The sequence below is a fragment of the Plectropomus leopardus genome, chromosome 1 (genome assembly GCF_008729295.1).
Source record: "Plectropomus leopardus isolate mb chromosome 1, YSFRI_Pleo_2.0, whole genome shotgun sequence".
Lineage (NCBI taxonomy): Eukaryota > Metazoa > Chordata > Actinopteri > Perciformes > Serranidae > Plectropomus > Plectropomus leopardus.
Genome location: NC_056463.1, coordinates 1,632,292 through 1,693,239, shown reverse-complemented (window position 1 = coordinate 1,693,239; position 60,948 = coordinate 1,632,292). Strand labels below are relative to the sequence as shown.

Below are 60,948 nucleotides of genomic sequence, written 5' to 3'. Positions count from 1 at the left end.
ATCACTTCTTTTTTAGAGCAATGCTTGTCCCACTGGAGCACAGAGGACACTTTCATTTGGCAACATAAAGGATGCACATAGGGAGAATCCAAGACCTTGATGAGGTAACACAGATCACAAGCTGTCCACCAGGTCCCTCGCTTAAAACCAGAAGGGCTGAGACAAGAACCATCCAGATCTGGAACAATGAACCAGTCACCAAACAGAAAGCTCCATCCGTTTCCATATAGTTGTAAGTATAATTATACAGCAGTTTGTTCTCACCAAGCAATTTGATTGGTTAAGAGGAATACCATGAGTATTGATATTTACAGTATAACATCGCTGGGACTTTTAACTCTGCATGTATCACTCCGCCTCACAGCTGTCCGAAATCTGTTAATTTGGCTTACACTAACGGACGGTAGTTATCTAATATTACTAGATTGTATCAGTGTTGGAAGAGTGAGGAAATCCCGTCTGACCGGCATCATCGCTTTAAAAAATATCTTAGCAAAATCCTGTCTGATGCAAAAGCCCTGCAGCCCAGGAGGGGAGCAGCTGTGACGGACAGGTTTTGGTAAACCGTCGTTCACTCGGGTGTAAACCGGCTGTCACAGATGTTACAAGGATGTGCAGTGAGACAGGGACACACTCGTCTAACACCAACCACAGCCTGAGACACACACACACAAACTGCCTGATACTGGACTCGAGGTGACGGAGATCACAGCCCGAGCGGACACACGCTGGAGTGACGAACTTTCTGATGAAACTGGCTCATCTGAATCACAGAGTGACTGTTAACAGACTCTTTTTTCACTGGAAACACAGAGATAAATGCTCATGATACTAAGCAGCCGATGGCAAGCAGCGTGCAGGAAAATGTTAATGTGTCGCTGGGCAACAGCTGTTAGTCTCTAACAGCTAGTCTCCAGCTATTTGTGCGGCCCAGTAAAATAAAATCATTAAATAAACAAACAAATCATAATCTGTTTTTGCTTATGACTGTCAACTAATAAATGGCACTTGTTGAACTGTTGTATAAAGGAAATATTTCGCTCGAGGTTGTGCTGTTGTACTGTATATCATCACGGCTGTGATTATCTTCGGCACTTGGCCTGCAGCTTCATGCCTGTGACCAAATCACAGCTGTGATGATATACAGTACACCAGCATGACCTGGAGTGTGATATTACAGAAAAGGCACAAATTCATTCACAAAAATTCACCAGAATGCACGAAATTAGGTGTGTGGTGCTCAAAATTTTCTGGCAGAGAATCTCAAATGTGTCCCCTCTACTGCTGAAGTGAAACCTGCACCCTTACTTCCACTGGCTTACAGTCTTCTTAGTCAGACATACAATTTCAGAAACTTCAAAGTTAAGTTTTTTATTTCATTAAGAAGGTATACATCAGCTGACTATCACAGCAGGTAAAATGCAGATACACCTGTGTGAAATGTGATATTTTTACGGCCCTATTGTGGGTCTGATTAAATAACCTCTTATAAAACAAAAGGATTCAAACAGCATGGCCGATGCGGATTAATGTTGCTTCATCAACATAAGGGCCACTCCCATGCTTGCTGTGCAGTATACAGCTGATTGTCTTTAGGCAGCCACATAATGGTTCAGGTATTTGGGTGGACGGTAAAACAATACTAATGGATCTTTAATGTACTGAGGTGAATTGAAACAATCTCTACCTTCCATTCATGTCAAGTCTTGCTTTTGTTAAAGATGACTGCTGACGATAAGAAAACAATAGACAGAAGTGTTAAACACTCATAGATCTGAACACACCTTGAACTTTTATCGCTCAAAGAGTCAAAATATGATAAAGACAAGCACGTAAAAACACTTTAGGAGAGTATCTATTATTCCCACACCTTTAAATCAGATCTGGTCGCAGTGGGTGTTTCCTACTTGAACCGTGAATAATGAAAAAGCTGTTCTCTGCAGCTGCGAGCCTGAGAAGGGAGAACTTTTGCTTTCCCTTTTAGTAGTCATTATAACAGATAGAAACGCACTCAGTACATCTACATGCTCAGTTTAGTTGAGCCACAATCATATGTCGATTAGGCCATTTAACTGGACTGCTGTCCGTGTCCCACTATATAAGCAGCGGGGGAGAATCGAATTATTTATGAAGTCTATCCGACTCCGACAGCAGGTGGAGATCTGCCCTCTTTCAACTAGTTGCTATAAACCTATATCATTTATACAGTCTATGATATCGACCCAATCAGAGTCACAACTGTTATTTACAACACATTTGGGGTAGAAACTGCCAACTCTGCCTTCACTGGTTAGTTTTAAGCGAACTAAAAAAAACAATATCAGTTTAAGTGTACATTATATTTTTAGAATATTTTCACTGCATTACTTTGCTGTCAGACAGCCCGTATCGACGGGGATTTGAAGCCGTTTTTATCAAAAACACCAATGTTCTCATCATAGTTACCTTGTCCTTTGACCTTGTCCTTTGGCCACCAAATTCTAAACAGTTCTTCCTTGAGTCCTCTCAAACGTTTGTGCCAAATTTGAAGACATTCCCTCAAGGTGTTCTTGAGATATCACATTTACAAGAGTGTGGCTGACAGGGTCACAGTTAGGTTGACCTTTGACCTATGACCGTTAAAATAAAAGTTAATTTGTGAATCCATGTGAACGTTTGTGCCAGATTTAAAGTCCTCTCAAGGTGTCCTCGAGATATTGTGTTCAAGAGGATGGGACTTAAGGACTGATGACCAACTGAAAAAATTTGATGCTGTAAGTTTAATTTTTTTTTTTTTTAGTTATATTAAAGTCACAACAAACATAATCACAAAGATCCCTTTTTCTGAGTATGTTTGAGAAGGAATGGCCATTTCTACTTCACTGTTGTGTCGATGTTGTATGGATACAGAAAGTTATCCATTTTTGTGATCCAAGAACACATCACCTCCTGATTTGCTCTCAGCTCAGATCTTAATATCCTACTGAGGCAAACTGCCTTTGCACAATCTGCTTTTCCATTTACAGCCATCAAACATTGGAATATGCTTCCAGCTGAGCTAAAAACAGGCACAGACCAGACCAAGAAAATGGATATTTAGTAACCAGACATGTCAACACTAATTTCACAGTGATCTGGATGTTCTAATATAATGTAATGTAATTTTATTTAGACAGGGACAGTGCACAATAAAACATTACAGTTATATAAGGAGAGGCGCATTGTGCCAGCTTCTAGCAATGCAGCTATTTTCCACCCATAGTCCTCCAGTTTGGTGGACTAAATAAATAAATGACAGAATTTGATTAAATAATGTACAAAACATCAGTTCATAAAATTTTACAAACACTATAACCATATACCACCCCACCTGATCATGAAAAATTTCAAATTTATGCAAAATTTCAGCTATAAAATTGTCAGGGCACAGTCATTTCCACATCCTAAAACCACTTTGTCCCCCTCCCACACCCCAACATTCCCAAATATGTGCAAAATAACATTTAGATATGTAAAATGATATACAATCCAAAATCCTGAATAACCACCCCCAATAGTGATTCACAAATGTGTGCCGGTTTGCTGTGACAGTATCCAACGTTTTGTTTAACATGAGAGGGTTATGAATGATATTTTTTTAGTTGTAGCTAACTTGATGGATGTGTTGGTGTGTTGATGTGTGTTTGTGTCTGTTTGTATTGTCTATATAATGTTTTTAATGTGTGTGATAATTGTTTTTAGTGTATATAGGTGTTTGTTCTATTTGCCCAGAGACTGCAGATGTAAACCGGCTAATAGCTAAATCTGGCATGAATAATCTTTTCCATTTTGAGAATAATGATTTTATGCATGGTCCTTGCTTAAGAAAGACTTTAAAAAATGGGCCAAAATAAAAACATCAACACAATATAAGTTTTGTCATCACTGGCTGTGGTCTTCAGTTTGTTTCCACCACAGATGTGAGCAGAACATCAGTATGCATGCTCTGTAACCTCACCCTGCATATCAGTTGTTTAAATGGGAGTGAACCAAGGACCATGGAACTAAATGGTACAACCACCAGCAGCAGCCATGAATCACTGTGTCAAGCTGTGGGACTGCCACGCCCTCACCTGCTACAGTAAGACCTCGCCCCCCGCTATAAAGGCCTGGCACACCCCCATATCTTCCTCAGAGTTCTTTGGAGAAGCAAATGGCGATGGCTAACAAGTGGCTGCTATGGCTGACCCTGTCGGCCATCGGAGCTGCTTGGCACAGCGGTACAAACATTTCACTCCATTAGGCAGCGTGACAAATACAACAAAAAGGGCTTTTAACAGTTCAAGTGTTTACCCATGTGCTGCAGCCTTATTGTGTTTTCATCTAGTTTGATGTTGTTGATTATTTGATTAATATTTCTTACTTCTTTCAACAGAGGCAAAGTCTGCTGTGAACACTTTCTCCATGTCCCAGATTCCTGAAAAAATAACAGGTGAACTCAAGTTTTTTGGTAATAAAATGTCTCCTTATGCAGACGATGTTTGAGAATTCCTTCCTGAAGGTAAAATCATGTTGTTGATCCATCCATGTAGGAGTGAGTCCCATCCACAACGGCCAGGTTTGCAGCACTTGGGGCAACTTCCACTACAAGACCTTCGATGGAGATGTCTTCCAGCTGCGCTCCACCTGCAACTACGTCCTGACCTCCTCGTGCAGGAGCAGCTACAAGGACTTCAACATTCAGATAAGAAATGAGGAGGCTGGAGGCCATCGCACCATCAAAAACATCATCATGAAGCTGGAGGGTACGGTGGTGGAGTTGTCTGAGGGCTCAGTGGTTGTCGATGGAAAACCGTGAGTTGACTCTTTAAACCATAAGACATTTCCAGTCTGCCTGCATAATATCTCATACCTAACTATAAAACACCAACAGGATGTTTCTTATACATATCAGTAATTCATTTTTCACTAGTGAGAATAACAGTTGCAGATATCTACACCTCAATACCCCCCTGTTGAAAAAGGATTGTGAATATTTTAAATGTAATTTTCCATTTCAGATGTCAACTATTGCATTTCAGAAATATCAGACATATTTACAAACCATTTTGGATATGTGGACGTCATGTAATTAAAGTACCAGAAAGCCACTGGTTGACTTTCAAACTGGCATACTCATTTTGAATATGCATGTTTGTCATTGAAGATATAATATATGACATATTTGACTTATGAAAATACCTTTTTTGATATCTAAAATTAAATTCAGACTAGTTATAAAAAAAATGTAGATATCTCAAATATAATTGCGGCTAGTAGGATTAAAATTTTCACTAGTTACAATTGTTTTTTAAAAATATATATCTAAAACGCAATTCTAGATATCTGAGATTACATTCTAACAAATTACAATTCCAAGTTGACATATTAATAATGTCACTGACACATCAGAAAAAATGTTGATGAACATTTCGCACAGTGAAAATTTAGTTGTCGATATCATTAATTAGATTTGCAATCAGATAAAATTCACTAATGGATATGTCGATTTTTATTTATAACACATCAGAAATAAATTATGAATGTTTGTAATTGAGTTTACTAGTTGTGCTTCATTTATGTAGTGACAAAATAGTCTGAAGAATGACTTCCAGATTATTTTGGGTTAAAATTAACCAACAAATCTTTCTGAATTACTATTTTTAGTGTCTGATATGTACCAAGTCAGTCTGTCCAAGTGCTTATTAATGTGTCTTGACCTAGTCGAGCAACTGCACTGAATGAATTAGTTAGGACCAGTTAAATAATAGTTGAGACATTCACCAGCCAAGGCCAATTTTGTATTCATGTGCTACTTGGATGGTCATTTCAACAGAAGATTTGCTGCATTTATTGCTCAGAGTGTTTAAACAATGCATTTATAATGAAGAGCAAAGGAAAAAGACCAGATGAGCCATGAAATAAGATTGGGACCTCATTATTACATAACACCACATGAATGCAGTTCAAGGCCGCAGAGGTTATCGGGACGTCTGCTGTGCCTCAAAGAACGATAGATTATTGGCCAGTGACAGTTCTGTAAATTCTTGTATTGAACTTACTTAGACAACCTACATACAAGTGGGATGCTAAATCAATGCATTAAAATGAATATTTTATCTTGATTGTTGTAAACTCATACATGGTGCCTGGTAATGCATTGAAAAGATGTTTTTGGGGCAGCACTTAGCACTGGCTGTCAAACGTGCGTATACAGTAACACAGTGTCACTGAGAAACTGAAACCACATTTTGCAAAAACGATTAAAACTTGAAAGGTTCAGTAGATTTAAAATTTACCAATTTGAAGGAACCGATACTAGAAGAATTTGTCTGCTCATCACTATACACTTTTGTGCTTAAACTGATGCATTTCCCTTGCTCATTGTTATCAATGTGTTGATTAAACACCCTGAGCAATAAAATTCAACATAGCTTCTTTATGATATCCATGTTCTTTCCACGTTACAAATAAAAGCTCACAAACACCAAAGTCAGAAGAGTGATAATCTGAGGAGCATAAGAATGCAGCTTTTGCATAGATCTTTATTCAAGTCCAATTTCATCGGTCCTATTTCATCGGTCCCCGTTTGTTCATTCAGTGTCTTTGCTGCACTATGTAAAGACATGTTAAGATTAATGAGTACTTGGATGTTCGACAGACTAACCCTAATGGACACAGAAAAAGAGTGATTCAAAAAACATTTGCTCGTTCATTTTTGTCTGTTTCTTCACCTACTGCCACCCTTTGCATTCATACCTTCCTAAATGTGACAGCTTGACATTTTATTCACAACCTCTCTTTGGCTCTAGAATCAAAAATAAAATAATGTGACTGCTTTTTCTTTCTGCAGGGCCATCCTACCATTCAGTCAAGCAGGAATACTCATCGAGAAAACTCCCACCTACATCAAAATCAAAGCCAAGCTGGGACTTGTTGCCGTCTGGAATCAGGAGGATTCTTTTCTGGTAGGATTGTGGCTGCATAGAAAAGCGTGTTACGACCATAATTGTGTAAAATTGAGTCATAACTCGTAGCTCCTGCTCAAGGCGATGGTTTTGCCGTCATAGGTGGAACTGGACATGAAGTACAAGAACCAAACCTGCGGTCTTTGTGGGGACTTTAACGGGGTCCAGCTCTACAACGAGTTCTACAGCCATGGTACACTTTGACCCACTGTAATGAATCAGTCAGTCAGTGTTTGTATGACCACAGAACTGAGCTGTTGTTTTTAAATATATGATCCAAACAGGTGTGAAAATAACCCCCCTGGACTTTGCTAACTTCTGGAAGATGGATGGTCCGACTGAAAGCTGCTCTGACTACCAAGCGGTATCAAAAGAGAGCTGCAACAACATGGTGAGGCTTCAGTTACATGGAAACAGAAATATATAAAAAAATATTTGATGCAATACACAAAAAAACGAAACATGTTTCTCTTCTGTCTTTTTCTTCTCTGCTTCCATTCCTATCTGTCTGCCTGCCTTGTAGAAACCTCTGTGCGAGCAGATCCTTACCGGGCCGGCATTTAACAGCTGTCACGGTGTTCTGGACGTTGCCTCCTTCACTGCTGCCTGTATTTCAGACCTCTGTCACTGTGGCAGTAACGGCATAGAAAACATTGACTCGTTCTGTCTGTGCAACACTGTGTCGGAGTTCTCCAGACAGTGCAGCCATGCTGGTGGCAAACCCGGCAACTGGAGAACCAAGGAGCTCTGCTGTGAGTAAACTCAGCGGACAACTGAATAATACACGGATAGGGGGCCGTCTGCCATTCGGTCGAAATGAAAACTTTCTCAAGCTCAAGAGATTCACTGACTCAAAACACACAGAACAAAATTTCATGCTAGGATTAAAGAAATCCAAAAGGAGGCCAAATAAGAAAACAAAACTGCAACTAATTTATCAACCTTTGACTAAGAGTAACGCGTTGTCCCCAATGATTTTAACTCATACAGATTTTTTTTTTTTGCCATTTTTGGGTTCTCCATTCACTTGCGAGACTTGCAAAAAAAACCCAAAACATTTTTCTCCAAAGATTCAAGGTAACACATGGTGAGTAATTGATATACAACTGGTCATTTTGCAGGTTAGGTATTCTGTTAAGTTTTTAATCAATAGATAAAGGACATAGCATGAATGTTGCCAAAACTGATTAAAAGGATCATAAACCTTGACTTAGCCGTTATTAAATTGATCAACTTCAGGCCTTTCCACACCTGCACTCATGGGGCACAAACTAATGGGCATGTTTGTTGTAGCCTTAAGACTCTATTCTGGGCCACTGGAAAAATACTGTACCTTTTTTTTCATTATTATTTAATTTATTTCACATGTACTTATACAGACGCATCCCTTGTTAACCAAACACTTAGGTCAGAGTGAGTAAGCTTTTTGTTTCTTGCACTTTTACACTGTATATCATCACTTATTTTATTTCACATTTACTTATACAGAGCCATCCCTTATTAACCAAACACTTAGTCATGGTGAGTAAGCGGATTCATAAAACATGATGCCACTCGTAGCGTGAGATAAGCCCCACCTTTTCTCGAGAGTGTAGGAGAGGATGCTTTTGAACTTTGGGCTCGAACCGGACTACAGAGGTGAAGTTTGTGTGAACAAATGTTCAGAATCATAGGGTTACGTAAGTCAAGTGCTAAAAAAAACAAATGGATTGCATTCACAGGGAAGTCGTGTCCTCATCAAATGGAGTACAACGAGTGTGGGAATCCCTGTGCTGATACCTGCTCCAACCCAGAGGCCAGCCACACCTGTGACAACCACTGTGTCGACGGATGCAATTGCCCTGCAGGTACAGCACAGTGACACAAACACGCACACGCACATGCACACACACACACACACACACACACACACACACACACACGTGTTTCAGTGCAGTAATACTTGATCACTTTCAGGCACGGTGCTGGATGATTTGAGTGGAAAGGGTTGTGTCCCACTGAACAAATGCTCCTGCAGCTACAACAGCAAGATCTATGGACCAGGGGAGTCCTACTCCAGTAACTGCAAAAAATGGTATGGTATTAACTATATAAAAGGTAATTTTGCAGGTGGAGTGTTTTCTTATAAAGGTTCCTCAGCAGGCATCATTCTGGTTTGATTCTGACCACCATAGTTACAAACAGTGTGTTTCTTTAAATTGCAGTCAATCTGAGTAACTATTGAGAGGGCTGTACCACAAGGATCTATTTGAGGGCCTTTACTTTTTTCTTTTTTTTATATTAATGATCTTTGTGATGTGGTCTAATTGTTTTGTTCAGTTATATGCAGATGAGACTGTCATATATACCTCTGATTCCAACACAGGTAAAATTCAGAACACTCTGCAACCACAATTTTGTCTTGTTAGAAAATGTTTAGAGAGTTCACCTTTTTGTGATTCTCCATTCACAATGGAGGCATGCAAGAAAAACATTTTTTCCACAAAATTAAGTTAACCTGCTGTGAGTGTTTAATATAAAATAAGTCGTTTTGTGGTTGAAATATTCCTTTGAGAAGTCAATAACCGTGTTGTCGATGTGCGTCCAGTTCGGGGGTAAAGTAGGATTCAGAATATGTTCCGCCTAAGTTGTTTTGATGATCTGGCCATTTAAATTAAAATGTGTGTGCTGACAGTGTGTGTGAGAGCGGCCAGTGGAAGTGTACAGAGGAGAACTGTGTGGGAACCTGCTCTGTGGAGGGAGGAGCTCACATCAATACTTTCGATGGAAAATTCTACACTTTTCATGGGGACTGCTCCTACGTCCTGGCTAAGGTAACTGTTTTTATGAGAAACTGGCCAATACATACACTTTCACTTCTTCTTCTGGTGATCTATACAATATACACTCTGCGATCTGCAGGCATGTGATTTCAGTTGAGCTGTAGTTAAATGGTTTTGTGTTGAAATGTTTAGGACTGCAGTGGATCCCAGTTTGTGGTCCAGGGAGAAATGGTGCAGTGTGGACTGACTGACAGTGAAACCTGCCTTAAAACTGTTACCCTGGGTCTGTCTGGAGGGGCAAATGTGAGTATAACACACACACACACACACACACACACACACACACACACATCCAGACACAGACACACACGTGCAAAATACTGTTTATGATATTATGCTGATATTACTTTTATGCTTAAATATTTTCAGAGGATAATCTTTGAAGATAATAGAATCATTTAGGCCTAATATTACAAAATAATGTGTTTTATGAGAACATATTCTTTCTTAAACCATTCAACATTATTTGCATTACTGAACTGCAATATTTTGGTTTTGCTTGTCTTCAAACTATTTCAGGTCATTATATAATACCATTAAGAACAGAATCAAGCTATTGCAAGCTCAATCAAGCTGATTGCTGATTATGTTTTTCTCACATTGCAGCCCAATTACCAAACCCAATCACCAAAAAAAAAAACTTTCTGCAATCCAGAACATCATTGAAATGAAATGAAAATCACCAAGGCTCTGTGGCTTAAACGCAGCTTGGAAAAGCTGCAATGTGCCACTTTAAACAGTCAAGCTCTGTGCCACAAATGCCAGTGGAGACGCCCCAAGGGGTCGCCAAAAATGACTGTGGATTGTAGAAACGTACAATGTGTACATTTTCTTCTGGCAACTGGGCTGAGTTAAAGTAATCTTGCAGTGTTAGAACTAGTTTGAGTCCAATCACACTGAATATAATGCCCACTTTTATTTTTTGTTCTTAATCAAAATATGCATATATATATATATATTTGCATAACGATGCAATACAAGCAGGATTTGCTGCTTTCTATCACAGAATACACGCTCAGACCTCTACAATAACATCCACTCTCCTTTCATATTAAGGTGGTCACCATCCATCCCAACGGCAAGGTGTTTGTGAACGGCATCTTCGCTCAGTTACCTTTCTCTGCTGGTAAGAAGCTCTGCTGCTCAGTACTCACCTCTGACATAAAGGAAAACACACACGATGTGGTCAGATTCTCAGATACTTTATTATGTGAAATACAGCATAACAATGACCCTCAAGAACAAGTGAGAGTCAGTGTCCTCGTAGATGCACGAGCAATGCGTTCTGGTCAGCAGGCACGTGAGGGGACATTGTGTTAGTGTGTGTATTATGTGTTAAACTCTTCTGACGATTGCTGGCGGATGAAAAGAAGCAGGTGGCGACATCTTGTGTCCACGTGAGGTTGCGCTCTCACAGATCAACAGAAGAGTTAACCCTTTGAAGCCTGAGAAATAGTCTTGATTTCTTTCAAAAACATGGGAAAAAGGCAATGAGCAATGACAGAGGAAATCACCTAAGAATCAGCAAGCAATTTTAAAAATGACAAGGAAATTATCTAAAAAAATAGCAAAAAACCCCCATACAAACAAAGAAACAAACAATGTAAAAGAAAAGAAAAGGAAAAAAAACAAATACTTTCCCTAACCATTTTTCCTAGCTTTTATAAAAACAATGTTTTAAATCTACAAATTTCTTTCAGTTTGTGAAACATTTCTTATCAAGTTTCTCATTGCCTTTTTTTGCCATGTGTTTGAAAGAAATCATATTACCTTGCTCAGCGTGCAAATGGTTAAATACTTGTTAAAGGCATCTAAAAGCAGCACAACAAAAGTGATATCGCTCCAGGTTTCAAAGGGTTAACAACAGTGACAATGAGTGTCAAATGTAAAAGAACTGCAAGGATGCAAAAACCAAAATTACACAAAACTATCAATAAAAATTAAAGAATTTAAACAGCATGAGAATATGTTACAGGAGCTGATACTAGCAAATATCAAACAGCTGTTTCAAACGTCTTTACTTCAGATCCAGCATAATTACATTTCTCTGTCCTAGATAGGATGACAGCTTGCAGTAGATGAAAGATTTTAGAATCAAATAGTATTTTACTGTGTTTCCTCCATCCCACTCTTTTAACAGTCTCCCATCCTAAATCTCTTTCAATCTCTCTCAGCTGGGATCTCCGCCTTCAGAGCGTCCTCGTTCTACCTGCTGGTGCAGACGTCTGTTGGTATTCTGTTGGAGGTGCAGCTGGTTCCTGTCATGCAGCTCTACGTCACAGTGACCAATGAATACCAGACCAAGACCTGTGGTATGTACACCAAAATGATCTGTATCGGTGCTCTCAGACTGAAAGGATATCACAGATCTAAAATTGTGTTCACATTGGTTTTTGCAAATAGTGATTTTGTGAATAAAAGAGGGAAAATGTTTTTTTTGTTTATTTTTGTGAACAAACACACTTGTTAAAGCTGTGGTAGGCAGACCCTGGAAAAGGCACAAAAACCCCCCAAAACAACTTCTGAAGGAGGTCCTAGCCTCCAATATCCCAAAATCCTAGAAATGTCCTGAAATCCTAGAAACATCCTAAAATCCGAGAATTGTCCTAAAATCCTAGAAACATGTATGGGTGGTAATGGCAACACTCACCATGATGGCGTCTGCCTGCAGGTCTGTGTGGAAACTTCAACCTTAACCAAGCCGACGACTTCCTGAAGCTCAGCGGTGTTCCTGACGCCACAGCAGCTGGTTTTGTCAACAGCTGGAAGACTCATGCCGGCTGCCCCGATGTGAAGAGCAACTTTGAGAACCCCTGCAGCCTCAGTCTGGATAATGGTACGTCTGATTCATTCAGTTTCTCTGTTTTCACTGTTAGTTCTTCACGATGACTGATGTTGGTGCTCGTTTGTCAACGACAGAGAAATACGCCAAACACTGGTGCTCCATGCTGAGCGACCCTCAGGGCGTGTTCGCCTCCTGTCACTCAGAGATCAACCCCGACCCCTACAAAGAGGTCAGTCTCAGAGGTTTTATGTATTTCTGTGGATTATACCTGATATGACTTCATACTGCACTGTGTCTTTTTATTGTGTCTCCGGGCAGAACTGCATGTACGACAGCTGTAACTGTGAGAAAAGTGAGGACTGCATGTGTGCTGCCGTCTCCTCATACGTCCACGCCTGTGCAGCTGCAGGAATCCAGATGAGCGGCTGGAGGAAGACCATCTGTGGTGAGTAGATGTTGAACAGAGGAGTGTTTTGCACATCACTTGAAAGACTTGACAGCATTTATTTGTCCAAATTGTAGAAATGCATCTCCCATTCCAATTTATCTCACTTTCAAAGTAGGAGTGTCTTGTGCAGAGATGTTGCACTCCATCAGAGGGCAGCAACAGACTTCAGATGACTGGTCACATTTTAAGATCCATTATTCTTGTGCCACTAATGATTTGATGATTAGTTTTGTAATGTTGATGCAAAAATATATTTTGCATAGTTGATTGTTGGCAACGGGAGTGGACTTATACATTGAATACAGCTCCATATAAGGAATGTTTGGATATAAAATATTTGATTTGTCCTGATCAGGTAAATATGCCAGCTCCTGCCCCAGCAGCATGGTCTACTCCGACAACATCACGTCCAGCGGTCAAACCTGCCGCTGCATCAGCTCCGATCACCTCAGCTGTCACTTCTCCTTCCCGTCCATCGACGGCTGCATCTGTGCAAAAGAAACTTATCTGGACGACTCTGGGAAGTGTGTCCCCGCTAAGGCTTGTCCCTGTTATGACAAAGGCTCCATGGTGCCTTCTGGACAGGTTGTCAACAAGGATGGGATCATGTGGTACGAAAATGACTTTTTATTGTGTTATTGCATGGGATGTATGTGGAATTTGTTAGGTTAAAATGACTGTTAACAGTTTATGTGTCTCTAAACTCATGATAATAAATACTGACTTGTTGTGATGCCTATCTATGTTCAAGAGAGTGACAGCAGTTGACACAGTTTTGTTTACCACTGGATTAGAGAGCTTCACAAGAACAACTATTTAATGACTATTAGTTCTTTGGCTTGTTTGTATGTATCACAAATGTTTAAACATTAAAATATGTATGATATTAATGTGTTTTTTTTTCCACTAGCACCTGCAAGGAGGGCAAGCTCAACTGCATTGGAGAGGTTATTACACAGCCATGTAAGTTACATTAAACAGAACCATGTGACAACCATGTGACAGCTCCCCCAAAGTGAACTTTTTTTTTTTTTTTTTAACCTGTCCTGTTCGGCAGCTTAGGCATGCAGTATGAGAGGTCTGGATGCCTTGAGGTGCCATAACAGATTTGCTCTGCAAAGGAGGAGTCTGAGTGAACTTTTTTTAATCAGGATTGTTTGTTCAAGTGTTTGTTTTCATGATAAGATTACTTTTAATGACTAATTCAATTCAACAAAACAAGATTTTCCACCATGATTGATAGCTGTGACAGCTTATGTGTGCGCTCATGTTAAATGGGGCGGCTCGTGATTGGTTGAGTGGGTGTTTTGGCAGGAACAACCCCACTGAGGTTAATGCAACCACACAGACTTCGACTCCGAATGACATCACCTGCACAAGATGTCAGCGGCTGTATCCATTTTAGCTTCACTTCAGCATAGTGGGCGTGAGCAGGGATGCTTTGTCCACCTTTACATAGAGTCCATGGTGTCAACACAGCAAACGTGCAAACGCAGCAATTCAGCGAGGTAGCCGTCACGTGCCGCTCATACAGGCAGTGTGGCCAAGTGTTAGTCTCCAAAAGCTATTTCGTTTTGTTCTGTCAGAAGGAATTTTGTTGCTGCCCCAAAAACAATACATTACTTAGTTTCCATGTCTGCACGTCTGCCGCTTCTCCAAACTGGTGGCAAGCCGACTGAAATCTACTCGATGTTTTACACTGACTTTGGATAAGAGCCTCACACAGCCCCACATCAAAATATACAATTATCCCTTTAAGGTATGAAATGCACTGTCTTAAATGTTGCATCAAATCAGGACAACAGCTGTGATGTCAAATTAGTAACAAAAATTATTTTTAGACCTACACTGAGGTAATTTCGGATTTCTTTTCTCAGCATCCTGCACTCCTCCCATGGTGTTCTTCAACTGCTCTGCTCACGGCCCGGCTGCAACAGGAACTGAGTGTGAGAAGAGCTGCGACACATTAGACATGACCTGTGTGAGTCACCTCTCCCTCAACATAAAGGAACATTTACCTGCAAATACTGATCATTAGCTTATATCAAGTATATGAATAATCTGAGCCCTGAGGTAAAGTTAAAGATATCACAAGCGATATCACTTTTCTTGTGCTATTTTTAGACACCTTTCATAGTATTTAAGAATAAATTGGTGCGATTTTTATCAAAAACACAGAGAAAAAGGCATTACGCAACTTGATATGAACAGTCCAAAAAGTTGCACAAAATTAGTAGATTTAGATGTATTTACTTTTTATTAAGTTTTTATGTTTTTTTTAAGCTAGGGCAAAACTGAATTTATTACTAATTATCATAATAACATATTTAGAAAATAATGATACAGAACTAGATTAAAGCACCTTTTCCAAATAATTTACTTTTTTGTTGTCAAACCAATTTTCAGGTAATTTTCTTATACTTTTACTAATCTAATTACTAACTATTACTATTATTGACTAACTAATGAGTCATTTGGCCTTTTGTTCCATATTACCTTTTTCCCATGTTATTATTTTTTTTAATAATCTAACCATTTTTCTCAGGTTTCAAGGGATTAAAACCCCAACTTGTTTCGACCCTATGGTCTTCATAAGGGTTCAAGATTTTCTTTGCTGATATCCACATATAACTGTGGATTTGGGTCTCTTCTCCAGGTGTCCACAGAGTGCATCTCTGGCTGTGTGTGTCCACCTGAGATGGTGTCTGATGGTAAAGGTGGCTGCATCAAGCCAGACACCTGTGCCTGCGTCCACAATGGCATCTCCTTCCAGCCTGGAGAGACTACCAAGGTGGACTGCAACACCTGGTGGGTGAAGCATAATTGCTGTGAAATGCTGTATGGTTAAAAAAAAATAGCATTCTTTTAGTTACACCTCCATCTGTGACTGACGTGTACAAGAGAACACGTTACTATGAGCCTGATGCCATCTCATCTGTATCCACTTACAGCACTTGTAAAGACAGGAAGTGGCAGTGCACCACCAACCAGTGTGACAGAACCTGCTCTGTTTATGGTGCTGGACACTACATGACTTTTGATCAGAAGCGCTTCATCTTTGATGGCACCTGTGAATACATCCTCGCTCAGGTATGAATGTACACAGAAACAGAGTGATGGAGCTGATTTGCATTTTCAGACAAGTATTATGAGCAATGAGTGTGCATGACATCAATAAGGACAGATTCAACAGGATTTGTGTTGCCCAAGAATGTGAAGATATCAAAAAAAGCAAAACTAGCATTAACTTGCCCTAAGAGTGGTTTTATGTATGCTGCACGAAATCTGAGGGACTGTTCTGCCCTCAAAATTATTGTTAACTTTGACTTTACTTATATCAGAATCGGATGTGTACATAACAGTATCATCTGCATATAACTGAACACAATGTAGAAAGATAAAGGCCCTAAAATAGACCCTTGTGGTACACCCATCACAATAGTTACATACTAATTCAATGCAATGAAAAGAAACACACTGACAACAACTATGACAGTCAGAGTGAAACCACATAATTCCTGTTGGAAAACATTGATAGCATAGTGCTTGTAAGATAATCCTTTACCTGCAAAATGACCAACTGTATATTTATTACTTAACAAGTGTTACCATGAATTTATGAGTAAAACTCTATTTTTCTTGCAGAGAATTTAAAAAAGGTTAACATTTCTTATGAATTGTTTAAAATAAAACAAGAACCACATTAAACAATAGCAAAACTATATAAACCATCTGTTTACAAACTCTGACACAACTCCAGCCATATAACCTAAGTCTCTTTGTTTCAGTTGTATGCCCCATACCTCCCAGAGCTCATACGCAAGAATGAAGAATGAATATCAGAAATACATGATTATTATTGTTGTTATGATTGCGATTATTATGATGATTATATATGAACATTTATTTCCTGCTTATCCAATGTTTCTGACAAATGAGAAAGTTGAGAAACAGCAAGTCAAGAGCATAGACTGCATAAACACACTGGACGCACAAACACTTGGTTTGTAGAATCCTGTTCTAAAGCCTTAGTTTAGCATTTTCTCTATCACCAAATTTACATAAAAATGTCTCCCCCCCATACAGTTGTAATGAATGTGAAAATTACCTATAGAGACCACAACCATTTTTTTTTTGTTTCACACTGTTTATTTCTGCTGAAAAATTGGGCATTTTAACTTGGGGGTCTGTGAGGATTGACTCGCTCCTGGAGCCAGCCTCAAGTGGACATTAGAGGAACTGCATTTTATGGCACTTCTGCATTGGGCTCATTTTACTGCCCCAGAGATTACCACTTCATTAAGAGTGAAGCTAAAACTGATGATTTTCTTGTGTGTTGTGTATCTTCCACAGGACTACTGTGGCAGTGCTGAGAGTAATGGGACCTTCAGAGTGATCACTGAGAACGTCCCATGTGGAACCACAGGAACAACCTGCTCCAAAACCATCAAGATCTTTCTGGGGGTAAAAAAATGGCACATGGCTCCAGTGTCATTGTCCAAGTTTTCTGAAAAGACGACATGTATGACAATGGCAATATAAATATAGATAAAATTGACCAAATATCCATTTCTGTCGTTTTTTTTTTAGAGTGCAGAGCTGATTCTAACAGACGGAAGCTACCAGGTGATTTCAAAAGGAGAAGAAGAAACAGCTCCCTTCCGTTACAGCACTATGGGAATCTTCCTGGTGGTCGAAGCCAACAATGGACTCATTCTCATGTGGGACAGGAAGACCAGCTTGTTCATCAAGCTCAGCCCGAAATATAAGGTGACCCTGCAACATGTGACATGGAAAGAAACAAATTTATTCGGACAGCAAAAGCCAAAGTTTAAGTTCGCTTGAATGATTTAAGGAGCTCTACTTTTTCAGGGCCGTGTGTGTGGGCTGTGCGGCAACTATGATGACAATGCAAATAACGACTTCAGCACAAGGTGCCATGCTGTGGTGGTCAACCCGCTGGTGTTTGGAAACAGCTGGAAGGATTTACCGAGTTGCCCCGACGCTAAGAGCATCAGCAACCCCTGCACCACCAACCCATACAGACAGGCATGGTCCCAGAAGCAGTGTAGCCTCATACAGAGCAGTGTCTTCTCCGCCTGCCACTCCATTGTAAGTTGTTGTTTAAGTGGAAGACGTGTTAAACTATTCACGGACTTTCCTTTGGCTCTTTCATCCCCTGTTTAACTCATTAGTGTATTATCCTACTGACCTCTAGGTGGATCCTACTCCATACTATGATGCATGTGTGTTTGACTCCTGTGCTTGTGACACGGGCGGAGACTGCGAGTGTTTCTGCACTGCTGTGGCTGCTTATGCTGAGGCCTGTAATCAAGCTAGCATCTGTGTACGATGGAGAACTCCAAAGATCTGTCGTAAGTAACCAAGATGTGACATTTTGCTCCGGGCTAATTTTTATTTACATTTTCATTTCTTGTTTTACCAAAGGAGAGACTAGTCTGTCAGGGTTGCATAAGGTAGTAAGCAAAAGTACCCATTTTTTTTAGATGTTACTGCACTGACAGGCATTAAATAGAAATAGCTATGAATTAGCCTAGCACCATCTGACATAAGAGATAAATTTCTGTGTTTTAAGTCTAATTCCTGGGGCATTCTGTTGACTCAGTGAGTTTTAGTGCAAAATTTCAAAGTGCTATTTGTTTAGAGGTGGTGACATTTTAATATTTTCTAATGTAAATACCTTACCTTTTATTTTATCTTTCCGTTGGCTTTGCTGATTCACAGCTGGCTAGCAGCATTAACATGCGAAAATTTAAGGTGCTTTCCTAAATCCAATCCACACTAACATTAGAGCACTGTTGTCCAAAGTACCACAGCCAACCCCCACTTGACCAGTTTAAGATGGTTAAGCTGGTTAACCAGCTTGTTTGACCAGCTTAAGGTATGCTTGCATAATTTTTTATTTTTGATGGTTTAGCTGGATACTTGTGATGGTCCCTCTAGCTGCTTTATCAGTTGATTTTCCTGTAAAACTGAAACCAAATCAGCGTCCTTGAGAATGTCTATGGACAAGTAACAGTGTCACGAGAGGGAAGAATGAAAAGCAAAGGGCATTGCAAGAGATAATCACTGAATGAGTGACTGCTTGCCACCATCCTACTTGGCCAGTGTGCAGTACCGAGCTGCCAAGTCTAGCTAACCAATGGAGGGTGGGCAGGGGGCACTTTGTTTCTGCATGGGTTTTTGCACCCAAATCTGGATGGTGTGCATTGCAGTAAACTAAAGCTTTGCACCGTTACCACTCAAAAATATTTTAGCTAATTTCGAATAAAAATTAAACTGAAATAGCTATCATGGAATATTACAATACTCTGGTTTTATGTCAAGGTAACTTGTACAAGGTTAAAAATAAGGCTAGAAATATAAGCATATGTCTAAAATCATCAGTATGCTCTCTGAATAGTCCAGTCTGTGATGTGCCGATGCTAAACGCTGTACGTTTTGTTATCCTTCCAGCTCTCTTCTGTGATTACTACAACCCCCCTGGTGAATGTGAATGGCACTACAAGCCATGTGGATCACCCTGCATGAAAACATGCAGGAACCCATCTGGCAGCTGCTCCTCACAGATGCCTCCTCTAGAAGGTGCAGAGCAAGGCTTTAATAATTTGACCTAACCTCCAGTCATATTAAAATCAAGACTGAAAGTTGAACACATTGTCTTTTATGTTTAAATTTTTATAGTCATATTCAAAAATTTGCTTAACGCTATACATTCAACCACAGTGCCAGGAGAAAAAAAACACAAAAAAACTTTCAACAAGTGGTATCCATGGTTCAGCAATAATGTCAAGTATTAAAGAATCCATTTCTAGCACTGTATGAACAGCTGTTTGTTTTTCATTTAGGTTGCTATCCAAAATGTCCACCTTCAAAGTCATACTTTGATGAGGACACAATGACATGCGTTGTGAAAGAACAATGTGGCTGCTACGACAAAGAGGGAAGACACTATAAAAATGATGATAACGTGCCAACCACTGAAAATTGTCGGTCATGGTAGGTCTTGCAAATATCTCATATGACAATCAAAGTTATATACCGCAACTTTTTGTAATTGACAATATATTCCATGTTTTCTTTCTTAAAGCACTTGCAGTTCAATGACCATCCAATGCCACTATGATGCCGAAGGTATGCAAAGATTTGGAGAGATTGTGGGTTGTAAAATTACATACTCGTGCTAGGTTAATACGTTAACTGTACATCTTCCTTTCATTATAGCCTGTACTTGCACGTATCATGGAAACAAATATCCCACTGGCAGTACCATCTATAACACAACAGATGGACATGGTAACTGCATCATAGCAGTGTGTGGGAAAAATGGTACCATTGACAAGAACTCATATCCATGCCCAGTAACCACACCATCAACTACCAGCCCTCCAACCACCTTTGTTTTTACATCGACCACACCAGGTATGCACAAGGTGTTAATTTTGGAAACTGAAGACATATTCAGCTGTATAATATGAGATTTACCAACACCTATGTCATGTGCGTCCACAGAACCAACCACAGTCCCAGTCACATGTAATCCTTGTGAATGGTCGCAATGGTATGATACCAGCTTCCCAACACTGGGAAGTAAAGGAGGAGACAGTGAAACATATGAAAAGATCAGAAACGCAGGGTACAACATATGTGAACAGCCAGTTCAGATTGAATGCAGAGCTGAGAAATACCCGAATGTCACCATCAACAGCATAGGACAAGTAGTGCAATGTAGACGGGAAGAGGGGCTGAGATGCAAAAATGAAGACCAATCAGGACCACTGGCCCTGTGCTTGAACTATCAAATCAGAGTTATGTGTTGTGACTATGATAAATGCAAAAAGCCTATAACTTCTACGATACCTCCAAGTTCAACCACAGAACCCCCGAAGACCCCTACAACAACCAAACATGTTACTGAACCACTCTGCCAGGAAACACTGTGCGACTGGTCAAAATGGATAAGCTCTGACAAACCTGAGTATGGTGCTAAAGGTGGTGACAATGAAACCATCAAACACATCATCCAGAAAGGATATCAAATCTGTGAGAATCCTGTGGAAGTAAAGTGTCAAGCTGTGCATTATCCGGGACTTAACATTCATGAATTGGGACAGAAAGTAACATGTAATGCCCAAATAGGTTTGCTCTGTAAAAACAGCGAACAGTATCCTCCCATTTGTTCAAATTACGAAATAAAGGTAAAGTGCTGTAAGAAGGTGCAGTGCAGCACAACACCAATACCTAATACTTCAACAACCATACCAACTACAACACCCACTACTACAACCACCACACCCTCTACCACAACTGAAACAACTACAATTCCACCAACCTCAACTACCACAACTACCACACCAACTACCACAACTGAAACAACTACAACTCCTCCAACAACAACTACTACGACCACCACACCAACTACTACAACTGAAACAACTACAACACCTCCAACCACAACTAATACGACCACCACACCAAGTACCACAACTGAAACAACTACAACTCCTCCAACCACAACTAATACGACCACCACACCAAGTACCACAACTGAAACAACTACAACTCCTCCAACCACAACTAATACGACCACCACACCAAGTACCACAACTGAAACAACTACAACTCCTCCAACCACAACTACTACGACCACCACACCAACTACCACAACTGAAACAACTACAACTCCTCCAACCACAACTAATACGACCAACACACCAAGTACCACAACCAAACAACTACAACTCCTCCAACCACAACTACTAACCACCACACCAACAACCACAACTGAAACAACCAACTCCTCCAACCACAACTACCCCACCACACCAACTACTACAACAACTGAAACCACAACTACAACCACCACACCAACTCCTCCAAACCACAACTACTACAACCACCACACCAACTACCACAACTGAAACAACTACAACTCCTCCAACCCACAACTACTACGACCATCACACCTTCCACCACAACCGAAACAACCACAACTTTGCCATCCACAAACTGCACTTTGCCCTGGGGGACATGATATGAAATGTGAGTGGACACAATGGATCAATCTTGGCAAGCCCACATCAGGCCCTGATGGTGGAGATGATGATGAATCCATCAAGAATATAATCTCTGCTGGTCATCACGTGTGCTCTGCTCCTGAAGAAATACAGTGTAGAGCTGTTCTTTATCCAGGTCTCCCCTTATCAGATGTGGGACAAAAATGTGACCTGCAAAAAAGACGTTGGTCTCACATGCATCAACAAAAAACCAAGGGCTTCAAAAAAGAGTGTTTTGATTATGAAGTTAAATTTAGATGCTGTAGTTGTCCAACACCAGCTCCTTACACTACAGTTCCAACTACAACACCTTCAACTACCACAACCACCACCCCTACCACAACTACTACAACTGACAACACCACCCACACTCCTACCAACACACAAGTACTACGACCACCACACAACTCCTCCAACCACAACTACTACGACCAACTACCCACACAACTACCCACCAAACTACCACTAACACCAACACTTCAACTACGACACCAACTACCACAACACTACAACAACTCCGCCAACCACAACTGAAACTACAACTACAACTACAACTCAGCCCCCAGCAACTCCATCTTGCCCTGGGGGACATGATATGAAATGTGAGTGGACACAATGGATCAATCTTGGCAAGCCCACATTAGGCCCTGATGGTGGAGATGATGAATCCATCAAGAATATAATCTCTGCTGGTCATCACGTGTGCTCTGCTCCTGAAGAAATACAGTGTAGAGCTGTTCTTTATCCAGGTCTCCCCTTATCAGATGTGGGACAAAAAGTGACCTGCAAAAAAGACGTTGGTCTCACATGCATGAACAAACAACAAGGGCTCAATCAAGAGTGTTTTGATTATGAAGTAAATTGAGATGCTGTAGTTGTCCAACACCAGCTCCTTACACTACAGTTCCAACTACAACACCTTCAACTACCACAACCACCACCCCCCCTACCACAACTGAAACAACAACACCAACCACAACTACCACAACTACACACCACTACACAACTGAAACGACTACAACACCTCCAACCACAACTACTACACCACCACCCAACTACCACAACGACTTCACTACTACAACACCAACTACCACAACTACCACCAACTACACAACGACTACTACTACCACAACACTACAACGACACCAACTACCACACCACGACACCAACTACCACAACGACTACAACAACTCCGCCAACACCACAACTGAAACTACAACTACAACTACAACTCAGCCCCCAGCAACTCCATCTTGCCCTGGGGGACATGATATGAAATGTGAGTGGACACAATGGATCAATCTTGGCAAGCCCACATCAGGCCCTGATGGTGGAGATGATGATGAATCCATCAAGAATATAATCTCTCTGCTGGTGGTCATCACGTGTGCTCTGCTCCTGAAGAAATACAGTGTAGAGCTGTTCTTTATCCAGGTCTCCCCTTATCAGATTGGGACAAGATGTGACCTGCAAAAAAGACGTTGGTCTCAAATGCATCAACAAAAACCAAGGGCTTCAAAAACAGTGTTTTGATTATGAAGTTAAATTTAGATGCTGTAGTTGTCCAACACCAGCCCTTACACTACAGTTCCAACTACAACACCTTCAACTACCACAACCACCACCCCTACTACCACAACTGAAACAACCACTCCGCCAACCACCACAGTACTACGACCACCACACCAACTACCACAACTACTTCAACTACGACACCAACTACCACAACTACTTCAACTACGACAACTACTTCAACTACAACACCAACTACCACAACAACTACAACAACTCCGCCAACCACAACTGAAACTACAACTACAACTACAACTACAACTCAGCCCCCAGCAACTCCATCTTGCCCTGGGGGACATGATATGAAATGTGAGTGGACACAATGGATCAATCTTGGCAAGCCCACATTAGGTCCCTGATGGTGGAGATGATGAATCCATCAAGAATATAATCTCTGCTGGTCATCACGTGTGCTCTGCTCCTGAAGAAATACAGTGTAGAGCTGTTCTTTATCCAGGTCTCCCCTTATCAGATGTGGGACAAAAAGTGACCCAAAAAAAGACGTTGGTCTCACATGCATGAACAAACAACAAGGGCTCAATCAAGAGTGTTTTGATTATGAAGTTAAATTGAGATGCTGTAGTTGTCCAACACCAGCTCCCTTACACTACAGTTACAACTACAACACCTTCAACTACCACAACCACCACCCCGACTACCACAACTGAAACAACAACAACCACCAACCACAACTACTACAACTACAACACCAACTACCACAACTGAAACGACTACAACTCCTCCACCACAACTACTACGACCACCACACCAACTACCACAACGACTTCAACTACAACACCAACTACCACAACTACGACAAACTACAACAACGACTACAACACCAACTACCAAACTACTACAACGACACCAACTACCACAACTACGACACCACTACCACAACGACTCCCCTACAACAACTCCGCCAACCACAACTGAAACTACAACTACAATACAACAACTACCCCCCCCCAGCAACTCCATCTTGCCCTGGGGGACATGATATGAAATGTGAGTGGACACAACAATCTTGTCAAGCCCACATCACCCTAATGGTGGAATTATGAATCCATCAAGAATATAATCTCTGCTGGTCATCACGTGTGCTCTGCTCCTGAAGAAATACAGTGTAGAGCTGTTCTTTATCCAGGTCTCCCCTTATCAGATTTGGGACAAGATGTGACCTGCAAAAAAGACGTTGGTCTCAAATGCATCAACAAAAACCAAGGGCTTCAAAAACAGTGTTTTGATTATGAAGTTAAAATTTAGATGCTGTAGTTGTCCAACACCAGCTCCTTACACTACAGTTCAACAACACAACACTTCATTCTACCACAACCACCACCCCGACTACCACAACTGAAACAACTACAACACCAACCCAACCACAACCAACTACAAACCAACACAAACAACCACTAAAATACTAACCACAACTGAAACAACTACAACTCCTCCAACCACAACTACACGACTCACACCTTCCACCACAACCGAAACAACCACAAACTTTGCCATCCACAACTGCACTTTGCCCTGGGGGACATGATATGAAATGTGAGTGGACACAATGGATCAATCTTGGCAAGCCCACATTAGGCCCTAATGGTGGAGATGATGAAAATCCATCAAGAATATAATCTCTGCTGGTCATCACGTGTGCTCTGCTCCTGAAGAACATACAGTGTAGAGCTGTTCTTTATCCAGGTCTCCCCTTATCAGATGTGGGACAAAAAGTGACCTGCAAAAAAGACGTTGGTCTCACATGCATGAACAAACAACAAGGGCTCAATCAAGAGTGTTTTGATTATGAAGTTAATTGAGATGCTGTAGTTGTCCAACACCAGCTCCTTACACTACAGTTCCAACTACAACACCTTCAACTACCACAACCACCACCCCTACTACCACAACTGAAACAACAACTCCGCCAACCACAACTACTACAACTACAACACCAACTACCACAACTGAAACGACTACAACTCCTCCAACCACAACTACTACGACCACCACACCAACTACCACAACGACTACTACTACGACACCAACTACCACAACCACTACAACAACTCCGCCAACCACAACTGAAACTACAACTACAACTACAACTCAGGCCCCAGCAACTCCATCTTGCCCTGGGGGACATGATATGAAATGTGAGTGGACACAATGGATCAATCTTGGCAAGCCCACATCAGGCCCTAATGGTGGAGATGATGAATCCATCAAGAATATAATCTCTGCTGGTCATCACGTGTGCTCTGCTCCTGAAGAAATACAGTGTAGAGCTGTTCTTTATCCAGGTCTCCCCTTATCAGATGTGGGACAAAAAGTGACCTGCAAAAAAGACGTTGGTCTCACATGCATGAACAAACAACAAGGGCTCAATCAAGAGTGTTTTGATTATGAAGTTAAATTGAGATGCTGTAGTTGTCCAACACCAGCTCCTTACACTACAGTTCCAACTACAACACCTTCAACTACCACAACCACCACCCCCCCGACTACCACAACTGAAACAACAACTCCGCCAACCACAACTACTACAACTACAACACCAACTACCACAACTGAAACGACTACAACTCCTCCAACCACAACTACTACGACCACCACACCAACTACCACAACGACTACTACTACGACACCAACTACCACAAACGACAACAAACTCCGCCAACCACAAACTGAAACTACAACTACAACTACAACTCAGGCCCCAGCAACTCCATCTTGCCCTGGGGGACATGATATGAAATGTGAGTGGACACAATGGATCAATCTTGGCAAGCCCACATCAGGCCCTGATGGTGGAGATGATGAATCCATCAAGAATATAATCTCTGCTGGTCATCACGTGTGCTCTGCTCCTGAAGAAATACAGTGTAGAGCTGTTTCTTTATCCAGGTCTCCCCTTATCAGATGTGGGACAAAAAGTGACCTGCAAAAAAGACGTTGGTCTCACATGCATGAACAAACAACAAGGGCTCAATCAAGAGTGTTTTGATTATGAAGTTAAATTGAGATGCTGTAGTTGTCCAACACCAGCTCCTTACACTACAGTTACAACTACAACACCTTCAACTACCACAACCACCACCCCCCTACCACAACTGAAACAACAACTCCGCCAACCACAACTACTACAACACAACACCAACCACCACAACTGAAACGACTACAACTCCTCCAACCACAACTACTACGACCACCACACCAACTACCACAACGACTACTACTACGACACCAACTACAACTACCACAACAACTCCGCCAACCACAACTGAAACTACAACTACAACTACAACTCAGCCCCAGCAACTCCATCTTGCCCTGGGGGACATGATATGAAATGTGAGTGGACACAATGGATCAATCTTGGCAAGCCCACATCAGGCCCTGATGGTGGAGATGATGAATCCATCAAGAATATAATCTCTGCTGGTCATCACGTGTGCTCTGCTCCTGAAGAAATACAGTGTAGAGCTGTTTCTTTATCCAGGTCTCCCCTTATCAGATGTGGGACAAAAAGTGACCTGCAAAAAAGACGTTGGTCTCACATGCATGAACAAACAACAAGGGCTCAATCAAGAGTGTTTTGATTATGAAGTTAAATTTAGATGCTGTAGTTGTCCAACACCAGCTCCTTACACTACGGTTACAACTACAACACCTTCAACTACCACAACCACCACCACTCCGACTACCACAACTGAAACAACAACTCCACCAACCACACTACTACAACTACAACACCAACTACCCCTTCAACGACTACCATCAACTACCACAACTACTACAACACACCAACTACCACAACGACTACAACAAACTCCCGCCAACCCACAACTGAAAAACTACAACTACAACTCAGCCCCCAGCAACTCCATCTTGCCCTGGGGGACATGATATGAAATGTGAGTGGACACAATGGATCAATCTTGGCAAGCCCACATCAGGCCCTGATGGTGGAGATGATGAATCCATCAAGACTATAATCTACATCACGTGTGCTCTGCTCCTGAAGAAATACAGTGTAGAGCCTTTATCCAGGTCTCCCCTTATCAGATGTGGGACAAAAAGTGACCTGCAAAAAAGACGTTGGTCCACATGCATGAACCAACAAACAAGGGCTCAATCAAGAGTGTTTTTTGATTATGAAGTTAAATTGAGATGCTGTAGTTGTCCAACACCAGCTCCTTACACTACAGCTCCAACTACAACACCTTCAACTACCACAACCACCACCCCTACTACCACAACTGAAACAACAACTCCGCCAACCAAACTACTACAACACCAACTACCACAACTGAAACGACTACAACTCCTCCAACCCAACTACTACGACCACCACACCAACTACCACAACGACTACTACTACGACTGCCACCCAACTACAACTACCACAACAACTCCGCCAACCACAACTGAAACTACAACTACAACTACAACTCAGCCCCCAGCAACTCCATCTTGCCCTGGGGGACATGATATGAAATGTGAGTGGACACAATGGATCAATCTTGGCAAGCCCACATCAGGCCCTGATGGTGGAGATGATGAATCCATCAAGAATATAATCTCTGCTGGTCATCACGTGTGCTCTGCTCCTGAAGAAATACAGTGTAGAGCTGTTCTTTATCCAGGTCTCCCCTTATCAGATGTGGGACAAAAAGTGACCTGCAAAAAAGACGTTGGTCTCACATGCATGAACAAACAACAAGGGCTCAATCAAGAGTGTTTTGATTATGAAGTTAAATTTAGATGCTGTAGTTGTCCAACACCAGCTCCTTACACTACAGTTCCAACTACAACACCTTCAACTACCACAACCACCACCCCTACTACCACAACTGAAACAACCACTCCGCCAACCACAACTACTACGACCACCACACCAACTACGACCACTGAAACAACAACTACCACTCAGCCACCTACAACTACTTCTACAATCATGACAACTTTTACCACAACTGAGGAACCAGTTGTGACAGGAGGAACCTCTCAACCATTAACTGGAGGACAGTGCCATTGCATTCATAATGGTACAATCTTCCAGCCTGGTAAGTTCCAGATGAATTAAGACCAAGATTAACCTGAATACCCCCTTTTTTTTGTTGGCTTTATTGCTTTGGTAGTAATCAACAGAGAATCTTCAAAAGCTTGGGCTCGGGGGTGGGGGGCATGGGTGGATTGGTTGCAATGACCATTACTTTTTTACCATTTGAAATGGGTAAAGTCTTATTTCATAGTGCTCTCTCTTTCTCTTTCTGTTCATTCTGTTAATTGTCTTTGCCCCTCTGTGCTACATTTCTCACGTTATTGAGCTGTAATGCAGAATTCAATTCGGTGCAAAACATTTGTGCTGGTTTACTTTGTCATAATAAATCATGCTCAACTTCAATATCTTACTTCTTACTTCTTATCTTACTAATTTTTCCACACTGTTGGTCATTTACAAGCTCAGTTGCTGAAGCTTTTGTGTCCTTGTAGAGAGACTGCTCAGCTGCTACTCTTCTGTTAGTGATTGATGTGGTAAAAATAACAATTGGAAGTGCCCTAGTCTGATATACATTATGCACTGCATACATCTATGTGATATATGACAGAATACTTTTTAACAACAATCTTACCGTGCCTTTTTTTCAGGCTCTTTCGTCTACAATGTGACAGACGACGACGGCCACTGTTACAGCGGGTATTGCAATGAGCAATGTATTGTTGTTCCCAAACACCACCCGTGTCCTCAAAGGAAATACTGTATTGATGTCGTTCCTCCACGAGAGGTACCTCTTTTTTGCCATTCTGTAAATTTTTAACTTTGTTTTTTTTTTATTCGCAATTGTTAAGTCGCACCACTCAATCCTGAAAGGCTATCATCAAAACTTACTATGGATTTTGCATAACTAATTGGTAATTTATGAAAATAACCACATTTTCTTGTTTTTCTTCAATTCCAATCCATGATTGCCCTCATAGGATGGTGAAAGTTGGCAGGAGAAAAATTGTATAACAGCAAAATGTGTTGATGGTACCGTGATCCGTGGCCCGAACCAGTGTCCAACTCCAAAGCCTGTAGTGTGTGCAAATAACTTCCCCGCAATGAAAGTGCTGGACGCGGATGGATGCTGCTTCCACTATGAATGCCAATGTAAGAGTGAACCACTTCCTTTGTTGCAGAATCCTGAGGTTGAAGATGTTAAAGCATTTTCTCCACAGGAATGTTTTTTTAATTTTATTTTAACATGGAATATTATGATTATATCATAAGACTTGAAATGCAATTTTAAAACGGCAATATGTGTCTCTTTAGGTATCTGCTACGGCTGGGGAGACCCCCATTATGTCACCTTTGATGGGACCTACTATAACTTTAAACGCAACTGTTCCTACTGGCTGATGAAAGAGATTTCGCCCAGATACAACTTCAGCGTTTTGATCACTGACTACTACTGCGGTGCAGCTGATAGCCTATCCTGTCCTCAGTCCATCACTGTCTTCTACCAAAACTACATGATCTTTATCACGCAGAAGGATATTGATGGCAATTTCATTAATGAGGTAATTAAAAGGCACTATTCACTGTCTCCGATTTTAATTTAAACTCTGGTTTCCAACCTGGTGGACCCGACCAGAGGTGGAGAAATTGTTAGGTCATCTTGATATAATGAAATTTAAGAAAAACTTAAAATAATATACACAGCAGGACAAACCTCAGCTCTTTTTATACAAATTAATGAAATTTAATGAAATACTTTTTAAGTTTGGAATGTCATTCAAGATATAAACTTAATCCTTTAAAATCAGGTTGTTGTCTGCACGATTCTGTTAAAATAGATTTAAAATCAGAACCATAATTGCAAGAGCATTCATTCTTTTTTCCCCCAGCAAGGTAAGACATTTGTCTTCCTGTTATCATGTCATGACTTTCTATACCTTACCTTACGTGCTGTGCAAATGTAGTATTTTACAAAGTTTACACTGGAATTTCACCGTAATGGCTGCAGGAGATCGTTGTTTGCACAATCCTGTATATCCATAAAAAAACAACATACAACATAATACAACATAATAGCAGGAACATTCATTATTTTTGTTGCAGACAAAACGCACCAGAAGAATAAATAATGAATCCATTACAACACCTTTACACTCTGTTCATAAAAATGAGCATATCTCAAAAACTAAATAATGTAGATACGTCTAATAACTTATGGAGTGTTAAGAAATATTTTATTCATGTTTCATGTTTTGTTTATTTATTTTCTATTGTTAAATCTGATGACTGTGTTTTTTAACGACACAGTTTTAATACTTTTAGCAATTATTCCTGACATTTAAATCCTTTTTGTTCTAGATATCTGTGAATGACAAGCGTGTAAACCCTGCATACCAGACTGCTGACTTCCGTATAACCACCACGGGCATTGATACATTGCTAGTAATCCCTAAAATCAAAGCCAAGATCACCTTCTCAGGGCTCATATTCAGTATCTACCTGCCCTATAGCCAATTTGCCGGCAACACCTGGGGACAATGTGGTGAGTCCTGCAGCAGAAGTTGGAATTTAGACATCAGTTAATATATAACATGCCTATCTTTAAAAGTTTATTATTGTGTGTACCTAATATTTACATAGATAGAACCTACTTATTTGATATATTCTGCAATCAGTATAATTCATTCTTGAAAAAAAACCCAGCTCACATTAAAATGTCTTTTGCATAACTCTACAGAATGATTGAGCAGGAAAACAACACTGGACTGACTCGAGTTGCGACATTGTCTCACTAATGATGACTGTCTTTCTAGGCACATGTGACAACAATCGGACGGATGACTGCATGTTGCCCACTGGCAAAATTGATCCTTCGTGTCCTGGTATGGCACAAGGGTGGCACGATGGTGAGTGTGGCCACCCTAAACCCACACCAGCACCATCACCGACGCCTACTCCCTGCGATGCAACCATCTGTCAGGTCATCAAGAGCAGGTAGGAGGAAAAGGAGAAAATATGACAGAAATTGCCCAAGTTGTCTGTAAAATTTGGTTCAAATGCTCTGGATATAAGAATTTCCAAATTTTTAATTTCACATGTTCTTTGTATTTAAGTTTTAAATTTATTTCAATGGTAGTTAGGACAACACAATTACAAGAAAAAGGGCTGCCATTTTTTTTGTCTTTTTTTACAAACCACAGATATGCTGCACTTGAATGTTTAAACTTGAGGGGTTATGTTTTGGTACAAAAACCACTAGATAATGGCTAGGAAAAGATCATGTTTTGTCTTTAAATCTTCAGTACAGCACTGTCTGGAAACGCAGTGCGCTGTGGTCTGACTAGCTGTTGTTTTTGGAAATTATGGGCATCGTGTCCTTCAGGTTCAAGAGGAAAAGGACCATCCAGATTGTTACCAACTCAAAGTTCAAAGCATCTGTGATATTAGTGTGCACATGTGTAAACGCTGAAAGGTACATACAGGTTTTAGAGCAACATATGCTGCCATCCAGATGATCCAAATATTTTTCAAGGATATCCCTACTTATTCCAGCAAGACAATGAGACACATTCTGCAGGTGTACCAGCACCGTGGCTTTGTCCTAAAAGAGCACAGGTATTATACTGACCTGCTGCATTCCAGACCTATCTCCCATTAAACATTTAAACATAAGTGTAGGGCATTATGAAGCACAACATACAACAACAGAGAAATCAGACTGTTGACAACTAATATATATCAAGCAAAAACGAGAAAGAATTCCCCTTCCCAAATTTTAACAATTAGTTTCCTCTGTTCCCAAACACTTTGGCTATTGTTAAAAGAAACGGTGATGTCAAACAGTGGTAAACATGCCAATTTCCCAACTCTTTTGGAAACGTCAAATTCTGAATTAGTGCATAACAATAAAAAACGAGAGTTGTTCACTTTGAACATTAAATATGTGCTCTATTACTGTATTCAGTTAAATATATGTCAAAATGGATTTGCAGTCAATTGCATTGTTTTATCTACATCTTCAAAGCATCACAGCTTTTTTTGAAATAATCATGAGACCTGGTGTCTCCTTTCAACTTTTAACCTCATTAACTGAAAGATATCCAGCTAAAAATCTTACATGCAGCATGTAAGCAATAGTAGTAAACAGAAAGTTCAAACTAAACATCTTATCATCCTTGTGCAACACCAGAAATTATTTATAATGTGTAATAATGCAGTCACTTAGTTTCAAGTGCCCATACTGACTAAATCCCATTTTCCCTAGTGTGTTCGAACCTTGCCACAAGCTCGTGGACTACAGTCCCTTTATTATTGCCTGCGAGACTGACGTCTGCCAAATTCACATCAATCACATGGGCTGCACCAGCTTACAGACCTACGCTGACGCCTGTGCTGAGGCTGGAGTGTGCATTGACTGGAGGAACGCCACCAAAGGACTCTGTGGTAAGCAGCTATATTAAAGTTAAAACCAAGCACTATTACTTATTATTCTGTAACTCACCAACGACATTACTAACACATTCTCATCTTAACTTGTTAAATATTGATGCTGGGTCAGTACTGTTCACTTCTACATATGCTAGTTGTTTGTGGGACCCATCGACCACCACCTCACCCATCTGCCCTATTCCAGCACTCCTGCTCCGTTTATTACATTGTTACCTGCAGCGTTATTTCCTGACACTGTCCTTCAGTGTTTCATGGGGACTGGACTCAAGTGATGCCGCTGTGTGCATTGCATGTAGAAGTGCCCTTTGCTGTCCAGCCGTCCAGTGGCATATAATAACAACGGTAATGGTTTTGTCCATTCCAAGTCAGAACGAGCTGGAAGTTAACAGTGGGCTCGTGGGTAAAAGTCCTTGGTTTTTTGGACCCATCCACTGCCACGCCCGCCCTATAGGGACTTTCCTGCTCCTTATAATACGTTGTTACCGGCTGCGTTTCAAACTGAAGTTGTCCAGCAGTGTAGCACACTGCCTTGAAAGGTGCCATCCAGCTGCATTATAAACAGACACCAGCTGGATGGCCTATCATACCCGAAAGGTGTCTGTGTGTGTCGGTGTCTGACACCGAAATCACTGATCAAGCAGAGGTATTTGACAAGTTCAGAATGAGAATGCCAGTGACCTCAACTAAAAAACACGTTTGCTTTCTCTTTATCTCTTTACAGATTATAAATGTTCACCTCCCAAAGTGTATAAGGCGTGTGGCCTTCTGGTGGAGCCCACCTGCAGTTCCTGGTATGATATCGCACAGACACATTGTTCACCACAGTTCTCCTTTTTCATTTGTTTGTGCTTCGGCTCACATACATCAAAGTGTGGTCTTCACACGATATTCTGTTGTTTCTGCAGGTACAACGAGAAATTCATCTATGCTAACAATCAGTTCAGTGCCATGTTAGATGTGAAGCTGGAGGGTTGCTACTGTCCAAATGGCACCATCCTCCTTTCGTCCAGCTCCAATGAATGCGTGCCCACCTGTGGTAAGAGCACCACTGATGTACAGTTAAAGCTCTGTTGGATTTAAGAATGTGCTGCACTTTCGTGATCAAATCCTATTTGTTATTCTGTTATTAAATCAGTGGATCAGTTGCTTTTCTGTATTGAAGAGGAATGTGACGAGAGCTCAGGGGAACAAAACCGGTCAGCTTTGACCCCATAAACTCAGGTTTCATTTTAGACTAGCACCTAATATTGTTTGTTTTTTGCCATGACAACAATCTATCCCCATCTGTAAAAGGTGACCTTTTGTTCTGTAATGTATTTTGTGTCTTATTTAGAGTGATACAATGAAGGATGCTCATATTAAACATGTCCAAAGTTTCAAATAATGAGGTAAACGTATGCATAAGTAATCTCCGTGAGTGTGCAAGAGTCCTTTAAATGGTCCATCAACTACTGCAAGTATTTACATTATAAAGCCTACATTGCTAAATCAAGCTACACGCTAATGTCAGAAAACATGTAAACTTGCCAAAGTTGTAGATGGTTTTGGATCTTAATCTAGAACATGTCCAGTATGGGGGAGTTTTCAGAGTTTATAGTGTCACTATTCTATGTTTCAGAGAGTTAAGGACTGTTGAACGAGTTTAACAGAATATTAGGTGGAAAAATACACGAAAAGAAATGACTTAAAAATCATAAAAATGACAATGGATTTTAAGGATAAATTCAGGATTTATAGCCTTAGCTCCAGGCTGACCAAAGTCCAAAAGAGAAAAAATAACCTAATGTTTCATATCTTTCTCCATATAGAAATTTGTCAGCTGCCAAATGGAAAGTGGACAAAGGTAAATGATTTGTCTACAGTGTCAGCGCCTTCACACATTCATTTCACCTCTTTCACCTCTTCATGCCGTAACTCTGCATAAACATTTTGTCCTCAGGCCAATACAACGTGGACAGAAGGCTGTAAAGAGTGCACATGTGTGGAGGACATACTGCAGATCAGCTGCCGTCCCGTGTCCTGTCCAACACCGCCAGCGCTCAGCTGTGACCAGGAGGGTCAAGTGAAGGTCACCGAAACTGTCGGCTGCTGTCAGAAGGAGAAGTGCGGTAAGAGAGCACAGAAAACGAAGCAACTCTTAAAACTTTAATACAACTTAACTGTAATTTAAGTTAATACATTCTATATTCATACGGCAGTGATATTAACCCTTCGGGATGTTTTGGTGCATTTTGCACACTTTTCATTCTTCATTTTTTGATCATTTTGGCACAATTTTGGCAAGATTGTGTATTTTCTTTTCATCTTGGAAGCTCCAAAAATAAGTCTTAAATACACTGTGGAAACAAATAGTTACATTCATACTGTTAAGTGCAAAAAAATGCTCCATTGAAACCCATTCAAACTGCATATTTGATCCCACAGCCATCAAAGCATAAAAAAATGACTTGTATTATTTCTGGGTGTCATTCTGGGCTTTTTCCTTGGAATTTATCTTTTTTTTTTTTTTTTTACCATTTTCTACCGGATTACTTAATTTTCACCATATCTGGATAAAGATCCATGCCATTTCCACTATATGCACTCTCACAGTCAGTGTTGTCGCAAATCATTGACATATCCCAGGCTGAGATAATAATTAAAAAAATCTACTTAGCATATAGTGTATTGAAAATAATATATATATTTTTTTTCATCTAAAAACATAATGGCATCATGACAAAAACCTGGCATTTAAAGGGTTAAAATTCTGAAAATTATTGGATATTTGATATGTATGATGATGTTAGTGATGTTAGTTAAAAAAGTTAATTCAATGAAAGTAGAGAATAATGTTAATGTATAACATTTTTTCAAAGCCTGATTTTGAAAAGCAGATTTTGTGTTCAGAGCGATACGAGTGTGTGTGATAATAAAACAGGCTCGAAAGGGTTAAACGCAGTGTATAATAGTTTGACAGGAGGAGTCTTGAGCATGTCCCAGCATGCACTGAGTGAAACAGCATCACAGGCTGTGAGAATTTTATGGTCCAAGTGTTCATTAACTTCTGGTATCAAACAGTGAAGCAGGTTTTATTAATGAAAAGCTTCATCATTAATCTTCCTGCTATCAGCTGTTTATGGAGCAGTAAATATAAGGTGCAGGATTTGTCTGTGAATATTTGTGACTTGTTTGCGCCTTCATCCCTGCGTCTGTGTCTCTGCACAGTGTGTGACCTGAAGCAGTGTCCTGAGGTTGTGCCGGCCTGTCCTCCTGGTTTTGAACTCGTCACCACTAAAGGAGTCTGCTGTGTCAACTACACGTGCCGTGAGTTTTGACTGCAGAGCCAGGTTTCATATTTAAAAAGGCACTTTTAAAATGCATGGCTGATCGGTGTTTCCCTCACAGGGCCAAAGGATGTGTGCGTTCACAAAAAAACTGAATACCAGGTGAGATCTTACCTCGAATGTCCACATAACAGTGATGTCAAGGGATCAGAATAAAACACGATAGAAGACGAGGGGCCTTTGTTTAAGCGATATTTTAGAAATTTCTAAAGAACACAATAGCGAGATGAATGTGTTTGCAATGAGTGATATTATATCTCTCACGATGTTACGCAACTTCTCCTCTAGTGATAACAATAAAATAACCATGGCGATTGATGTCTAAAACATTGGCAGGTTTTTTCTATTGCGGCCACCTAATAAAGCCAATCTAATATAATTTATTTGTCTCGTATAAAAGTTACGAAGATCTCAGTTTCTTCCTCTGTCCACACATACTGAGCCATGTTTTGTAGAGTGTCATGTAATTTTTCTATTTCTCCTCCTTCTTCTTCTTATGTGGGTTTGATGGTGGTTGGCATCCATAAAGTTGCATTACCGCCACCCGGTGTTGCACATCATATGATGTTAAAGCAAATAAAATGTTTCCATTGCAGTTTTGCAAAATATGGCGTTTTCGAATTGCTTTAAAATAGCACGTCATGTGAGTGTAAAAATGTTTTTGTGATAAAAAGGGATTTTTTTTCGATAATGATGCATATTTTGTATTCACAATTTCAATTTGAGGGCTACTGATTCTGCAAGCCTTATCCCCTCTGACAGGTCGTTCCAACACCGAGTATCAACAGATTTAGTTTTTTCAATTCTGTTATTTGAGGTAAACAATACAAATTCGAATGAGATAATATGAATATAGTTTTATATTTTTGCCCTCGTGTTGTACTGGACTGTTTATATTTTCAAGACTGAGAGCATTTCTAATGTTTAAAAGCACCGTTGTGTGTATCTGTGCTGACGCTCTCACCCTGTCCTCCAGATTGGAGACGAGGTGCCCATGAATCATTGTGAAAAGTGCATCTGTAGTGACAAGAAAGATCCCGCCACCGGTCTGAACAGAATAGAGTGTCAGCGTCTACCATGTGACCCACACTGCCCTGTGGTAAGATCTGTCTCTCTCTCCCTCCATCATTTACACTCTCACTCACACACTTTCACTTTTTAAATTTCATGTCACGCGTAGCGCATCACATTCTTTATGATGAGCATATTTATTTATTGCATTGATTTGTCTTTGCTTATTTTTGTCCAGAAATGACCCAAAAATAAGCAAAAATCAAAACAAAACAGAGTAAAAAACAAAAAGAACACACACATATATATATATATATCTGTAACATTATTTTGAATATATATTATAGAATTTATAAATACAATAAAAACAATATATGTCCAGCATATTTACAATATGCCAAACATTTCCTTCATTTCTCATAATGTTTTCAAAAGAAATCAAACTAATGTTCTCAGGTTTCAGAGGTTTCAGTGGTCATTAAAGGCCTCTGAAGGCAGCACAACAAACTGATGTGGATGCAGGCTCTAAAGGGTTAACATGCAGCGCTGGTGTCACTGTAATTTTGCTTGTTTGCATTAATGCCCACAGAAAGAGATTCGCCTTTCTGCTTTCACTGTCTCTGTTCAATTGTACGTTTTTTTCCTTTTTACTGATCGTAAAAGAGCAAATATCATCCATACTCTGACATTAACATACTGAGCACATTCAAAAAATACTAATTTATACTGATCAGATCTTGTACCTGTCTTAGATTTTAATATTTTGTCTTTGTGTCTCTTTTCAGGGTTTTGCATACGAGATTGTCCCTGGACAGTGCTGCGGGACGTGTGTCCAAAAGAACTGCACTGTCATAGAGCCACACACGAATGTGACACACTCATTGAAGGTTAGTGTGTGTGTGTGTGTGTGTGTGTGTGTGTGTGTGTATGGACAAGGTCTCCAGCATCTCACCTGTCTTTTTGTTGTTGTTTACTTTGTTGCTATTTCACCACAGCGTGGCATCAGACTGACGACGTAATCACTAGAGAAGATGTCCCCATTGCACATTTGTGCATTATTATGGAGCAGATATTTAAACAGAGAAATTTAAACATCTCTGTGCGGTCGGGCTTAGGGTCGTGTTTTGGCTTTAAAAAGCTGGTATGGGGCCTCAATCCCGTGATCTATCTGTAAAACCAAAAACTTTTTAAAAAAAGCAGCCATGTGTCAAAGAAAAAACAACAGATTTTCATGCCACTATCTAAAGAGAATGTTGGAAAAAAAAACATTTTTTGTCACTATAAATCAGCAGTGTCTTGTTAAAAAAATCAACTTTTCGTGACACGATCATGGCAGGAAAATCAGTGATGTACTGGGAAAAAACAGCCACTGTTCAGGCTTAAAAAGCTGCTGTAAAAACAGCAATGTGTTGGTAAAATATTAACTGCTTTTCATTGCAGTCAGGCTTTGTGGACTGGTTTTTAAACCTCTGTTGTGTTTTTTTTTTGTCTTTTTTTCAGCCCGGCACCATCTGGACTCCTCCTGGAAACCCCTGCGTGAAGTTTGAGTGTATGAAGATTGGTAATCAGTTCATCACCATTGAAGCCAAGACCACCTGTCCTCCCTACAACCCTAAAGACTGCATACCGGTGACTGCACACACACACACACACACACACACACACACACACACACACACACACACACACACAACAGAACACTGATGTGAATGTGTGTTTTTCTCCTGCAGGGAACTGAGACCATCGCTCCAGACGGATGTTGCCACGTCTGTAAGTATTGCTATTGCTTGCATTGCACACCACAAAAAAACCTCCAAAAAACCAATTGCTTGTCATACCTGCAAACATCGGCGCCATCTATGAGGAGGGCATTGGGTTTCATGCCTCTTCAGTTTCCTTTTTTCCCATGATTTCAAAAGAAATCAAACCAATTTTTTCAAGTTTCGGAGGCTTTCATGCTTGTAAAAGGTGTTTGAAAGCAAAGAAAACTGATGTCCATCCAGATGTTAAAGGGTTAAGCCACATTTAGTTGAACTTGCACCACAGTCTTTACTGTTTTTTTTCATGGATGCTATGATCTGTGAATCATGTCTTTCCTGTTTGCCTCAGGTATCCCGAAGGGTCAGCCCTGCAGTGTGTCCACCACCACTGTCCGCCTGGAGAACCAGGGCTGCCACTCCAAGGAACTGGTCAACATCACCAGCTGCAGCGGAGCCTGTGGCACCTTCACCTTGTGAGCCCCCCTCGTGTCATTTTAATTATCATCACTGTTGTGGAAAATTCATAATATTCGCCAGATAAATGTTTCTGTTGTGCTGTTTTACACATTAAAGAAGCATTTCAATTGAGTTGGGGAGAGACAAGAGGCAAAGAGGCCTGACATCCTGACTTTAAATTCATAAAATCGGTCACGATTCAAAAATGGGTAATCCAATGATAATCCCCCCCCACACACTTGGTAATGGTTAGGAAAAAAATCATGTTTTGGCTTAATATTTTTAAAAATGTATTTATTAAATTTAAATGTAATTATTCATTTATTTTACATTTTTTATTATTTTATTTATTTGATTATTTAATTTATTTATTTTAAATTAATTTTTAAATTTTGTCAGGAAAAGCAGCAATGTGTCTGCAAAAAAACCCAACAACTTTGCACTATCACCACTGGAAAAACAGTGATGGATGCTAAAAAAAATGCCCCTGTTGAGGGTTAAAAAGCCACTTGAAAAAAAAACCCATGGACCCAAGGTTCTTTTTCAAGTAATTATTAATTATTTTATTATTTAATTATTTAATAACCACGTTTGGTGGCTGAAAAGAAAATGCTCCTTAAAAAAAACACACGTTTTGGGGCTGTAAAACACTGGAAAGAGAACCACGGCTTGCTGAAGCAGACCAACACTTGGGGGCTGGACAATTGTTAAGAAAAGAGACACAGGATGCTAAAAAACACAGACATTTAGGAGCTAAAAAGACACTTGAGAAAAAAGCATAAGGCACTAAAAAGACTCACATTTAGGGGCCAAAAGGTCACTGGAAATGAGGTGTGGCTCACTAAAAGGAAAAAGCAGCCAGGTTTTGGGCTGAAAAGCAGGGAGAAAAAGAGTAGAAATATGTGACTTTAGGGGTTTATATCACAGCATGACCACATTAAGAAGTTTCATAGCTCTGTGGTCTTATATTTTAAATTTCTTAAACTATTATATAATATTTAACTTCTCCCTTCCTCCTTGCGTCCTTCTTTCCGTCTCCTTCCCTTCCTTCACTCTGTCTTTTCTCTCAGCTACTCGACAAAAGCCCGATCCCTGCAGCACACCTGCTCCTGCTGCCAGGAGGTGTCCACCTCTGAGCGTCAGATCCAGCTCGCCTGCCCTGACAGCACAGAGATCATCTACACCTACACGCACATCAACACCTGCGCCTGCCTCAAGACCGAGTGCTTCGCCATCGGCCGCGGCGGGGAGGCGACCGCGCCCAAGTCCCGTCGACGCAGGAGATAAACCAGAAACCAGGACAAATATACACACTTAATGTAATGATTTATAGGAGCATAACCGAACAGTCATAAATAAATCAACGTCATCTGCATACACGATTCCTCTATTTATGTCTAATGATGAGATTTAAGCCCACAAAGTTCTCATTAATAAAGATCACTCTGTAGCTGCAGGCTGTCTGTGTTTTGTGCTGGTTTCTTACTGCGTGCACAGTGAGTGTGTGTTTGAGTGTGTGAATGTGAATGTGTGTCTCAGCAGCCTTTTGTTTGAAATAGAATAAAATAGAAAATTAAATGAAACTTGGATCTCTTCAGCAAATATAGTAGTTTAATGTATTTAAAATACATTCATGATGACATGCTGTTGCCTGAAAACAAAATTTAAAAAACTTAACATGTAAAATGAATGTCATATAAAATAAGCAGCAGACAGTTTTCACTCTACTTTAATCATTTTATTTTTTAAGCCTGGGTTGATATAAGCATTTTAAGCAAATTGGCGTAATTTCTTGCAAAGAACATGGGAAGGAAGCAGCAATTTATGAATAAATAATCCAAAAAGAATTTTTAAAAAAATCAAGAAAATTACCTGGAAATTACACACAAAAGAAAAACTATATATATTATAAAAAATAAAAAAATAAGAATTGACATAAAAAAAGTGCTTACAACAGGTAATTGATGATTATTATAAATATATTTTTTTCCTCACTTTTTTTCCCGTAGACATTTTTCCCTCTTTCTCTACCTACTTGAAAATATAATTTTCTAAATCTACTATATTTTTTTTACAGACAAAATTAATTTGCACAGTTATTAATTAAAATAAAAATTAATTAACTCATTATTCACTCCTTCCTTATAGCATTGCTTTTTTGTTGGGTTTTTTTTTGTTAATGTAATTATGTACTAATTTATGATAAAATATAAAAAAAAGGTCTGAGGCAGTTGTTGGCAGTTGATAATTTTCCCAGAAAAAAAACCCCAAAGAAACCCCATTTAAACCCACTGATATGCATGTATCATGATTGGAAACAATATGTCAAATTCTGCTTTACATTATACACACAGGTGGATTATGGGACAAACGGCCCCTGGGCAAAGACATGCAAAAGACCCCCAAACATTTCCAACATAGGAGCAAGACACACAGACTTTGTGCTGGTTTTACTTCCTTTTATTGTTTGCATCTCTTTAAGGTCATTATGTGTTCTTTATTTTCACTCCTTTTGTGTCTCTGCGGTAATTTCTGTCCTTTTTCGGTCGTTTTTTTTTGTCTCTTTAAGGTCATATTGTGTCTCTTTGTGATTGTTGTTTTTTTCAGTTTTGTATCTCTTTGATGTGATTTTGTGGCTTCTCTTTGTCATTTTGTGTCTTTGCGAAGTTATTTTGTTTTTCTTTGAGATCATTTTGTGTAATTTTTGGTAATTCTGTGTCTCTTTGGCATCATGTGTCTCTAAAATTGTTTTTTGTCTTTTTTTGGTCACTTTGTGTCTCTTTGTGGTTGTTTTGTGTGATTTTTGAGACTCAGTTTGTATGTCTTTGAGGTCAATTGGTGGTTTATTTTTGTTGTTTTGTGTCTGGGCTAAATTTGTGTGTCTTTTTGGTTGTTTTGCCTCTTTTTGTAGTTATTTTATGTCTCTTTGTAGATCATTTGGATGTTTTTTGTGGTCATATTTAGTCTCTTCCTGGTTGGTAAACATGTCCCTTGGAGTGACATTTTGCAGGTGATGCCAGAAGGGCCCTGACACTTTGGGCCCCTTGGCCTATGCTTGGTAGACCCTTATAGTAATCCATCTATTATACTATTATATTGATTATACATTTCCCATAATTTCTTGCTTACCTGACCCGAACTCTGTCTTGGTCTCACTCAGACGCCATTTGACTAATCAAAGTGAAATTTGTACCTTTTTGTTTCTCACAGAACTGTTTTAACAGCTCACAGCTACATATTGCTTTCTTTGAATCTATATATTGTCATATCATATTATTATTATTATCTGTTAAAATATGAGCTGATTTTAAGAGAACTGTATTGTTTTTGCAGTTTTTTTTAGCTCGAAAAACTTCAAGTTGCAGCTACGATAAATCCTGGAATCAGAAAGCACCAAATTCAACCTCGGACACATAAAAACACGACTTCTCTTGACTCTATATAATTGTGTTTGTTAGATCACAGGTTCTGAAGCCTGTTGTCTCAGGTCTCCTGGGAAACAGAAGGCACAATTATTTAATGTGAATACAAACTGATTATACCTGCCACATTGTGGTTGTTCAATTCAATATCAAACTAAGTGTTTACATGCAAATCCTGTCTCCACCTTGATCTGTGGTCTACCGCACACACTCATCCATCAATCAAGCATCTGTGTGAGAAACCTATCACCTTCTTACGTGCACGCCGTGGCCACATCCTGCTCCCCGGTTCGCTTCCTAACACTGAGTATTTGAGCAGGACGTGCGAGATAAAGGTCTCACAGAAAAGATCTTAACAGAGCTGTGATGACAGAGTGGCCAAACACAGACACACAGGGTCAAGAACGACACACACACAGTCGCAGAAACACTCCCAGTGTGACACAGTGCCTTTGGGCAAGGCGGTACCACTCAGCACACATCCCCAAGTCAAATCTTTCTCAGGCTTGATGGGCTGAGAGAACAGGTATTCATAGGAGGCTCAGTAAATAAGGATGTTTACTCAACGCAACATTGATCCAACTCGACTAACTAATGAAAGCAAATTATCAGGACTTCACCTCTTTGCAGCACCATGATTTAAAGTCACTTTACAGCGCACACCTGTGAAGGGCGTACACTCAGTATTTTGCATTAAAAAAAAATACTGCATGAAGTGTGAGATGATCAACTTTTTAAAGTTATTGGAAGTGGTATATATGAGGATACTAATGTTTTGTATCACTGAAAATCATCATATAACAGCTAATGTGTTTTTGAAGCGTCAGTTCTAGCACATTTGGTTCCCTAGGTGTACCTCCCCCCGGCGCATGCTGTCATGATCACACATCAGTGTGGATTTAAAATGATGTTAAATTCAGGCGGATTAGTTGGTCTTCAGTGATTCGTTAAGTGATCCCTCTGTTCCACTCGGTGTCCCTGCATCCTGGTCCTGCTGCTCCTAACTGTGTTGCAGGAGCTGAAAGGAGGCTCGTCAGCAGGATGAGCTCCACCTGAGCTGCTGTGCTCGGCATATAAATACCTCCTTCCCTTTGCATCTCCTTCTTCCCTCACGGCTTCTTTTGGTTTACAGCAGACATTTTCACACACTCATTCACACCCACACTGCTGATTACTGACTTTCACATTAATTCAAGATTCAAAAAGTTTTATTGTCTGTCACATAGTGGCAGAAAGTTGGCTTTGGTTAGAGGCTCATACAACATGGACACGCATTTTCATGAAACTCACATAAAAATCACAAGAAATCATGCAACGGTTGCTTAAATGGTTCTGTCAGTCAGGGGGTATAAAATCTGGAAAAGCATCCTTTTGACCATGAAGGAAAGCCCAGTTACTCCACTTTTAAAACCCAGCTCAAACATTAGGATAAAGAACTGTAATCACTCTTGAACTGTACAGATCACGTGTACGTATAGTTACGCACATGTGATCTGTCTCAGAGTTTTCTGCTCTTCTTTCTTCCACTGACTTTCTCCCATCTTGCAGCCTTTCAGCTGGGTTGTAACCACAAAAACAGTTTGGCCAGCTGTCAGATTCTGCCTGATAATGTGAACTGAGCTGCTGATTTTGCTCTTATATACTCAGTAAAAAAAGGAAAGTAACAGCAAACTTAGCACATTCAGAGTTCCTACGTTCATGGAAAACCTGAAAAAGTCACTGAATTTCACAGTCATGTTTCCCATGCCTGGAATAGTCATGGAATTAGTCAAATTCATTGAAAGTTTCCAAAAAGTCGTGGACTTTTGTTAAATATAATGTTACAGTAATCCTCCGTGGATAACCTTCCATGTAACGTAACATAAAATATATTTTCTGTAGCTGTTGGCAACCAGCACATATGTTTCTCCATTTTCTTCCCGCCTTCTGTCTCACTGTTTATGTATGTATGAGTCTAACATGCTTAAAAAGCCAAATAAGTGGGGCAAAAAAAAAAAAAAGTTATTATGGGTCCTTGAAAAGTCCTGGTAAACTTCCTCCATGGATATGTGTGGGAATCCTGCATATTTAATACCCTCTGGCAGAACTGAGCATTTTAACCTCCAGATTTTTTTCGACTTAACTTGATTTTGTTTTTGGATACGGTAGTCTCTAAATATATTCAGAAATTCAAATCACATGTTTTAAAAAACTTTTATTGTGTCCCCCTCACTTCTGAAACCAAAGTTACTCTCATGCACAGACACAAGTCGGACTTTTGGACCCACAGATACAATATTGTGCTTCAGAACAATCAGAATTATATTTGAAAAACTTTAATCAACACACAAGTTGTAAAAGGTTTCAACAACTCCCTCCAGTCTGCTGTTAATAAATGGGAAATAAGAACAGTTGTAAATACGATATAATTCATCCTTTTAAAATAATCATGAGTCAAAAGTGAACCAAAGGTCTGGACTTATTGTCCAGCTGTGTTGCGATAATGACGGCGCCTTTCTATATTTTCTTATCAACACTTATTCTCAAGAAGACCGACGCTCTGTTTGAAATTACTCCCTGTTAGTGCTCTTTATTTACTCTCTGCACTATATTATATATATATATATATACACCCACTTTAATGGTGAATGGGAGTTGCATTTGTACAGCACGGTGTTTACCAAGCCTCTCCTCAAGTAGCACCTGTCCAGCATATTTTGCATTCATTTGATGTCGGAAAGTCGTAGTTTCCTGGTTGTATTTTAATAAGAGTATCTAAACAAGAGGTTGATGGCTGTTTTCAGTTTATTTATATTTGTATATATTATTTTATTTTTTATGTATATTATATTTTTATGTTTAATTGAGGTCACGCTACAGCACTTAACATTAATGTTAATATACATATTCCCCTTACATGTGATCAAAAATATACATTTACCATGTGAACTAATGAAAAAGTTTCTTACCATTGACCAAACACTGATCTGCCATGTTTATACATTTATGACATGAAGTCGGCAACTTTAAAAAAAAAAAAAAAAAAGTTTTAAAAAAATGCCATAAACGTTAGTGCACTCGCCTGGCATGCATTGTAATTAAAAGTTTGCTTACTTGTTACAGCTTCTGGATGCCTATACCAAAATATACAACTACTAAACATAAATCAAGAATTTCTTGAACAATATGAACTTTTTGGAGAGATGTGCTCAGCTGTTAACTGATATAATATATAAGATACTATATGAATGTAGCTGTCTGTGAGCTTGATGTTGAAAGAGTAAGATTTTCTATCTGAAACCGGAGATTTAACTGATTATCTAATTGATAGGTTCAGATGAATTAAAGCACGCTGTAAAAAATATGAAAAGCTGGTTGTAATATTTGTAAAGCATACATTTACTCATATTTTTCAGATTGGTATAGACTTGTTTGTAATGTATTTTTTAAAACTGAGTTGTGAAATTTGTTTTATTCCTTGAATGTGCTCCGCATCACTGAGCGAGTAAAGATAACAATTGGTCTCCTGTAAACTGGCATAAACAATAGCTCATGTTTGGTTTGAGTTTGTTACAATAACAGGAAATGGATGGATGAAAAACAAATATGGATTCAACCTGAAACTGAAATGAATAAAGTGCATTAAAAAAATAATGGAAATCTGATTAAATTAATGTCAAAATAATTGTATAAAAATTTTGTACTGGTGGGAAAATTCATTTTCAAAGTCAGAATCTGAATTTTGCTCTATGATCGTACATGGCATGACATTGTCTGCACTGTCAGTGTTACATTAATGCTTCATTGATCTTTATTGACTCAACACAAACACTGAAGTTAGTAAAGCAGAGCAGAGTTTTTTTAAATAATCAAAGATGCTCCGCAGGATGCATGTCCTGGACCGAGCGAGCTGAGTCACTATGGATTGTTAACTCAGGCCTGGGTCATCAACACAAGCCAAACAATCCATCAAACCTCCTTAGAGCAACACACGTCATGTTTACACCTGAACAATGCCATATTGTGTTTGATTTCTAAAGCCGCCTAAGTGATGGGTGCGGACCGCTGCGCTGACACGTCTAAGCACTCTGAAAGAGCCATTATTATGCAGTAGATCGATGTTCAGGGTCTCACATGTTTCTGCTCAGACTGCTGGGTAGCTGTAAGCATGGATGGATTATTAAACGGGCCTGCAGGGCACAGACCCAGGGGCCCCAAGTGTCAGGGGCCTTCTGGCGCTCCTCTAAACATTGCTCAGTTAGCACGTACTGACAAGAAGAGACTCAAAATGAGTGCAAAAATAACAAAGAGACCACTGCAAAGAGATACAAAATAACTACAAAGACAAAAAAGTTTCACAAAGAGTTTCATATGAGTTTATTTGTACACATTTAAAAAAGGCATAAAATCCATTTGAATAAAAGAGACTAAAAAAAGCCAGAGGTTAATACAAACAGATGCTCCGTCAACTTGAAAACAATAACAAAAGCAAAGAAAGAAACAAACAAAACCCCACTAAATTATAATTTTACAGTAAAAAACAACAAAAGATGAATGAAATAAAAGAGCAAAAAAGTGTGTGAACATTAATGCAACAAAAATAAGAATTACATAGAACACAACACACAGTGTAATGAAAAAAAGGATATATATTTATATATCTATATAACATCATGATTTATGATAATTTTGTTTTTAACATTTTTGTCTTTGATGCTGAAGCTGATCGACCTGTCTAGTATTATATATGAATGAAATTTGAATAAATTTTAAAGAAATTTTAAAGAATCAGCGGAGGTCTTCTGTAATAAAAGTCCTGTGCAAAAAGGGCCTCGGACTCACAGAAAAAAAGACACGTTAGTCTGAATCACAGAGGCTCAGGCTCATCCTCTGCCACGCAGGACAACTAATTAACTGTCTTTGTTTTCCAGCTTCAGTGATTTTAACCTCAAATTTAAATAAGATAAATATTAAACAGAAAGCATTCAGACTGCAAACTTCTGCCCAGAATCCAGCGCTTTATTTACGGTGGTTAGATTGCATCAGTACACGCAGGGGTCGACCTGACATCCTGACGGCAGGCTGTTGGGGATCGGCGACCCCGTCGATCAGGGTGTGTCAGTAGAGATGTTACATCTGATAACAGAGCCCCGAGCCTGTTCCAATATGCTGAAGCAGTGATTTTCACTGCGTCACAGCTTCAAAACAGGAAAAAAAAAGTCTCTTGGCTGGTGACTTTTTAACCATTTCAGTGCTTTGTTTTGTCTGTGAACTCATGTGTGGTATTAAGAGCTCTGAACCCTTTGAAATCCAAGCATATTGATCTGATTTCTTTCAAAAACACGGGGAGAAGGTGATGAGGAAAGTGACAAGATGTGGCCCAAAAATAAGCAAGAAATTAGTAAAAAAAAGTTACAAGAATAAACTCAAAAAAATGCTAGACACTTAAAATACATAGATAAATGAATAAATAAAATAACATCCAAAAAACAGTTGAATCTTGAAAATATATATTGCATATTTTTTATTTCTTTGATATAATTTCAAATATACAATTACAGATAAATACAAATTTTTGTGTGATATGTGTATTTTTCTTTCTTTCTTTTTTTTTTTTTTTTTTTTTTTACAAATTTCTCACAGTTTAAGGCATTTTTTTGCCATGTTGGTTATGCATTTTTTCCCTTTTTTTTTTAAAAAAAAGTAATTAAACAGTGTCTGAGCGCAGGACGAGAAAACTTATGTCAATACAAGTTTCAAAGGATTAACCAGCATTGTACATTAGTATGAAAGCACTTTCAGAGATAGCAAAAAAAAAGAGGCTGTTGGACCGTGTCTGATTTTGGGAGAAATGAAATACTGACAAAGTCTAGTATTAAGCTCCTTTAACCTTTTAGGGCCTGCTTTAACATTACAAACACTCAGATCGCTCTGCAGAAAATGCTCTTTTAAATCCAATCTTTAAAGAATATTGAACATTAATTTCTCCTTTCTTTGAGTAATTATTTTTAACCAACATCAGTCCTCATCATAAATATCAAATATTCAGAATTTAATTCCTTTTAAAGGCCAGGTTTTTGTCATGATGCCACAATGTTTTTAGATGAAAAATTAAAACAAAACAAACAAACAAAAACAAAAAAAAAAAAACTTTTCTTTAATATACTACATGCAAAGTAAATGTTCTTTTCTTGATTATCACAGCTTAGGATATGTCAATGATTGGCAGCAACATTTTTATACATTTTCTATACGTACATATTTTTTGTGCAGTGTCAAATACTCACACTCACATCACTCTTTCAGAATCAGCCTATAAAAAAAGAATATACATTACTATGATTTCTAATTTATTTGACTTAATTTATTTAACCAGCATCAGTTCTCATCATGAATACCAAATGTTATATATCAATAAAATATATAGAATTTTAGATTTTCAAATGTAAATTATATTAAGTATTACTTTGATCCCAAAGCTACAGACATTTTGGAGACCTTCCCTCCCTTTACAATATGCCACGGGACAGTCTGTGAAACGTGATGTCTGAGGATGACAGAACAACTGTGAAGTACGTCCACGTGCAGCCTGTTTGCACAGCGACTGACATTAAATGGAGATGGTCAGTCCCACAGCAGGAAGTAGAGTCCTGTATGTGGTTTGAATGAATAAAAAAGATGACTAACCAGCCATGTTTTGGTCATTTCTGTTTTGTTATGTAGACGTTAGAAAAATGCATGAAAGCACAGAGAATAACAGGACACAATCCACAGAGCTGAGGACATTTCAAATTATAACTTATGGTGTCACTTCATCCTACATCAATATGTTTTTAACTTATATTTTATGACAACAAACGTCATTCACTGCAGGCACAATACACAGCATGTGGCAGCGTCTGTGCTGAACAAAAAAAAACCCAAAACACTATTTCTATAACTTTTTTTCTCACAAATTTGCTACTTTACAAACTCAGAAAATATCCGACATTTTACCTCGTGTGTGAGAAGGGGGAACTCTCATCGCTCCACTCGGCTCACATGCTCTGACCCCTGTAGGCGTATTGCAAAATCAATTCTGCCCTGGTGACTGTATGCTGGGACAAGGACAGTAAGTTGAATTAAATGGCTTAATCGAGTGTAGCTCCACTAAACTGCGCATGTAAATGTATTGACTCTCCATAAACGAGGACCTGCTCCCCGTGTAGATATAAACGGCTCATTCTAAGGTAACAAAAACACAACAACTCGTGTTTTCAGGTGATTTAGACACTAAAGAAAACAGACTTATTCTATTATATTCCATTCCTTTTAAAATATTCCCCTAAATCCTACACACTAGCCCTTTAAACTGCGAAACCTTGTGAGGCAGAGCAGGTTCCTCTGCCTGCTAATTGTCACAGAGCTGTAATGACTCACCTGTGCCCTGATCACGGGGGCGGTGCTGCTGAGCACTTTATCCTGCTGAGTGATGCCTTCAGGTGAGAGTTTCCTACCTGGTATCTGTTAGTGGTGCTGAAGCTGTGTTTCTTCTGAGTCTAGTTTCCCAGAGATAAAAAGTGATGTTGTCCACTTTGGGCCTTTGTGAGTCACAGTCTGGCAGATCTCATCTGTCCTTTGTCTGGGAAGCTGTGTCGCTATTTCTTGCATGTGTCTAACAGTCTGAGCAGCCTGATTCAGAGCCTCGGCCTCTGAAACTGTTGCTTCGCTTCTGAGGTTTTGTCATTGTCATTGCACCTCCATGTTCCCAAACCACCACGTGTTTAGGCTGCTGCAAATGGTTGGATTTCTCCGTGTGCAGGGTGTAAATAAGTTACACCCTCTGTTTTGCAGTCCTATTGGAGTGGTTTGACTATTCTTCCGCCTCTTTTTGGTTTGTTGGTTTGTTGGTTTGTTTATTTGCATGAATTATTTTTGTTTATTATCCCTGCAGGCATAACCCTGGAGGAGATCTCGTGTTTGGCCGTGTGTGTGTATGAGTGTATGTGTTTGCAACTATTTCCACAAACTGTTGGACCAAGCAGCCTCATATTTTGTGCATATATCAATGACTTTGAAAACTGTGCAGATTGGTTGGATTTCTTTTAAAAACATACAAAAAAGGTTAAGTAGCAACTTGGGAAGAAATTAGTGAAAGATGACAAAGAAAATGACCTGAAAATTGGTTTTAAAATGGGGAGTATTAAAAAATCAAACACTAAAGTAAGGTGTCCAGAAAACTATGCTAATAATAATAATTATTATTTAATATTTACAGTTATTTTACAGGAAAAAAATGCAGTTTTTTTGCACTTTTTTGAGGATCTTGTGGATTTTTTTCTTTTACTTTTTTTGTTTGTAAATTTATTTTCAGGTAAGTTTCTTTTAAATTTTTTGATTAATTTCTTGCTATTTTTTGGGCCATGTGTTGTTAAATTAATCACACGAGACCTGTTTCATCCGGCCATGTGTCAAGTGATGCCATCCGTGCATGTTGCATGTGGACAGTCTGCTGCCATCCGGCTGTCCGGCATTTTAGGATTACAACGCCACGGTTCTGTCCAACCGTGTTATCTTCTGATGCTTCCTTGCACGTTGCATGTTGACGTGAAAGGTGAATTTTGGCGTCACACTCATATGATGAAAGCACTGACAGAGCGACACTATTTGATGAGTTCAGAACGAGAACAGTTTGGTCCACCCATATTTCTCAGCTGTCCAGGGGCGTGTCATGTGGACACCTTTTGGTGTCGGGATCTTATGCCAAAAAGCACTGCAAAAGTAATGGAATCTGATGACTTCCAAATAACAATGGGCTGGGGTTAGCAGTAGGTGCACACTTCCTTCTGCACCTTGATATGGTTGGCAGCAATAAAAAAAAAGAAAGAAAAATGTTCCTGCATGAAAATTCTCTAAACAGGGACTGTGGATTATTCTGAGTAACCACGTCATGAGAGTCATCTAGTTGGAGAGAGGGCAGACATCTCCAAGGCCGATACCTCCAACTAGAGTCCTCAACAGCCGGCCGAAAAAATTACAACTCGAACTGAATCGACCTGTGCGAGTTTAAAGCCAGACCCCGCCCATCCAACATCACGGAAAACACCGAGCCCAAGTCTGACCAAACCCGATCCCTCAAAAAGCTCTAGTTGGCTTCCAAAGATCGGGACACGCTGCTGTGCTCTCTGCCTCGGCCAGGAGGGACCGAGAGTCCAGCACAGAGTCTGCTGCTGAAACATATCAGTCAACAACATATGTTGATAAAATATGTTTGATTTACAGTTTATATACCTGAGAATTAAAGAAAAATTAAGAGGACTATGCTCTCTTTTCATATTTATTTATATATTAACAACTAGATTTTTTTACAGCCCAAGCGCTCAGGGAAACTATCTTTATAAATGTCATAATAACATATTCAGAATATTGTAACATAATTTTTTTCCCCATTTTCTTTTATTTTTACTAATTTTAAGGTAATTGTCTTGTACTTTTATTTATTTTGTATATTTGTTTTTAACCATTTAACCATTTCTGGGTCTTCTTTTAGTTGCTCATTGCCCTTTTTTTGCCCATGTTTAAAAAATATCAAAATATCAAGACAATTTTTTTCAGGTTTCAGAGGGTTAATCTGATGTTAAAATATATGTGGAGAGCACACTATGACTTGTTTAGGACTTAAAACTCAAAAGTTCAGGACTTGGGACTCAGGGCAAATTTGGGACTGGACTTGCAAAACAATGACTCGGTCCCACCTGTGCTTTTTTACCTGTCAATTTTTGGATATTCTTTAATTGCTCATTGCCTATTCCTCATGTTTTTTGAAAAAAATCAGGACATTTTTTCAGGTTTCAAAGTATTAAGGTTAAGAATGGATGCTGAGAAACTCTTTAAAATTAAACTTTCAACTATGTGACTGCAGAAAAGCTCCATCTAATTAATCCACGTAACCCATCATGCCATAATAAAATCATTTTTGAGCGTTTTTGTGTTGATTAAATATGATCGCAGCCTCCAGTCGCTTCTGAGTTTCTTCACAGGCCTGTGGGCTGAAGGAGCTCCTGAGTGCAGCGATGGAGGTGATGATGTGTGTGCAGAGCAAACAAATAGTAACCTTGTGTGCACTGTCAGGTATTTATTTAATATGTTAATCTCACATAAGTGGTGGAGCTGCCTTACACTTTCTCTCTCTGTGTCTTGGCTCCACCTCCTCTGGTTATAAAGAGATTTGTCCAACAGGTGAATCCTCTCATAGTGGGTTAGTCCTCAGGACCAAACATGGGGACTAAAGGACTCCATCATACGTTATGGCTCATCTACCTGACGCTGCTGGTTGGCTCACATTCCCAGTCTGGTGAGTTTTAACTTGAAAAATGCTCACAGCTTTAAACTTAATATATTACAATATAAGATGACTGTAACAGGTCATAGAGAGGAAGACTAGACGTATACAGAAGTTCATTTTTGTGTTTCTATATGTATTTTGTATTCATCTTTAAAAATATTATTAGATACTCTGAAGAAACTGTTTTGTATAACGTCCCAACTTTGACTTCTAAACTTTCAGGCAAAGCCTGGAGGCAAAGCCTGAAGCAGCTGATTAAAAGTTGTCAAACATCTGTAACCATTCTCATCCTGACAGGCTCATGTCAGGCAGCCAAATTTTGTTGAACTCACTGAAACCTAAACAACTTGGCTTTATTTCTTTCAGAAGCACGAGAAAGTGATGAGTAACTGAATAAAAAAATGCCCCAAACATTATCAAGACAATAGTAAAAAAAAGAATTGCAAGAAAAATACCTCGAAAATTATAATAATAAAAAAAAAGTAAAATAAATAAATAAAAGAAGACGAATGGCCTAAAAAGTGCTTTTCTTTGTGTGTAACATAATTTAAATATCTAAAATAAGAATATTATGAATATAGTTGTCTGAACTTTTTCCTCAGTTTTTTTGGATATTTTCTAATATTTACCCCCAGCTAGATAATTTCCTTTCCCCTTTTACCTTTAAAAACCTGAGAAAATAGTTTTTAATTCTTCCTAAAACACAGAAATGTCCTGCAAATCGCAAGAAATGAGTGAAATGTGATAAGAAAAATGAGAAAAAGAGAAAATTAGTTTAATATTATCAAACAATGGGGAAATGTGTAAAGAGAACTACATATATATTTATTATAAGTATACATTTAAAATTATGTGACAGTAATATATTTATGTATTATCTGAGCACTTTTTCAGTTTAAATTTGTTTGTTTTTCTTTTTCTTTTGTTGCAAATTTTCAATGTCTGATTGATTTCAGGCGAGTCTTAATAACCCTTTAAGCTCAGCTCAGCTGTCTAGTGGGGCAATTTTGATTCACTATATTTTAATGAAAATTTGTGTTAAATTAGATTAACCTGATTAAGCTATCTCTACTATTCTGTTTAGGTATGTTATGCTGAAAAAAAACACTAGATGTTGCTGTGTTTTTCTGTAACATCATTTTAAACTCTTAAATATATAATTTAAGAGTTATTGATGTAGTTCTTCTTTTTCTTCCTGTTTTTGGGTAATATTGAATATCCCCCCAGCTAATTCTCAGGTCATTTTCTTTTATGTAACATGTGTAACATTTGTAACATTTAATGTAACATGACTTGAAATTGCAATGATGTAATGTTAAGTGTGTAACATGATGTTGTGTATGCACATAACTTCAAACAACTCACCATTGACTTGGTTTCTCCTGGGTCAAAGTCCTGTGTTTTTTGACTTGACGCTAAGTACACACATAACTTAAAATATCTCAGTATTGAATTTGGTTTCACTCAGAGCACAAACAGTTGTCTCCTGGGTAAAAGTCCTGTGTTTTTTGAACCAACCCACCACCCCGACTAACTCCCTACAGAAACGTTATTGCTCTTTATACTACGTCAACTGACATCAGCATTTTCTGTCGTCATAACTACTAAGGCGACTAGACGTCACTACTACACTCAACGTAAAATATGGGTTTTAATAAGCTGCTGTACAAATGACCTATCTGACATCAACTTTTCACTCTTTGTTCGTCGGCTGATTTCCTCCTTTGCTTCCGTGATAATTACCCTGACACTAGAGGTCACTGCTACACTAAACGTAAATATTAGCTGTAATAAGCTACTGCACAAATGACCTATAGTGTCACTTTTTTGGGAGAAGAGTCTTGAAAATACATTCTTGTGAGAACATTAAATAACCTGTTTTTCTTCTCTTTTTTTGCAGTAAAAATCATTCCTACACTAAAGACACTGAGCCTGAGTTCAGGTAACTTTACCTCAAATAGACTTTAACTCATGTTTTCAATTGTTGTTGTCAGTTAAAATTACATTTTGATATGTTGTTCTAGTTGACGCAAACCACATCGCCGAGTATGTTCGACTTGGGGAAACTATCACTGGAAGACCTTTGATGGGAATTTCTTCCAGCTGCCCTCCACTTGTAACCATGCCGTGGCCTATCAGTGCGAGAGCACCTACGAAAACTTCAACATCCAGCTGAGGCGTGAAGTGGCCAACGACATCCACACCATCAGCAACATCATCATGATGCTCGATGGTTGTGTGGTGGAGCTGTCGAACAACCTGGACGAGAGGGTGAAGGTCAATGGAGAGACGTAAGTTCAGTTCAGAGCACTCAAATATCCCTGAGACACTTTTCTCATATGTTTCATGTTGAAGAGACTGAGACTGTTTTACATTCAGTGCTGCAGGAAAACTTGATTTTAACTGTTCTCCCCCTAATACATGTTTTGTAGATTTTTTTCTATGCATTATTTTGGAATGCATTTATTTTGTTCTGTATCTTTATCATGGATCATGTGTAAAATTAGCTGGTAAATTATTATTATTATTGCATGAGATTCGGTACTAATTCATTTAATTTAAGATATAAGCATACATGCTATTCTTGCCATCACCACTGAAGCGTGGCAGCGCAGCAATATGTACTTTACTGGCTTTGACTCAAAGGCAGAAAAAACAAACTAAGTTGCACTCAGTCTCAGTCTCTGTTTGTTGCCTTCGTACGAACATGTTGAAAAGACCTGTCAAAAAAATGAACTTCCCCCTAAAACGGTAGTTTGCTTTGGTGGGTTAAATAAACAAGAAAACAGAACATAAAAAAAGAAGAAATCACTAACCAAAAAAAAAACTGTTAATGAAAACAAAGTATGCAGGGAGGTATAAACAGACATCTAAAAGTAAAAAAAAAAAAAAGTTAAAAGTTTAAAAGTTATGAAAAATAATACTCAACATCACAGTCAGTGTCTGTTTATGAAAAGTAAATTATATAAATATCCAATTTATGTATTTTATGATGGTAATAATAATAATAATAATAATAATAATAATAATAATAATAATAATAATGACTATTATTATTATTATTATTATTATTATTATTATTATTATTATTATTATTATTATCTTTTATTATTTTATTATGTTATGTATTATTATAGTCACTGTTTTGAAAGTCAAAAGTTTCAAGTCTTTGCACTCCAAGTTCCAAGTTAGTCCTGAGGCCCATGTCCTAAACTTTGAGTTTTAAGTCCTGAATAAGTCGTAATATGTTCTTCACTATAACACCATTAATCCTTTGAAACCTGAAAGAATTGTCTTGAATTTTTCAAAAACTTGGGAAAGGCAATGAACAATTAATGAAGATCCCAAGAGTAGCAAAACATTAAAAAAAAAGAAAAGAAATTACCTGAAAAACAAAAAAGGCAAAAAAAAACAACAAAAAAAAAAACGAGTGTTTAAAAACTGATTTAAAAAAGAAATGTAGTAGTTATTAAAAAGTAGTTATTAAAATTAGGAATATATTTCCCCTAGCCTTTTCAATTATTTTTACCTCAGCATTTTCACTTGTTTTTTGAAAAATAATTTTCTAATTCTACTAATTTCTTGCAATTTGTGAAAAATTTCTTACCAAGTTGCCCTTTTTTATGATTTGGAAAGAAATTGAACCAATTTGCCCAGGGTTCAACGGTCTAAATATTTCTTGTGTAGCTGCAAAAGAAAAGTGATGTTGCTAAAATTATGTCACAGTATTTCAATACATTTGTAAGCACTTTTTTCCCCTTTTCTTTGGGTTTCAAAGAGCTGTCATCCACACAAGTGTGAAATTCTTAGGCATTTAAAATTTTAAAACAAAAAAAAGTTCATTCCAACCAAAATTTATCATCGCTCAGACGTCAGCGTCCAACATCTGTCTGACATCATATAACATCTTAAAAATAGACTTTAACTACTGGAGTCTTTCAGTGTTACATTTTAATGCAAAACTCTGCCTCTTCTTATCGGGGGAGAACAGGATCTCTAAATCACTGAGATGTTTAAATATTTAATCTCTTTCAAAGGATTTGGAAATGAACAATATCTCTCTGCCTCCCGGTGGCAGCGTCAAAAACAAAAAATGGCAGTAAGCTGTTCGCTGCGGCCTCTTAGCTGCTCAAACAAGTTTGAAGCTGGAAGTTGATTTTCACGCTGTGTGAAAGTGAAGTGCAAACAAAGGCTGTGTGGATGTTAAGAAAGCAAAGTGACACTGTGGAGTTTGGTCAGACATTATCATGAGTAAGAAAGATCCACTGCAAACAAAGTGCACAGAATCTCTCTGCAGCTTTTTGTTGAAACTTAAGATTTAAACTGATCAGTATTGTCAATATTATACGATAATATCAAAGGGTAACATTTTCTACCTGCACCCTTTTTTTTCTCCGGTTTTTGTGTCTAAGGGACTAAAAAGAACATTTTTTAAAACTGGTCCAGAGATTTAAAGGCTCAGATTGTAACGACATTTTGGAGACAATCCCGGCAGAGATAGACACTTAGCTGATGAGTAAGACCCTCTTTGTTTAACCAAAAAAGCTTCAAAATTTGTTTCACCAAACCCACCAGACTCCTATTAAACAAGCAATACTTTTGTCATCATAAAATAGACTTCATTCAAAGACAACAGGAATAAGACAGGACTCAGAAACCATCTCGGTTGATCTATCCACTGATCCTGGATTCACCAACTCTGGTTTGGTGAGAATTAACCCTTAATTCACCCTGCTAAGATGTGAAAAGATGATGGCTCAATACACACTAAAATTATTGTTTATTTAAAAGAAGTTTGGTGATGGCGATTTTGGTTATTTCTAGTTAAACATAATGGATCTTACTCTATCACAGAAAAAGGGCTTGATTGCTTTGATATCTTTCAAAAACATGCAGAAAAGTAAAGAGCAACTTAACAAGAAATTTCCAAAAATTAGCAAAAAATTAAAAAGTTACAAGAAAATTAACTGAAATTAGCACAAAAAAGAAAAGAAAAAGAAACAAAATGTACTTACTATCTATCTATCTATCTATGTTTAATATATATATATATATATATATATATATATATATATATATATATATATATATATATATATATATATATATATATATATATATATATATATATATATATATATATATATATATATATATATATATTATCTACACTAATTTTTTTGTTTTGTTTGTTTGGTTATCTAATAATTTCCTGATGATTCTCTACTTCTATCTTTTCTTGTCACATTTACTTTTTTTTTTTTGCAGTTTGCGGGACATTTTATGCCAGGTTACTGGATGCTTTTTCCTTCCATGTTTTGAAGTAAATCAAAAGAACTTGCTTGTGTTTCAGCTGTTTGAGTGCTTGTGAAAACAAGAAAGCAAAAAGGAAACTGCTGTCGCTCCAGGTTTCACAGGGTTAAAGGGGATCGTACACCTCTGCAGTCTTAACCATCTTTTGGTTTTACATCCAGTGAATGAAACCACCATTCAAACCTTGCAGTCATTTCCAGAACATCCTGTGTGGTGACATTCAGTCACCTGGATTTCTCTTTCAAATGAGCCTCATGACTCTCTGTGATGTAATTCGCTGAACACACAGTTTCTGATTAGAATATGATTTCCTGTGCCAGCTTGTGTCTCATTCACACTGACTCTCTGCCGCAGGGTGTCTCTGCCACACTTCGCGTTCGGGGTGTCCATCACGGGGACCACGTCCAGTATCACCGTGGAGGCCAAGCTCGGGATTACGGCCGTGTGGAACCTGGAAGACTCTCTGGATGTATGTAACACCCTCTCATGTGCACACAAACCTTTCCCGTCATGTGTTCAGGTGTACAGTCACCAGGAGTTTAAACACACCGACAAAAACACACATTGTGAGGCTGTTGTAAACAACCCAACAGGATGTGTAACCGCATCAGCCTGTTCCTGCACAAGCTTGTTGCATATGAGTACACACTTCAGCTGTTTTAATAGCTTAATGGATAAAGGCTAATGCTATCTTATCATTTTATTATCAACAATTCTCATGAAAAGACCAACAATAAACCTCCCTGTCTGTGTGCCGCGGTCTGATAGAGCCGATCCGGCGTTACCACACAGCGCCATTGTTCTCCAAAAGCCATTAAAGCCACACACAAGAGTCACGGTGCTGCACTTGGGCGATAAATATGATGTACTTCAGTGCTATCAGCTCCTCAAAATACTCAGTTTCCCACAAACCAGCTGATAAAGGTCTGCAGTAAGATTAGTGGTGAGCAGCAGTGCACAATCTTTCATACAGGAAATGCAGCCCAATGTACTTTACAAGAAACAACACAACATGCACCAGGTGCTTCACATCAAAACACACAGGAGACAAAAAGACATAATAAAAGCTGCATATAAAAATAAAACAACCCACTTGATAATACTAGTAAAGTAGTAAAACATGAGAAGAAGGCAATGAGCAAGAAATTACCTCAAAAGTTAGTAAGAGGTTAGTAAAAAGTACAAGAAAATTGCAGGAAAAAAGTAAAAAATAAATAGGAAATGACCTGTAAAATGTGCTTAAAAAATACAATAATTTGTAACATAATTTAAACATGTAATCATGATCATTAGAAAGTTTACCTAGCTTGTTGCTCTCTTGCTTTAAAAAACTAATCTAAATTTACTAATTTCTTGACACGTGTGAAAGATTTATCACCGAATTTCCCTTTTCTCATGTTTTTGAAAAAAAAAGTTTTTATAAATTAGTAAATAAATCTGTTTTTTACTCATTTTTGGGGCTTCTTGCCTTTATTAGAGATTTGACAGCGTAAGCGTAAAAGCGGGGGGGAAAGAGGGGGTGAGATGCGGCAAGGAGCTGCAGGGCGGAGTCAAACCTGGGCGCCGCTCTTCCAGGCGAGCTCCTGGGCGCCCCACGATTCAAAGGTTTAAATACTTGTGAAAGGCGCCTAAAAACAGGGCAAGAAAAGCAAAGTCGCTCCATGTTACAAAGGATGAAATACAGAGTTTGAGCTGATCTATTTAGGGTGAAGGTATCTTCTCCTCCGGCCGTGTCATGCATGCAAACATTCTCGCTCTTTTTTTTTACTACAAGCACTTAAATTACGAATACATTTGCTTTGTGTCAATAAATTCGATCTCTCTGGAGTTTGCATCAGTGTAGTATTGTAACCATTTTGAACCTGAAACGACATCAGTGCCTCTAGCTTCAGAAAGGTATTTAACCCTTTAAAACCTGAGCAAATTGGTGCAATTTCTTTCAAAAACACGGGATTAATGCAAAACAAAAGAAGAAATGACAAACAAACAGGCAAACAAAAGAAGAAATTATCCAAAAATCAGCAAGGATTTGGTAAAATAAAAATTCAGAAAATTAGAAAAGTGAGAAACCAACAAATGAGTAGAAAAATTACCTGTAAGTGCTTTAAATGATTTTTAAATTTAAATCTAAAACTTTCCATAATTCTAAATAAGTAATTATGTTAATAGTTAAAAATCCCCTAGTTTTTTTTTTTCCATAGATATATTCCCGTAACTTTCTTTTTTTTTAAATT

At 38.8% G+C, this 60,948-nt stretch overlaps 2 protein-coding genes and 1 long non-coding RNA gene across 3 annotated transcripts in view; all 3 read left to right on the top strand.

Annotated features, from left to right (window-relative positions):
* Positions 1-4,026: 4,026 nt before the first annotated feature.
* LOC121943646 (mucin-2-like) lies at positions 4,027-31,672 on the top strand. Its single transcript, XM_042487225.1, is given in 41 exon segments — positions 4,027-4,099; positions 4,551-4,812; positions 6,851-6,965; positions 7,068-7,158; positions 7,250-7,356; positions 7,489-7,717; positions 8,687-8,812; positions 8,922-9,039; positions 9,640-9,778; positions 9,920-10,030; positions 10,844-10,913; positions 11,962-12,099; positions 12,459-12,623; positions 12,707-12,801; positions 12,891-13,017; positions 13,376-13,631; positions 13,931-13,983; positions 14,898-15,001; positions 15,677-15,828; positions 15,972-16,110; positions 17,374-17,484; positions 17,611-17,790; positions 17,893-18,132; positions 18,239-18,395; positions 19,498-19,626; positions 19,890-20,040; positions 20,404-20,463; positions 20,615-21,814; positions 21,918-21,983; positions 22,385-22,484; positions 22,817-22,875; positions 22,973-23,581; positions 23,767-23,949; positions 24,275-24,350; positions 24,352-24,410; positions 25,530-25,825; positions 27,881-28,171; positions 29,325-29,390; positions 29,989-30,236; positions 31,033-31,216; positions 31,488-31,672. Coding segments are annotated over 41 exon segments (7,320 nt in total).
* A 21,649-nt stretch (positions 31,673-53,321) lies between these two features.
* Positions 53,322-55,512, top strand: LOC121945884. Its single transcript, XR_006105980.1, has 3 exons — positions 53,322-53,410; positions 55,302-55,343; positions 55,426-55,512. It is a non-coding gene; the product is annotated as an uncharacterized LOC121945884 (long non-coding RNA).
* Positions 55,513-55,560: 48 nt separating this feature from the next.
* Positions 55,561-60,948, top strand: part of LOC121943637 (mucin-2-like) — a 51,465-nt gene continuing 46,077 nt past the window's right edge. The window contains exons 1-2 of the mRNA XM_042487213.1: positions 55,561-55,692; positions 59,069-59,183. Of these exons, the coding sequence (XP_042343147.1) occupies positions 55,622-55,692; positions 59,069-59,183 (186 nt within the window). The 5' untranslated portion in view covers positions 55,561-55,621. The remainder of the gene's footprint in view (positions 55,693-59,068; positions 59,184-60,948) is intronic.